The 72089-nt window shown below is 35.4% G+C and overlaps 4 protein-coding genes, 1 long non-coding RNA gene and 1 pseudogene across 5 annotated transcripts in view; 2 read left to right on the top strand and 4 right to left on the bottom strand.

Annotated features, from left to right (window-relative positions):
- Positions 1–1559, bottom strand: part of LOC111422349 (uncharacterized) — a 6205-nt gene extending 4646 nt beyond the window's left edge. The window contains exon 1 of the mRNA XM_071198968.1: positions 1307–1559. Coding sequence (XP_071055069.1) covers positions 1307–1559 — 253 coding nt within the window. The remainder of the gene's footprint in view (positions 1–1306) is intronic.
- A 1292-nt stretch (positions 1560–2851) lies between these two features.
- On the top strand, positions 2852–3706 carry LOC139431319 (uncharacterized). The gene has a single exon (XM_071198967.1). It carries the CDS (start codon positions 2852–2854, stop codon positions 3704–3706), a length of 855 nt encoding a protein of 284 aa, XP_071055068.1.
- Positions 3707–5857: 2151 nt separating this feature from the next.
- Positions 5858–9111, top strand: LOC139431318 (uncharacterized). Its single transcript, XM_071198966.1, has 2 exons — positions 5858–5993; positions 8425–9111. Exon 2 carries the CDS (start codon positions 8662–8664, stop codon positions 9109–9111), a length of 450 nt encoding a protein of 149 aa, XP_071055067.1. The 5' UTR covers positions 5858–5993; positions 8425–8661.
- An 18163-nt stretch (positions 9112–27274) lies between these two features.
- Positions 27275–28360, bottom strand: LOC139431137 (uncharacterized). The gene is made up of 3 exons (XR_011641440.1): positions 28239–28360; positions 27659–28157; positions 27275–27574 (listed from the first exon to the last, which is right to left on the bottom strand). It is a non-coding gene; the product is annotated as an uncharacterized lncRNA (long non-coding RNA).
- Positions 28361–43732: 15372 nt separating this feature from the next.
- On the bottom strand, positions 43733–47526 carry LOC139431317 (uncharacterized; annotated as a pseudogene).
- A 7380-nt stretch (positions 47527–54906) lies between these two features.
- LOC139431316 (uncharacterized) lies at positions 54907–55341 on the bottom strand. The gene has a single exon (XM_071198964.1). It carries the CDS (start codon positions 55339–55341, stop codon positions 54907–54909), a length of 435 nt encoding a protein of 144 aa, XP_071055065.1.
- Between the last annotated feature and the right edge of the window lie 16748 nt (positions 55342–72089).

The following is a 72089-nucleotide window of genomic DNA, read 5'->3' as shown; positions in this document are numbered from 1 at the left end:
AAAAATATTCCAGAAAATGTGGAAGTAAAAGAAATCAAAATTATTCCAAGGGGAATAGATTCTCAAGGGACAATTTAAAAACTGATAAAGAATAAAGTAGATATTCCCAAAGAAGGATTGACAACGCGCAACGTCAAAAAGGTTTTCTTTAAACAAGAAAAATATATTGATATTAATAATTGTTTTATTATTTTCAGGTTTAAACGAAATAGTTGTTGGGTTTAATTGCTGAGATGACGATGAAAAACTCAGATTTGTAGAACGAAAAACGTGAAGAAAGGCGTGAGGAAAAATGGCGATTGACAAGAGACGGCGTTAAATTTGCCCAAAAACCGGTAATCAAAATGCCGAATCCGGCTCGAAGGACCATAAATGTACGCGCAGCAATAAGCTGGGTAATTAACGAGGAGGTGCTGATTTCAAATGTTAATAAATATGAAAATAAAAGATAAAATTGTCTTACGTATATATATCTATATTGTCACTCACTACCTTTTCTTTACATTTTAAATTCGACTCGTGCGCGCGAACGATTTATCGATTATGATAAAGGTGAGGATAACGTTAGAGGGCGCACGCCCCCGAGTGGATCATGCGCGTTCGAGGTTCGACAATGCGTTCTTGCATGAACACCTAGTTTGTTTTTCTTGGGGCATAACTAAATGATCTATTCGGTCGAACCGTATATCTATTTCGTGGGAGCTACTGGTATGTCCTTTTTGATATGACGATGTTTTTTTATTCTGAACCAACAGCATTACAGCAATTCTCCTTCTAAAAGTAAGTTGATCTAATTCTCCTCCATTCTTGCGATGCAAATGCCATGCGTTTTGAATTGCCATGTCAATACAGTGAGATATCAAAGGAAAATACCATTTTTTTCCTCTGATCGAAATTCGATATAAGCTGATATTTTGGTCAGAGCGGTCGACACCTCCCATATTTGTATTGTACATCTGTATAAGATGCGGCTGCTGTACCTGAATATTCTTCTTTTCTTTTTGCGAATAACGTGTGACCGAGTGAATTGGGGCAACTCCAGAAAAATTGGAACAAACAGACACAACACTATTATCGTGCCACTTTACTGCAATTATATTCTGTTCTACAATTTTTGCATAATCATAACTTCCTCTGCGCTGCTTCTTTATGAGTTTTGAATCTATAAGAGAAATGGCTTTTAGCCTGTTTTCTCTAACCGTACCAGTAGCATAAAAATTCCAGTCAGTTAGTTTTTCGATCAACGGAATTGACGTAAAAAAGTTATCAAAAAAGAGATGAAATTTTTTATCTGGCCATTCCTTACGTAAAGCTTGCACATATTCTAAGACTACTCCAGCACCAACTCCCAATTCAGAAAAGTTTTCACTTATATTTGTAGAGGCTCCTTGATAAGGTTCGAACCAATTCAAGTAACCTAACCTGGTACTTCCTATCCATAACTTATGTCCATAGCGCATGGGTTTTCCTCGAATATACTGCTTACAGCTATGACGTCCATAATACGGAACCATAGCTTTATCAACTGAGTGCATTTCTTCAAGCGAGGAATTCTCCATGAATTTTTTATTCAACAGTGTGAAAAGCGGCCTTAGTTTAGCGAATTTGTCACCCTGGTCCAACTGCTGATTATCACAGACGTGAAGATTAGAAAACAAATACTAAAACCGGTCCCTTGTAATTGCTTCTGTAATCATGACGTTATGGCAATCTTTTTCACGTTCCCAGAACATCCTCCGCCTCGGTACTTCCATATATCCACTAAGTATCAAAACGCCTATAAAAGCGTTTACTTCCTGCTTTTCTATATTAGCTATTCTATTTTTTTGTTGTGCGTAGTTATTACTCTGATTCAAAATCAATTCTATTACTTCTTCGTCAAAAAATTTTGAGAAAAGCTCTAAGGGGTTTTCTGTGATCGCCGAATTCGTAGGACTATCAAAGTCGGTGGGCGGTAATTTCAAATCTTCTTTTATCCAACTGTAGTGCATCTGTCTCTTTTTAGTTTTTACTTTTTGTTTGTTTCTTGCAGCCGTGTTTTGTGATTGTAACTCTGATAGAGGTATATTGTCATCATTTTATTGATACCTTCAAAGAGAATGTTGAAGGGTTCCGATCGCTTAAGTTTCCCGTTCAACATTGGGATTTTCTCTTATTCAATCTTCTTCTTCTGAAGATCAACACCGCAACAAAGACGAAATTTGAATCCGAACACGCGTCAGTTGAAATTCCAACGTACACTCAATTAATTGATTTCCTGGAAAAGCAGGCAAAAGCTTTGAATTCAGTTTCACTCACGTCAAATGAAAAAACTCACCTGAATCAATCAAAATCGTCTCAAAATATTCGTAACAAGCCATCCATCAATCTGAAGGTTGAAGAGGCCACAAAAATTAAATGTGTGTTGTGTTCCCAATCACATCCATTATATCGATGTTCAACATTTCACGCAAAATCTGCAGCCGATAGATTATCATTTGCCAGAGACAACAACTTATGTCGCAATTGCCTTAATAACTCGCATCAAACAAATAGCTGTTCATCTACTCATCGTTGTAGAGTTTGCCATCAAAAACACCACAGCTCTTTACACTTCGATAATTTTAAATCGTCATTGGTTCACGTTGGAACTACAGCCTGTGATGTCAGTCAAACCTCCGACCCTACAAATCAACAGATTATTTTACCGATCGCCTTTTTGCAAATCAAAGATCGATTTGGTACATTACATCTCGTTCGAGCCTTAATAGACTCAGGAAGTATGTCCAACTTCATTACAGCAAAACTTGCTAAAAAACTTCGTTTGCCTCGGACTCGAAATACTTCATTGGAAATCAGAGGCCTTAATTCTATGACTTCTGTATGCAACAAAGGAAAAGTTAAATGTTATGTTCAACCATGCCACACGTCACAACCGTCTTTTGATTTTGATGCCATAATTACACCCAACATATGCTCTGATCAACCCACTTATCAAGACATTCAAATGGCTTATGAACATCTAAAAAACTTAAATTTTCAAAAGGAATTTAAATCGAATCTTAAAGAAGTTGATTTACTTCTGGGTGCGGAATTAGTACCTCAAATCCTTACTAGTGGTCGTATACGAGGAGGTCCCAACGATCCAGTCGCAGTTGAATCCGTTTTCGGTTGGTTGCTTATGGGACGTTCTTCATTATCTTCATCGACACCAACATCAACTTGTTTGTCAACGATAGCTTCTTCATGTTCACTTGATCATACGATACAAAAGTTTTGGGAAATTGAGTCAATTCCCGTGAAATCTGTATTCACCCTGGAAGAAGAAGCCTGTGAAAAACATTTCCGAGATAATTATACACGTACGACTGGTGGTAGATTCATCGTTTCCTTACCCTTCAAGTCCAATAAACCTACACTGGGAGATTCCTATCAAACTGCTCTCAAAAGATTTAAATCCTTAGAAAACCGTTTGCTTAAAAATCCTTCTTTACATGACGATTACATATCCTTTATGTCTGATTATCTTTCCTCCGGTCACATGTCTTTAAATACCGTCAACTCACCTCTTCCCTCAGCCACATACTACATTCCTCATCATTGTGTAATGCGCGCAGAAAGCGCATCCACCAAACTTCGTGTCGTCTTCGACGCCTCGGCGATATCTTCGAATGGGAAATCGTTAAACGATAACTTACTGATCGAGGCACAGAACCAACCTTTGTAACTGCCAGAGGTCAATCAATTATCGATATCACTCTAGCCTCCATGGTTATCTCAAGTTCAGTCCACAATTGGAGAGTTTCCGACAATGTGTCAATGTCTGACCACAGGTGGATTACTTTTGAGCTTGGCAACACCAAGTTCATAAACAAACTGGCCCGTAACCCAAGAAGGACGGATGTGGCGAAATTCAGATCCACGCTTTCGAGTTTACTAGAAAAACTGGGTCGTAAACAACCAGCGTACTGCTGCATAATGGAGAAATACTCCAATTCTTTAAGCGACGAAGATACAGCAAGGAGGCAGTATCTGGGCGCGCTACCATCTGGTGGTGCCCCGAACTTGCCACACTTAAACGTGAGGTGCGGACAGCCTTTAACAGAACAAAGGATTCTAGGATCGATTCTGACTGACTACAAGAGTTATGTTGGGAGTATGCACAAGGGGTCCAATGGAGCCTAAGTGTCCTTTGAATTAATTTAACAACAGTTTGTATCTTAAGTTGATAAAGTAAAAACAGTTAAGTATATACCGGGTACATGGTATTTACCCAAATTCCAATATATCCCGTATTTACCCATTAGGTACGTACCGGGTACAAACGTTGGGTATATACGCAAATTTTAATATACCGAGTACTTGCCTATTACTGATGGTTCCTAAAATCAAGGGACCAGAGAATTACGAAATCACGTCGGCAAATGGGAAACGAAAATCTATTGTTCATAGTAGTAGATTGAAACCGTTAAGAACGAACAAAGAAGCGACTCTTAAGGAGCGTAAATGCTCAGATTCGAATGCACACAATGAAGTAGTAAACGAGGACCAGTATTTTGAACCTCATATGCCGATAATCAGCTTACTTACGTCGAATTTGACTTTTAGACAGCAGGGTTTGCTAGATGAGACCCGCCCAGGATTAATACGCGCTTCAGACGATTAATACTGGATGTAAGCGGTAATGCTAGTATAGCCGAAAATCTTGAGCAGGAGAATGATAGTACCATTAACGAGTTACCGGAATTAACAACCGAATTTTACAAAAATCCTTTAGCAATAGAAAGGGAACAGAAGAACGATAGTATTATTAATAGGGCATCAGAATCGGTAGATGAATCTCTTGAAAAGCCGTTGGCCGTACGACGGGAGAGGAGAGCTATAAAGCTCCCAACTAGGTTTAGGTAAAGTAAGAAGTATATAGGTATAAAAAAAAGAAAAAGACAAAATATATAAATTTTTGTTGTTGTTTGTTAAACGCGGGAAAATCGGATATTTGTTTTTGTTTGTTTCAGCGCTATTAATTATCTTATTGTGGATTGAAGCCTATTCAAGGATAGGATTAACAATTATAGCATACGATTGTAGCGCTCCTAGTGTTAATGTTAGTCGAATATCGTTAAGAAACGTTGGTGATTGTTCGCAAATAGAGTCCAACTACGAAGAAACCATGTTAGAAGTATAAGTAGTCCAAAGAGCCCAAATTCACCGACAGATAGTATATAGTTGTAAGGTAGAAATAACTAGAAAAATAGCACATTGTGGTATGCACAGTCACAGTTCAGAAGTTCAAGGAGGTAGTCTAACCCACATACATTCATTAGGCGCCGAGGAATGTCTAAAGCTGGGTCCACATCAATAAAAATTTGCGTGTGTGTTAAATTTACTGTGCGGCGAAAATTTTTACCGGCGTAAAAGTACCACACACAGCCAATAAATATTTGTGCTGTGTGTGTTGTATGCCCTGCTCCGTCTGTGTGTGCAGTATGATTTTGTTAGGTTATGTTTTAGTAAGTTATTCCAACAAGTGGCAAAAATAAATTTGTTTATATTTATCGGTGGTTAAACCTTATCTAAACAAAATCAATATAATGGATTTCGATAGAGAAAATGTTTTAGTTTTAATAAAAGAGTATAGTAAAAGGAAGGTGTTGTGGGACCCGAAGCATCCTTTCTACTTCAATAAAAAAAAGAAGTTCGATGCCTGGCAAGAAATTGCAAGCATATTAGAATTATGTGTAGATGACATTAAAAAGAAAATTAACAGCTTACTAGGCTCCTTAAGGCGTGAAAGAGCTAAAGGAAAAAAGACAATTGGAACAGGCAAAGGTACGTATTTTGGTAATTATCAGCATTTAGTATTATAAAAATGTTGCATCAGTATAAAAGCTTTGTTTTATTATTTTAAAGGAACTGAAGAAGTGTACAAATCCGATTGGTTTGCTTTGCCAGCTTTTTCTTTTCTATTCGACAAAGACGAACCTAGAAGTACCTTGAGTTCAGAAGAAAAGTTGGTAAGTAAACAATTTCAAATCTTTAATTTTTTGTTTAAGTTATGTTTATAACATGTTTATAATAATAATTGAATTACAAATGAATTAATACTCCAAATATAGAAAATGGAGTTCAGAATACCATAGATAGATATTAATAATCCAGTTGCCATTCAACCACCCCTTCGATAGTGAAATAAGTACAAAATCCTTCACGGACTTCATTTGCTTGAAATGTTGACCTTCGTGGAATATTTCGTAGATTCCTAAGGTTTTCAATGGTTTCTGAAGATCTCCAAGTTCCTTCAACTAAACGCCCTTCCACTTCTGTATCAAAAGTTCCAGGAGGAGTGTATATCTTCTTTGAACTCTTGCTCCTCATTAAATAATTATGAAGATACACAATGGTCATTACTATTAAATCACATTTTTTGGGTTCTAGCAAAAATGGCTTTCTCAAAACTCGAAACACAGCTGAAATTATGCCAAATACATTTTCCACAACTCTTCTAGCTCTGCTCAACCTATAATTAAAAATTCGTTCTTTTGGTCCTTTTCTATGGTCTCCTGCAAATGGTTTCATTACGTTCTTTGTCAAAGTAAATGCTTCATCACCTACAATAACATAGGGAATATCCTATGTTGGTAATCCTAACGTATTACTCTCAAGTTTTTTATAAAGTTCTGTGTTTCTGAATACTCCCCCGTCAGAAATTCTACCTTGACATCCAATATTAACATAAAGAAAGTTATAATTCGCATCGACCAGAGCAAAAAGTACTATGCTAAAGAAGCCTTTGTAATTATAGTATTCACTTGCACTGTTAAATGGTGCTTGGAGAATAACATGCTTCCCATCAATTGCGCCAATGCAATGAGGAAAGTTCCATATTTGCTCATAATCTCGAGCCACTTCCAGCCATTCTTCTGGGGTTGAAGGCATCTAAAAAAATCAATCTGCAGTGATAGAATCGTACTTAAAATATAATATACATTTTTAAAATCTTTTTTACAGTATTGTTAGATAATGTATGTGGATTGATAGTATTTTCTAACATATCCAAGTACACTTCGCCGTTTAAATTTCCATCGATAAACACTGGACCTATCACTTTGTCTCCCAAAATGCCGGCCCATACATTAACTTTTTCAGGATATTGTGTATGCCCTTCTACAGTCAGATGAGGGTTTTCATTACTCCAATATCTGCAGTTATGTTTATTTACAAATCCATTTAAAGAAAAAGTGCATTCATCACTAAAGCATATATTTTTCACAAAAACGTTGTTATTATTAATAATAGTGGTCACTTCTTCACAAAACTGTATTCTCCTGTCAAAATCGTCTTCAGTTAGCTCTTGATGTATTTTCAATTTATAAGGATGGAATTTGTGAAGTTTTACAACTTTATGAACAGAACCCAAGGATATACCAGTTGCACGAGATACCTGACGCAATGAAGTATTGGGGTTGATACCGAAATGACCCAACACTTCGAGTTGAGCGGTTTCGTTCAAAACTCTCGACTCATTATGTTTTATGTTGGCAACGGACCCAGTCTGAGTGAATTTCTTCATGGGATTCAGGACGTATGTATGAGATACGTTCTTATCTGGATGCCTTTCATTAAAAACTGCGGCAGTTCGTCGAGCACATTCATTTTGGGATCCATACATTAATACAATTTCAATCCTTTCCTGCAAACTGTAAACCATTACTGCTGTTTTATTTAAATAACTTTGTTAAGTGGATAACACAAAGTTGTTTAAGTAATAACCAAATAAACTTATGTTTAGAATTGCACTTTTATTTTATTCTTTTCTCGCACTGTGAGCCTGCCTATAACTCGTTTATAGAAAGAGAAAAATTTCGTCTCTTTTTTTCCTTTTTTTGGCCATTCGAGTCAAGAGTAATTTTCATACAGGTTTAATGTAAAATACTTTCAATAAAATTTAGTTTAATTCATAATTATACGTGTTTAGTTTTCTTAAATATTTCCGATTGCTCCGAAATAATAAAGGTTTAATGGTCGTTGTAAAAACGAACATGGTAATTTAATTTTATAAATTAATAATAAAAGATTACTTATTCTTGCTTTTAAGAAGGTGATTAAAGTTTTTAATATTAATTAAAGCGGGAAATACAAAACAAAGATTTTCGCAAAAATTTCGAAAACGAATCGATCAATTTAAAAAAAAATAAATACTAACATGTAGTACCTTAAAAGACCTTTAAAATGAGGTATCACTTGATACCCCTTTCCATTTAAGATTTTTAAGGGGTTGGTTTCTGGCGGCGGGGGGTTGAAGTGAGTGAGTCAATTTTTACATAAAAAGTTGTCCCCCTTGGTTTTATTCTTTACCTATTTCAGCGATTTTCTTTTTAAACTTCCGAATTTACAGAAATTGAGGTGGAAAGTTTTGAAATGAACACCTGTATATATTTTTTATAGGAAAATGTAAACGCCGAAGCTCAACCTTGTTCTACTTTAAATATAAACGCTAATGCCCAGCCTAATCCCAGTTTAAATGTAAACGCTGATGTTCAACCTGACAATAATTTAAATGGTTCTGGCACCAACAATGATACTGATACAAGCTTCGCTATACCACAAGCACCTATATCAGCACAACCAGCAAGTAAAATAAGAAAGCGAGCAAAGAAAAATGACGAGGATCCGCGTATAGAAATGGCTTATAAGTTTTTACAAGCACCGATGGAAAAAGAAGATTGCACACAACTATATGCTAAATATGTCGCGGAAAAATTGAATCAGTTCGATCCATACACAAAGTCAGTCTTGACTCATAAAATTAATACTTTAATTTTTGATGCAGAATTGTCAAGACTTGGTGCGGCACCAAATGGTTCCCAATGTTTCATGTCCCCTTCCCAACATTCAGTTTCACCATTACATTCTGTTCGTGATATTTCATTACAAAGTAGCTCACCACCTTTATCAGTATCACCATCTCCCCAACCCCAATACCTGGTTGTTACCAGCAAACTTCCCACATCCTCAGAACAAACAGTCATTACAAAAGATACAGTCACTACAGAAAATCCAGTGACTGTGGAAAATACAGTGGCTACAGAAAATGAGGTAACATTTGAATTATCTCAATTTTTAAATCTTTAATAATAATTTTTCTAATTGAAAATAAAAATATGTTTAAATAAAAGTTCTTTTTGATGGCATGTGTTTGTTTCATTTACTTACCTTTATGCAATCTTGTAGAACATCAAGTAAAGCTTTACATACTTGCGGAACTATAATGGATATAGCTTGCTTAGATATTTTGAATAGGTACTGAAGACTTGTGTACGAATTTCCAGTAGCTAAGAAACGAAGTGTCAAAGCTAGTCTGTCCTTCACACTTATACTTTCTCTGAAGTTAGTATCCTGCTTCTGGATTTTTGGTCCAATCAAATTTATAAATAATTCGAAGACTTGTACAGACATTCTTAAAAAGTTCTTAAAGTGACCAGTGCTTTCATTTAACGATAATATGTTCAATAAATGTACGTCTTCACCTTCATTTTTTCTGCTTTGGTACAAATGTTTCATCCAATACAGCCTTTTCTTGCGACTTTCTTCCTTTTTTTTAATTAAATTGTGCATTATTATGAATGCAGCGCACTTTTTCTTGAACATATTGCTATGCTGAGACATACTCTTACTAGACAATTACGCCAGATAGGTACCTCTTTGAAACTAAGTTTATTTCACTTCAACAACACGTCCACATACAAATCCTGTGTGCCGCAAATTCGTTTGATGTTCGGGAGAAAACCGACTTTCGATGGTTCGTATGTGTGCTGTGCGGCGAAAACTTTTGTGTGCCAGTTTGTGCGTCAAACCGTCCACATTGCCACGCACACACACCACATACAACGTATACAGTCCACACAACGTATACAGTCCACACAACGTAAATTTTTATTGATGTGGACCCAGCTGAAAAGCTCATAAGTATGGTACGATCAATATTATGGGAGCCCATATGTTTCATGGGAAGTTAAATTTTATCGGCGATTGTGTGGGTGGAGTTTAAACAGAGAATGAAGTAACTTGGGAAGATGTTGTCGTACAAGGGACTGTCAAAATCCATTTGCAAGACTATCTAGCCACTATCAGTTTGGAAGATGATACAATTCGGCTCCGTGGTGGAGTATCTTGTTCGTTTTTGAGCGGGTACTGTATCGACGCTGTGCATGGAGAAGTAACTTGGGAACCAATAATAAAGACGGATTACAGAACAAGATTAAGTAAACCATGGGATGTGGCATTGTCATCCTAACTAGTTTATGGAATAATTTAACATCTATAACATCAACCTCATTGGGAAGGCCAAACCAAATCTGTTACCTTTCCTGACCCATACCAGAAGTGTTGCTGAGGTGAATCATAGGTTATCAACTTCGTAAATCCATCGGACAAAGTATAAGGTTAAATAAAAAAAAAAGACAAACCATCTTTAACCCAGATATGCCTAGCGTCCTACATGTAGGACACCAGCAACAAGTTGTAACACGATTTAGGTATTAGTAATTTTTCCTCACCACTCGCGTATATACCTTCAGTAACAACTACACCGTTGTATGAGATCAAATGTTGATTTTATAAAAAAAAGTATTTTATTTACCGATGAATCGACATTTCCTTTGCATGGTCGGCATAATCCCAGCGTTGCTCGATATTGGAGTCGTGACAATGAACACAAAGTTTATGCGGCTCGTACACAATATCCCCAAAAATTAAATGTTTGGGCTGGCTTAGTAGGTGACCATATTATCGGTCCTTTTTTCATAGAAGGAAATTTAAATGGTCATAAGTATTTAAACATTTTGCAAAATGACGTAATCCCATCGCTTTAACAATTAGACAATGTTCAATTTGGAAGTATCTGGTTCCAACAAGATGGTTGCCCGGCTCACAACAGCTGGCAAGTTAAAGAGTATCTTAACGCACAATTTCCAAATCGTGTAATATCTATTTGCGGAACGTTAACTTGGCCGCCTAGATCACCAGATTTAGCCCCCAATGATTTTTTTCTATGGGGATATTTAAAATCGAAAATTTATGGTTTTGACGACGAAATTTAAGCTATGGTTTTGATGAAGAAAGGACAACCAATCTGGATGACTTACAAACAAAAATTCGCAATTGTATACAGGATATTATATTAGCGCGGGTGAAAACTCGCAGTAAAGTTAAATAATTTATTATTGCTATTTACTTTTTTTTTTCTTTTTTTTAGAACAATATGTTATTCAAATTAGGTTTCCTTTGAGTTAAATAATTTAATTTGCTATGTCTTATTTCCTTTGCACTATATTATGCAGCTGGTTTCGTTTTCACTCGGGAGCTAGCACCATAGTAATTTTTTTTTTGTGCTTTCATTACTTTGTTTGGTTGTTTTATTTAATTTTGTTTTTCTCTCTTTTTGAATATTATTTATATATATATATTCTAAATTTTAGCTATTTAGAACAGTTCATTTCGTTTTTCTTACGTTTGTATTTAATATTTGTAACTTCAACACTACGATTTCCTTCTGCCATTTAAATGTCAGGTCACTGCTATCATCTTTTGATGCTCTAAAAACCATTATTCAAAACGCTCATTATGATATAATATGTCTTACAGAAACGTGGTTAACAGATTCTGTACACTGTAGTGACTTGGATATTGATGGTTATTATTTCCTTCGTAAGGATAGGGGTGGTAGAGGTGGCGGTGTGGCGGTATATATAAGGCGAAACATTAAATATAGAGTGCTTGATACTACTGATGTTATCGAACAGCTATGGTTGTCATTTCGCTTGGGTGGTACCGCTTTTGCTGTAGGCGTTGCTTATCGGCCACCTAAGTTTTTCTATAGATCATTCTTAAATGAGTTGGAGAATACGTTTGCAAATGTGGTGCCGACAGTGGACACTGTTGTGTTTACTGGTGATTTGAATATTAATTTATTAATACCGGGCAACGTGTCAACCATGGCTTTAACAGATGTTTGTGATTCTTTTGGTTTGGTACAGCTTATAAATGACCCCACAAGGGTGACGGGCCAGACTTCTACATTAATTGACGTTTTTTATATTTCGAAACCCCATACAGTCAACGTAAGTGGTGTGTATACCACCCATGGTATCTCAGATCACAATATAATTTATTGTAACCTTAAGGGCGCAACACATATCAAATCAAGCTTTCAAAATATAGCCAGGTCATTCGGAAACTTTCATTACGACAGTTTTCTAAATGATCTTCGGCAAGTTCCTTTTTCTTATATCTTTGATATAGAAGAGTCTAACGTCAAAGCCGAATTCTTAATGGAACAGATAACTAATATCTTAGATCTCCATGCACCCGTCAAAGTAAGTACACATACTGGTCCCCCGTCACCTTGGATAACACAGAATATAAAATTTATGCAAAGCTTAAGAGATAAAGCCTTTACAAATTATCGGTCAAATAAAACATCTGCTAAATGGGATTATTACAAGTCGTTGCGTAATTTGGTTAATAAATCAATAATTCTAGAACGTAAGGCATACTTTGAATTTCAATTGAGAATTACAAATAACAGCTGGAATTCATTGAGAAATGCCGGAATGTTTAAAAGAAATATTATTTCAATACCTAAACACCTTGGTTCCCCAAACGCTATTAACAACTTTTTTGTCAATGCAATACCCAGAAGCCATAGTCCTGATCATGAATTACTAAACTTTTATAACTGCAATAAACTAAATGATTTAACCTTCGGTTTTCATACTGTTGATGAGTTCGAAATTGAAAAGGCTATCAGCACTATCAAAAGTAAAGCTTCCGGATATGACTACCTCAATATTAAATGTATTGATTTGTGTTGTTCACATATTACACCTTACCTTTGTAATCTCATTAATACTTGTATTGTTAGTGGTGTATTCCCTACCATCTGGAAAAAAGCGTTGATAAAGCCCTTGCCTAAATCGAACGCACCAACTGCTTTAAGTGATCTGAGGCCAATAAGTGTGCTGCCGGTGTTGTCAAAGGTTATGGAACGAATTTTATTTGAACAAATAAATAGTGATGTGGAAGATAATAATATTCTACCCGTAAATCAGTCCGGTTTTAGAAGGGGATTTAGTTGTACTACAGCACAAACATTATCGATGATATCCTGCGGGAAAGTGATAGGGGTAGGATGACGGTACTCTGTTTGCTGGATTATTCCAAGGCATTTGACACAGTTGATCATGAAACACTCTCAGCAATACTAGGTTATATTGGTTTTGAATATAATGCAAAAAAGTTGTTAAATGATTTTCTAACAGGTAGAGAACAGGCAGTATCGGTAGGGGTTGATTGCTCTGATTTTCTGGAAGTGAGATCGGGGGTGCCGCAGGGATCGACTCTTTCGCCTATTTTGTATGCATTATACACATCAAATTTTATCAAATCCATTTCACATTGTAAGGCGCACTTTTACGCAGACGACACCCAGCTGTACTATTCCTTCCCTCCGTCTGAGGTGGTTAAAGCGGGTATAGATATAAATAGTGATTTGCAAGCTTTATGTGATATTTCCGACCGCCATGGGCTTCATATAAATCAGAGTAAGTCTCTTGCCATTGTTTTCGGTCCAAAGAGCCTCAGACAGCAAGTTGCAGACACCCTCCATCTATTTGTGAACAATGAACCGTTACAATTCCATAAAACAGTACGAAATTTGGGTGTCTTAATAGACGAGAATTTGACTTTTAATGATCACATCAACAAATGCATACAAAGGGCGTATGGGAGTTTGAAGGTTATCTACTCGAACAGACATTATTTGAACCATAAAACAAGGAAATATCTCTGTGAAAGTCTGGTCCTCTCACTTTTTAACTATGCAGATGTTCTGTACTCTCCTTTTTTGTCCTATGTCTTAAAAGAAAAAATTCAAAAAACACAAAATTCCTGTATACGTTTACTGTTTGGTCTTCACCGAAGTGACCATGTAAGTGACAGGTTGCCGGAATTAAAATGGTTAAACATGCAGGGAAGGAGGGTGCTGCACTCTGTATGCCTCTACCACCGGGTCCTCCATCTTTATAAGCCACCTTACCTCTATAACAAAATAAGTTTTCGCGGGGATGTACACACTGTAAATATTAGATTTAAAGGGAGATTATCTCCACCTATTTTTCATAAAGCTTTTTTCAAAAAGTCATTTTCCTATCAGATCGCTAAGACGCAAAAATCAAAAATTGACATATTTTGGACTTACGAGGTATTGCTTTGAGACCATCGATAAAGTGAATCAGTAGTCTCACTTCGTGTCGGCGCGTTTGAAATCGTGTCCGTAGATTTGTTACTGCGCAACCGCTGCGCGCCGATATGACGTCAGTTTGTCTGAGCGGTTTGTTTATATTTTGAGAGGATGTTAGGACAGCGTACTGACAGAAATTCGAGCATATTTGAGGTTATATCGCGACCCAGCAAAATGTGACCTGTAAAAATTTTAAAAAGTTTTATTTTTTTTGCTTTTATTTTATTATTGTAGACAAGAAGAGTAACAATGAATGTGAATAAAATATTTTTAATCCTATTTCTTTCAAATTTCTAGAAGTAGAAACATTAAAATAAATTGAAATAAATTTTATTTAAGATTGAGCAAGACAAAAAGAAGTAAATAGGAAAGCATGGTATTATTAAAAAACGTCATGTTATCTAATATAAATTTATTACAATAAGAAAAAACAGTTTATGTTTTTACAACATTTATTATAAAATTTTAACGTAAAGAATATTCTAATTCTAACAAATAAATTTAATAAATAACCCGTTGGGAACTCTTTGCAGGGAGCTTTAAAAGGTGCGTCAAATCATCTTCAATGCCCAATTGCGAAAAATGTTCAAGAAATAAATATTCTAATTTAAAAATAAATTCTATGAACGAATTTGCCGGCATTTTCAAAGCATCAAACATACTTTACACATTCTTTATACCGATAGGCTTTGAAATGCGTAAATACATTTTCATCGCTTAGTATATGTGCATTTTTGTTCGCATATAGTTTGCCTTCTGGGCATGAGTGCTTCCCCAAGCATTTTTTAATAAAATACTCTGCAATGTAAGAGAATGCATTTTTCTCCGGCAGTTCTAATTATATATACTCGGCTGCTGATACACCACAAACTGAGTTGAAGATATTGTCATTTTTTTCATATATGTTGAAGGCTTGATCTTGTTCGCATGTTAGTTTAAAACTCACAAGTACCTCATCTAGATCAATTGTGCAATTTGATCCTTCAATGTGTTGAAAATAATGGAGTGCTAACAATTTTTTAAATCCATAATAAAATTGGATTGGTGTAGGATTTCGTGCATTTCCACTTTGCTGGCGAACGGTACCAAAGAAATTTTCCAAACTGTCTTGGTTTAGTCTTCTAGTGAACACATTTTTTTTTGATTTGCCACCCCTTCAAAAATTGAATTTTGTTTGTTAAATTACTATTGTTGTGGGTCACTTGTAATTTGCTAAAGAGACTTTTCATATCCTCTAGAGAGTTTATTTATTCTTCGCTTCCTATAAATGGCCTGTTAAATTGCTTTGATGCAAATCTTGACGAATTCATAATGACCAACAATTTATCAATTTTATCAATGAAGTCAGCAGTTACCTGGGTTTCGGCTGGTAGCACTCCAAAGGAAATGTATGTGCATAAACCACACAACGCTTGCACTAAAAATTTGAGCAGCTAAATATACTCGCATTTTTTCGAAATTACTGGGATTTAAATGGGCTCTTGTTAACTTAGGCGCTAACCGTATGGACTGTTTAGAAATAGAAATAAAAGTCACAACAAACTGGTATGTTGATGATAAAGATCGCGCACTCATAAGGTAGCAAACGTAGCATGAATGCGCGCAGTGTGTGCGCTGTAGCAAATCCGCGGACACCATATAAAGCAAGTGAGACTACTGATTCACTTTATACTGTGACTTTTAACTGTATGACCAGCGGGAAGGGAAAGCGCACTCGCTACGCGAACTGTACGGCGGCGTTTGGTAAACAGTAGTCTGCGCGGGCGTCGTGCGATACAGCGGATTTCACTAACACCCGAGCACCGCCGCAAACGTCGCGAGTGGGTCGACGGTAGACATTGGTGGGTTGCCGAGTTGAGAGACATTTTGTTTTCCGACGAATCAAGACTCAAATTGAGCACCGGTGACGCGCGAATCTTGGTTCGTCGGAGACGTGGTGAACGTCTACTTGAGCAGTGTGTGCAAGAACGCCCTATCCACCGCTAAAAGAGCATTATGGTATGGGGTGCGATTACACATGGTGCACGTACAGTCTGCTGCGTGTACAGCAGATGATGACGGGTCAACGATACGTAGATGAGGTGGTACGGCCCGTTGCGCTTCGCTACGTTCGGCGGCGCCCACGTCTGCTATACATGCACTACAACGCCCAACCGTACATCGAGCGTGTTGTACAGACATTTGTGGAAGAGCAACGTATACAAATGCTTCCATGGCCAGCTCGTTCTCCAGTTCTGAATCCGATCGAACATGTTTGGGACATGATTATTCGGAGACTTCAACGTTATCCGGCTTCCCCGGCTAACGTTGAGGAGCTATGGAGGCGAGTTGAACCGGCATGATGGGCCATCCCTGCCGCTACAATACAGCGCCTTATCGACTCCATGCCTCGTCGTGTAGCGATGGTACGCGCCGCTCATTGGGGATACTCTCGCTATTGATGTATCTCCTTCCAGCAGAGTTGCGCCGCTCTGCATGTGAGCGTGAGTTACACTACTTTAGTACTACTTCCATACCAAATTTCATTGCGCTAGACGCACGCATTCAGATTATACAGAGTGTGCTCGTGAATTATTTGCAACAGTGTATGTAGGTTCATTTGTTGATTTAACTTATGTCTATGTGGATGTTTGCACTTTGTGATGAGTCTGTATCTGAATCACTTTCAGAAGCCGAACTTTGAATTTCTAGATCAACACTATCATCTTCATCATCAGAAAGTTGCGCAGAATCAAGAAAATATGAAGTACTTGGTTTTGGTTGTTGTTCCGACTTACTGCATTCGAATTTGATTTTCCAATTGTGAGCTATGTACGTAATCTTTCCAGCTTTTTCGGTGAACGAAAAAGTTTTAAATAATCTTTCAGTTTCCGACGATTAAACTGGTGCAGTTAAAATTCTTATAGCAACTTTAGATAACGACGTTGTACCACACAGTTACACAGAAACTGGAGATATAGAATGGATACAACTCCAGAGGAAGCTTTTTAGCCATAATTTGTGCTTTGAGCTGTAATTTGCTAAATCTGTCATAACACTATCAAGGGAATCGACGTTCATATCTGCGGTTACTTTATATATGAACTCGATCATTTGAACGTCAATTTGTTGTTCTTGAGTAAGGTTTGAACTTTGATTTCATGAATCTAGTAATGCAGCTGCTAAATGGAGTGGCTTCAAATCACGCTCTTTCCTCTCTTCAAATGATTTCAAAATATTGGCAACATCGTTTTCATTCAAGTTCATGTCACTACCGGAAAGATTTTCTTACATTTACTTCAACACTTGACATATGTTCACAAACTTTGTAAATAATACAGTCTAGTGTTTGAAATTTATCTAAAGATTATACCTACATTATAATTAATGAAAAACAAAAATAGTAACCTCTTACTTGCAAATTTATTGTTATTTTACTTCGATACTAGTTTCGAGGTGTTACCTCATCTTCAGTCGAAACTACAAATTTAAAAAAAAAAAAAAATTTAAAAAAATAGAAAAACGAAAATGTTAACAAATATAACTTACAGTCAAAATTTTTAGAGATGTACACAAGCGACATATAATATACATAATAATACATTATAATTGTTTTATACAAATTTATTTTTTACAAATTTTTATAAGAGACAGAAACCGTAAAGAAGCACATGTAGAGTCGTAGTCATCATACACTAGATGAGATTTATAACACAAGTACTTCAAAAATTTTTTCTGAACCCGCTCCAATCTGTTGATATGTATGTGGTAATGAGGATTCCACACAACGCTAAAGTAGTTTAGAATACTGTAAACATAAGCAAAATACAGTGTTGTCACCAAGTACGAATTGAGCGCCGTTCGATCTGCTTGGCCATTGGTCGTCAACCCTACCTACGGATCGGACGGTCGCCAACCAACCACAACGCCCGGTTGATAGGGTTTTACCCAAGGGTGCCTATTTAAGGCGGCCGGGTTTCCATCAGCGGTCAATTCCAACCGAACTCCGAAGCGACAACAACAGCGACAACGATAACAGCGACAACAGCAGCGACAACGATAACAGCGACAACAAGCCAGCCCTTCAACCGCCAATTGGAAGACGACCCCTTTCGTCTTAAAAAAACCTTTGAGAGTTTTTTTTGTGTACATATTTTGTAAATAAATTATTTCGATTTATTCAACAACTGTTGTTTCTTCTTCGGCGCAATCCATCCCCCGTAACAATTGGCGCCCAACGTATGGCCCGATAATGCCAAAAGGACCAACAACGAGAAGCCGTTCATTGTCGACACGGCCATATCCGACGAAGGAAGTTTTGGCAAGCTCTTCAGAAGAAGAGGGGCCCACCCAACCGATTAAAGAAGAGAAGAAAGGAAAAGAATCCCAAACGCAGAAGATGGGGAAGACCGCCGAAGAACCGAAACAAGACAGTGCGACCGTTCAGACACAGGTTTGCGCCTTGTCAAAGTTATTGGCCGAACATGTCTGCATCCCAAAAGCCGAGCCCCCGTGCTTCACCGGCGATTCCTTGGAGGATCCTGCAGAATTCATCAAGGTAATAAAGACATATTTCACTGACACCGGCATTCCATCAGCAGAACAAACAAAGAAAGCGACCAGTTTTCTTCGAGAAGATGCCGCTGTATGGTGGAGTGCATTCGATGATTTGGAGATGTCCTTCGCGGAATTTCACCAAGCGCTGTTGGAAAGGTTCAACAGTCCGCAAATATTGGCACAAGTCAACGGCCAATATTTCAGCCGCCAACAGCAGACTGATGAATCGGTGCAGGCGTTTTTGAAACGCAAACACCTGCAAGCCCGGCGTCTGCACCGAAAACCGGACGACGACATTGGAATGATGGTTGCCCTGCTGCTACCTCAGCTACAGCTGCACCTGTCCCCCACGCCGGCCAACATACACGAGTTGCGACACCAAGCAATTCGCACAGAGGCGCTTCTGAAGAAGTCGGGCCTCCTCAAACAACCCACAACACCATCTCCAAAGGGTAAGAAGACTCCTGAAGGGGACAACGAGGACCCCAAGAAGAAGGTGCCCCGATGCTGGTACTGCCCCGGGTACCATTGGAACCGTGACTGTCCCCTACAACGCAGCACCGGTTCGGGAAACGAAACGGCCGGCGGCCGTTCGCCCAGGACAACCCGGACGGCCGCAGTAATCTCCACATTGGAGGAACCTGGTTGCTCCAGCCGCTCGACCGTAATAATCGAGGTAGCAGGAAGGCGCAGCCTAGCTCTCCTGGATTCCGGCTCGACAAGCAACTTCGTCAGCTCAAGAGCCGTCGCGTCTTATAAACCGCTGGGAGACACCTACGCCACCCAAGCGGACCCGAATGCCCAGTTGCCCATCCTCGGGAAGGCCGAAATCCAGTTCACCATCGGTGGACTCCAGTGCACCCAGCAGTTTTTGGTGGTTCCCCGACTCAGCACCCCGTTTGTTTTTGGGGATCCCTGGTTCCGCGACCAAAGGGTGATCCTCGATTTCCAACGAGGCTGTTTTCACTTCGGGAAAGAGAAGAGGACCACGATGTACTTCCGACGGGGCAGCCCCACTGCGTCACTGCCCGCCCTGGACGTCAGTACTATCCGTCACCAATTTCCGGACAAACACAAAGAGGCCTTTCTAACGACGCTTCGTGCCTTCCCCGACGTGTTTACCGACTCCCATAAGAGTACCACAGGGGCAACTCAGCACAAACTGGAGCTCACCGAAGCAGCAAGGCCGTTTCGACTACCGCCATACCGCTGCTCCTATACCAGAAAGGAATTTATCGCCCGTGAAGTAGAGAAGATGTTGGCGGAAGGTGTCATTGAAGCCAGTCGTTCCCCGTATTCATCTCCGATCGTACTGGTGGAGAAGAAAGATGGGGCCAAGAGGTTTTGCGTCGACTACCGTCGATTAAACCAGCAAACGGTGGACGAGTCCTCAGCGTTGCCAATCATCCACGAGACGCTGCGGGACCTCAGCCAGGCTACCGTTTCTTCGAGCCTCGACCTGCGGTCCGGATATTGGCAAATCCCAATGGAGAAGGGGTCTCGACCCTTAACCGCCTTCACAACTCCCGACGGTGCCACCTACCAGTTTCGCGTCATGCCTTTCGGATTGAAGAATGCCCCGGCGACGTTCCAGAAGTTGATGACGCAAGAAGTGCTCCCTGGATACCTCCGGAAATTCGCCCTGGTATACCTGGATGATGTCATCGTCTACAGCAACTCCTGGGAAGAACACCTTAGACACTTACACCTGGTGTTTGAACGACTCCGGTTACACAACCTTCGGTTATCACCGGAAAAATGCCACTTGGGGGCAACAACCATCGACTACCTGGGTCACCGGATTACACCAGGAGGAGTGGAGCCCTTACCGAACCACGTCAACTCCCTCTGCGACGCATCGAGACCGTCCAACAAGAAACAGCTGCGATCCTTCTTGGGACTGTGTAACTGGCTACGCGGGTTTATTCCACGCTGCGCCGAAGTGTTAACCCCGCTGACAGATCTCTTGCGGGGCCAGAAACAGTTTAAGTGGACAGCTGAAGCCGAGAACGCCTTTCTCGAGATTAAACAGCTACTGAGCCGCCCACTGCAACTTAGACGCCCGGACTTCACTCAACCTTTCGTGCTACAGACCGATGCCAGCGGGAAGGGAATTGCCGCGGTCCTCTACCAAGAACCGGGAAGGAAGATCATCGCATTTGCCAGCGCCAAGTTGTCTCCCACTGAGTAGCGCTACCATGCTAACGAACAGGAATGCTTGGCAGTCGTCTGGGCGATGCGATTTTTCCGACCGTACCTGGAGGACAGAAGATTCACCCTGCGCACCGACAGTAGAGCATTGTTATGGCTTGACACCATGAAGGACCGGAACGCCAAGTTAACCCGGTGGGCGCTCCTTCTTCAGGAATATAAATTTGACGTACAACACGTCCCGGGGGAACAGAACGAACTCCCGGACTTTCTCTCGCGCCAACCCGGGCATGAGCCAACGACCCCTGCGGGTCACACAGCTGACGTCGACCGGATGTTTCTTCCACCATCCGCCGAACAAGAACCAAAAAACGTCCGACCCCACATCGCATGTGTCGAATTCCCTGGGCTAGCAGACGACTTAAAAGACAGTGAACGACGAAATCCCCACAGCCAAAACCTGATTCGTACCCTGGACGGAATCAACGAGGCGGGTCCCGCAAACCCGGCGGAAGCTAGAGTCGCCGCCCAGTATTTAGTGCATGATGGGCTTTTGTGGAGACGACATCCCGATGGTAACCGATTGATCGTGCCACAGGACATGCACGACCAGGTGTTGCACGCCTACCATGACGCGTCCACCGCAGGCCATCCCGGAGCTGAGGAAACCACGAGGGTCATTCTGAGGAAATACTGGTGGCTCGGCGTAGAGGAAGACGTGGCCAGACACGTCCGGGATTGCTGGGCCTGCTCATCGCTCAAGCGGGGACCCCTACAGGAACGGGCTCCATTACGACCACGAGCGCCCACACAACCATGGGAAGTTTTGGCAGTAGACCTCATGGGCCCATACGTGAAAACACGAGATAACAACAGGTTTGTGTTCGTTGTCACCGACCTGTTCAGTCGATGGGTGGAGGCGTTTCCGGCCGCTACCAGCAGCGCTCCGAAAATCATAAATATCCTGGAGAGTGAGGTGTTTCCCCGGTATGGTTATCCAAGGGCCATTTTATCCGACAACGGGCCTCAGTTTACCAGCGCCAACTGGGACTCCGCGCTGAGACGTTGGGGGTGCCACCACTGGACGACGCCGATATACCACCCTCAGGCCAATCCTGCGGAGAGGAGGATTCAAGAAATAAAGAAATGCATACGGATCCAACTCCAGGGCATAAATCCAACGACCTGGGATCGACACATCAATCGGGCTCTATTCAACGTTCGGTCACGGCGCAACGCGGCGACAAGAGAAACCCCCGCCGCCCTGCTGTTGGGATACGAGTTACCGCGACCTGGGGAATGGTTTCTTGAGGGCCCCCAAGATGGTCAACAGCCAGCGGCAGGACGGGCCGAGAGAAGAAGACGAGCGCACAGGAACGAGCACCGATACCGCCAGCGATACGCTGGGGCTGTACCACCACCCAGGCGGTTCCTGCCAAGGCAGCTCGTAATGGAGCGGGCTCATGTAGCGACGCCGTTTGGTCCTCGTTGGATAGGACCCCACATGGTTATAGAGGAGGCCGGACCTACAACGTACTGGATCCGCAGACACCAGACTGCAGAGCCCAGCAAAGTCCACATCAACGACCTACGTCTGGCTCCTCCACCACATCGACACCTACCTGCGCAGCCCGAACCAGCGCCTTGAGGGAGGGGGTGTCACCAAGTACGAATTGAGCGCCGTTCGATCTGCTTGGCCATTGGTCGTCAACCCTACCTACGGATCGGGCGGTCGCCAACCAACCACAACGCCCGGTTGATAGGGTTTTACCCAAGGGCGCCTATTTAAGGCGGCCGGGTTTCCATCAGCGGTCAATTCCAACCGAACTCCGAAGCGACAACAACAGCGACAACGATAACAGCGACAACAAGCCAGCACTTCAACCGCCAATTCGAAGACGACCCCTTTCGTCTTAAAAAAACCTTTGAGAGTTTTTTTTGTGTACATATTTTGTAAATAAATTATTTCGTTTTATTCAACAACTGTTGTTTCTTCTTCGGCGCAATCCATCCCCCGTAACAGTGTTTTAATTGCATTTATGTTAGAAAAGTGCTCAATAGACCTAATAACAAACCGCAACATGCGCCAAGCTTTATTAACTACTGAACGTGCTCTCTGAACAACAATTTCTCATCAAACATGACTCCCAAGTCTCTAATATAGGATACTCGTTGTATACCATCCCGATCAAAGTTGTAATCGAAATGAATGACATTTGATCTTCTACTAAAAGTAATAACATTGCATTTTGATCGGTTAAGCGTCATGAAATTAGCTTCGCAATACCGTTGTCTAAATATTGTTTAAATAAACCTCATTACACTCTTAATATTGGTGCTGAATATTTTACTTATGTTCTTTCTATAAACCCTTTCGGCAATTTGACAAATTGTAGTAACATCTTTTGAGGGATAAATCAGTTTTCCTTTATTTTTTAAATTAATTAATGAATAATTTTTACAGAAAGTACACATATCTAACAATAATTTTTTTTTAACAACAAATGCGCTGATATATTCTATAACTTTTCCTATGTAGTAATTAAATTCTCACATTGTATTTACATAATTGTGATCGAACACATCAGCGGATATGTTTTCACAACTTTCTTGTGATGGACATATATATCGGTTTCGTTTTGATGATACGTGTAAAATATCTAATCCGTTTGCCAAGCAATTTGAATTATCAAAATTTTTTATTTCGCTTCTAATTAATAAGCATCTGAAGGCAGTTTCAAATTGCTTGGCATTAGGATTATTATTGAAGCCTCCACGATTTCTGATCGCGCTGAAATAGGTTTCGATAAAATCTTGGCTCAATTTAAATGTTAGAATATAATCTATAATATCTTTTACATCATAAATAAATAACTAAAATATATTAGTAAGCCTAAAAATCCATATAAGTTTAATCCCGCGGGGATCTTTAACAGCTAATATATATTTAATTAAGATATTTGCTTGTTCTCTAGAATTTTCAATTGTCTCATTTGATAATGGACGATTAAATTCACTGCTTTTTAAAAATTTATTTCGACAATTTAACATATCAAAAATATTATTAGACATCAGGCAAATATGAGCAGTGCTTTCACACTTACACACAAATGTGACGGGATTATACCTTGTCCGTACTTTGCTGTAATGCGCTTTTGATTGGTTTGATTGGTTTTTTTGAATTGAGTTTTAATTCCGATAACAATTTTTTCTCATACAGTGCCTCTTTAGCCGCTTCGGTAAGGCTCATGTATTCGACTTCTGTGCTTGATAAAGCAACGGCCCTTTGTTTTTTAGTTTCCCACGAAACTGCTGCGTTTGCCATTTTAAACAGATAACCAGTATACGAGCGCCGAACATCTATAAATGATCCCCAATCCGGATCTGTATAACATTCCATTTCTTTTCCTGAAGTTCTATATGTCAGTTCCAAATTTATCGTTCCTTTTAAATACTTTAACACCACTTTTTCTTCTATAAATGTTCTGTATTAAACGGTTAGAGACATTTCGGGATGAACTCCCATCTTCAGTCAACAACTTTGTTACTCTTAATCACAATCATATTTCAAATCCTGCTATGATGTTTTTAAAAAAACTTTTTCAAATTACTATACATACATGTATGTGCGTCTCTTTTTTTAAACCTTTTATGTAACAACACTTCTACTTGAATTTATCGTAACACTCTTTTTGCGGCAATCCAATGACTTTCGTTGTAGTTTGTGTTAAATTGACAAATGTCTTAAGCGACATTTCGTCCATGCAAATGACGCAATCTTTTGCGTCGTCAGTCATCGATTGTAATTTTACAGAAATGGCTCCGAAAATAAAGTCGTTGATACCTGATCCAATGTCCCATTTACTTGTCATTCTACACAATGTGGATTTTGATGGTAAATGCAATGTTGTAGATAAAAAACGGTAAACCTTCGGTTCAAGGAAGAAGATTGTAAGGGCAAGTTGTTTAAACTCCTCGCTGTACCGAAACCATTGTTTAGTGCAGTTTGCCACTTTCAACTGGAGTTTAAATAAATTTGCTGTCGATTCGTTAAAATGTTCTTCAAAAAATTTGACAAATGTTTCGTCAGATACTTGAACTTGCTAGTTGGCGTTTAAATGACTTTACTTGGTTTTGCAGACGTACTTTTTCTGGGTAATTTTATTGACAAAGTCAAAGGCGTCTGTACTGAAATGGATCCTAAATTAAAACTTTTAATTAATTTAATTCTAACAATAAACAAAATCTTATTATTTATTATAAAAAAAATAAATGAATCTTATCAAATCAAGTAGTTTTTTTATTGTTCTTGATTAAAATATATCACGACTAAAGATGAATTCCACCTGGTTACCACGTCTTGTTTTAATTTCAGTTCAGGTAAACCCATTTGTTTTCGAATTTGTTTTAATTTGGCGAGAGCAGTTGAACTCTGTTTAAAAAATTGTACTATTGCTTTGATTTTATTTAAAAGGACTACTATTTTTTTTAATCCAGTTTATACTAAAAGGTTAACAGAATGTGCAAAACAGCCCCTTGAGTTCCAACCTCCTATTCTAACAGCTGCAAGAATATTAGCTGCGTTGTCACTAACAATACAAGAAATTTTCATTACTAATTGAGGTCCAACTGTCAGTAGTGACGCTAATAAAGTCAACACTGTCAAGATTTATTTGAATTTTTCCCCTAATTTTTTCATAATTTTGCAACACTAGGCCTTCACTTAATGTTTTTCTTGAAGGTATTTTATAATTTGGTAATGCTATATGCATTAGTTTTATAAATTCTGGGTCTTCCACTATAGAAAAAGGCTAGTATCGTTTTACTATCATTCGTAACAATTGATTGTCTAATTCCTTTTTTTTTAGATACTGGTTTTGTTGTTTTTAAAAATTGTGCTATACCCGTTTGCAATGGAAATAGTTTTGGTTTTTTCGGCTGATAACCACTGTTACTTGTGCACGGTTCTACAATTTTTATTTTTATTAATACCTTTGTATCTCCCTTCTTAATATTTTGTTAACAAAATACCGAAAACTTATCCTCTTCTTCTATTATTTCCCTATCTTGAGAAGGTGTTTCAGCATGTACAGCGGATGTAGAAGGTTCTGCTGATCTATTTATTGAGATTGTCATGTGCACCCTCTTCATATGTCATTACTGGACAAAAGAAAGAAAATAGGGCGTATAGCCTGTACTACTGTGATATGAAGCGCAATAAGCGAGGACAACAAAGAGCAATCACTCATCCCAATCCATTGAGGTCTTATATATAATCTAGAGTGCGTATGCTGTTGTGCCCAACAAGGTACATGAATATATTCATGTACTATCGGCCAAACCTTATTTACTACATGGCGTAAGGGACAGAAAACAAATCCCCCGCACGGTCGCTTTGCCGAGTACGGCCGAAGAATCGAAGACTGGAGGGGCGTACTCATTTTCCCTCGAACCTTTGCTCTAGCCTTGTCGTCTCTTCAACCCTGAAGTGCCGGGCGCTCGATGCCAGCTTAAAGTCGAGCGCGCCTTGGATTCGAACAAAAATACACAATTTCGTTTTTACAATTCAAATAACTGTACCAATGTTATGACGTAGTCGATTTTAAAAATTCATAAAATAGTCAAATATATTCATTAAAATAAAATAATTGAATTTTAATAAGTGAAAAAAATTGTTTCTTAATTTTAAATACGTTTCTGTACTGTATATCTTCGTAAAGTTAAAGAATTTAGTTAAAATTCGATGTAAAAATCGTCTCTTAATTTCCATTAGTAATATTTTTTTTCTAATCTCATTTAAAATGGCATTTTAACCGTTTAATATTATAGAAAGTCTCAATAATTTCAAGCCATTTACGACCATTAATGCGTTTACGCACCGTTTCTTCACATTTTTTTGCGTATTTTTGACATAACGCTTTTGCGATTTTTTTTTTCTTGAGTTGATATATTTTTTTTGTAATAAGTCTTAAAATTTTACAATAATTTCTCACCTTCATCGTAAATGGGTAAACAATAAACTTTTTATTTTTTGTACACTTTCGTAATGTTAAAAAATTTATTACCTTATTCACATAAGGTAATATAAAATTTCTGTTGAAACTACCTGTAAACTGAATTTTATAGATTGTTATTTATGAGCATGATAATATTCCATATTATAATGAAAAACCATTTGATTTTGAGTATATAATTCATTTATTTACAAAGAAAATTTTATTAATAATAAAACATTTTATTATATATATATATTTTTTTTTTTTTGCGCAGAGGAGGGGAAATTGCCTTACGCACCCCGGCCTACTGATGGCGCCTATAGTTCGTGAGTCGGAAAAATCGTATTTCGGCCGGGAGTGTGGGACTACAATTAATTAGCACCTGCTACCCACTAAAAACCCCCCCTCTCTTCTCCCGGACCACCCGGATTTCTATGGAAGTCGTTATATCCAGGATTCAATTGCAAGAAAAAAAATATTGATGGTTAATATTAATTTTATTAAGGTTGTCTCAACTTACCGGCTTTGGAAGGGACTCTTCATCCCGCGGGATGAAGAGTTTTATCTTTTTCGTCTTAAGGACCACAGCCAGGTATGCGCTTATTGTTTCTCACTTGGTTTTGTCGGTCAGCATTGAAAAAATTAAAAAGATTTCATCAAATATTAAGAACACTTTAATAATAAAAATTATACCTACTTAATAATGAATAAAATTTGTTATGTCAAAATTTAATAATGGGTGTATAACCCGTTATTATTTTGACATTCTTCTAATCGGGATGTCATTGAGCCGACCAATCGCTGACATAAATCCCCGCCACGAAGACTATCCCATTTCCGCATAACGTATTCTTCTAAAATAGCTCGGTCCCGAAATCGTTCGTCAAATTCCCACCCGCGTACCATATAACCCCACACCTCTTCAATGGGATTTAAATCGGGCGAGCGTGGAGGCCATTTTAATCGTTCTACGTTATTATTGTCTTGAAACCACTCCTCGACTAACCGAGCGGTATGGATGGGGCTGTTGTCTTGTACAAATGTTAGAACCTCCACCTCATCCTCAGGATATACTGCCCTCACACTTGGAATAAAAATTTCTTCCAAAACCCCAACATAATGCCGAGCAGTAAATGTTGGGGGCGAAACTTTAACCAACGCTCCAGGCCCGGCATCGCTGATCCAACCCCATACACCTGATAAACAGTTATTGTGGTAATTGTAGTAATTCGTCAGATATCATCATCATAGAGTAGTTACAAGGTTCTAGAGCTTACCAAGTGAGACTCGTTCACTGGTTGCCATCGTAACGACATTTTCGGCGTCATATCTCGTCCCACTACGACGCCAAACTCGCTGTTTCGAATTTTGGGATGACAAAAACGTCTTTTCATCCGAAAATATGATACCTCGCCAATCCCGGTTTATATTTTCTTCACAAAATCTCAATCTGTGCTGGGCATTCTGGGGTGACAGCTGAATTTTTTCTGCCGGTATTCTAGCCCGCAAACCTATAAAATTATTAAAATTGTTTAGTCATTCTGCTATTTTCTATGTATTACTTTAAAATACCATTCTCGTTTAAACGGTTTCGAATGGTTTGAAGGGAGCAGTCGACTATTAATTCCTGCCGGATAGCTCTTGATGGGCAAGTTGGGTGCATACGAGCATTATTGACAATTCGCTCATCTTCATCGGCAGTTGTTTTTCTTGGCACTACTCGTGTGCTCTTTAAACCCCTCTCTCCATTCAAAGCGCCTCGCCTTATCCATTTGTTTACTGTCCATCTCTACCAACAAAGCGAAAAATAGGACCACAAAGAATTTCATGTTTTCAAAAATAATTCAAGTAACCCTTTTGATTAATTTATTCCATTATTCTTGGCAAATCAAAATGATTATTATAGAGCTCCTTAAAATACACCCAAGTTTCATTTAAAATCGGGCAAATTTTACTGCAAATTCACACAGATATTATTTGCCTTCTAAAAACAAAATTGATGGGCAGATCAAAAGCACAAAATTATTTTATTAAAAGTTAAACTATTGTGTATTTACATTGTCAAAATAATTGTAATTGGTAGATGATAAAATCGGAATTAAGCTTACTATATAATCATAATATTCAAAATTATTCAATCTTACCGACAAATTCACTTGGTTGCAAATTTGATGAATGGGTATTCCGGCCTCGGCCAGAGCACATATTCGCAGTCTTTGCGCAAAACTACTTTCCGGTTGACCTAACACCTTCATCGTGAATACTTAACACTAAATTATCACTACCTTAATACTCTAATTTAACACTATCAAAAGCAAAAAAAACAAGAAACCGCTACGAAAAATAACAATAAATTAATACTATCTTAATATAAAAATAACGCAGTCGTAAGACTATCAAAATCAAATATAAAGAAGAAAACGCTCAGCAAAAAATAGCAAAACACTATCAACAACCGCTCACGATGGCCAAAAGCAAAGTGATGTCCAAACGAAACTTAAAAGAATAAATACCATCAAAAAATTAAAATTCTAGGTAATTGCGTTATCTCATTTTTTTATGACCATCGCAAACCCTTTTTAAAATCTTACCGCGCGACATTTAAAGAGACGGGGATGTTTCCCAGAATTGGATGGTAACAGCTGACAAACTCTAAACGAAAATGAAAATAAATATTTTGTTGTATTTTATTATGAATGATTTAATTAAGGAATTCCGTAAAATTTTGACAGATAATAATTTTCAATCAAAAGGAAACGTTACAATAATAATTACAATAAACTATTTTTAATATATTTTTAATACTTTTTTTTTAAATATTTATTATAATAATAAATAACATAAACAATAATAAATATATATATAATAAAATGTTTTATTATTAATAAAATTTTCTTTGTAAATAAATGAATTATATACTCAAAATCAAATGGTTTTTCATTATAATATGGAATATTATCATGCTGATAAATAACAATCTATAAAATTCAGTTTACAGGTAGTTTCAACAGAAATTTTATATTACCTTATGTGAATAAGGTAATAAATTTTTTAACATTACTAAAGTGTATAAAAAATAAAAAGTTTATTGTTTACCCATTTACGATGAAGGTGAGAAATTATTGTAAAATTTTAAGACTTATTACAAAAAAAATATATCAACTCAAGAAAAAAAAATTCGCAAAAGCCTTATGTCAAAAATACGCAAAAAAATGTGAAGAAAAGGTGCGTAAACGCATTAATGGTCGTAAATGGCTTGAAATTATTGAGACTTTATATAATATTAAATGGTTAAAATGCCATTTTAAATGAGATTAGAAAAAAAATATTACTAATGGAAATTAAGAGACGATTTTTACATCGAATTTTAACAAAATTCTTTAACTGTACGAAGATATACAGTACAGAAACGTATTTAAAATTAAGAAACAATTTTTTTCACTTATTAAAGTTCAATTATTTTATTTTAATGAATATATTTGACTATTTTATGAATTTTTAAAATCGACTACGTCATAACATTGGTACAGTTATTTGAATTGTAAAAACGAAATTGTGTATTTTTGTTCGAATCCAAGGCGCGCTCGACTTTAAGCTGGCATCGGGCGCCCGGCACTTCAGGGTTGAAGAGACGACAAGGCTAGAGCAAAGGTTCGAGAGAAAATGAGTACGCCCCTCCAGTCTTCGATTCTTCGGCCGTACTCGGCAAAGCGACCGTGCGGGGGATTTGTTTTCTGTCCCTTACGCCATGTAGTAAATAAGGTTTGGCCGATAGTACCTCGGTTAGATGTACCAACTTAGCGGGAAATTCAAAATTCTTATATATACTTATGCAAGAATTTACATTATTATAAACTGGAAAGACAGAAAATAATAACCAAAACACATTAATTTTTTATTGATAAATAATTATTAATTATATAATATTTTAAAAGAACTTAATAATTTTTAACAATAACCCTTACAATTAACATAAACTAAGAAGAAAATATTTAAAACAATTGATCACGTTAACCTTTTGCTTATAAACAATTGTTAGTTTATTTTAAAAAAACTGAACAAAAAGAATTCGAAAACCTTCAACAAAAATAAAATTTTAATAAAAATAACAATATGTTTATGAGAATTAAGATTATGATGTGAGGTTATAATTGTAGGTACAATAGAGCCTTGAAACTATAGCTAAGTTCAGGTCGGTACATCTAACATGTCTGACTTTCTGATTACCCCCACCACCACCACATACGCACTCTAGATTGTATATAAGATCTCAATGTCCCTATCCCTTTTTATCCCTCAATTTTTTCAATTTTTAACAAACAACATGTAGGTTGTTAAAAATCCTTCATTCAACTTGACATAAAATTACTGTCTTGATCCGTTAATAATTGGTTAGGTGTCCCATGACGACATACATTCAGCCTTCTGATCTGACAAAGGAATGGCTTCGCTGTACTTCGTAAAATGATAGTGGAAAGTCAAAATATATCGATTTCCGTTATCTGTGGTGACTAAAGGTCCAACGATATCCATCGACGTACGTTCGAACGGACGATTTATTGCTTGACGGAAACTGTAGAAGACCGGGGAATGTGGGAAGTATATTCGGATATTGTTAATTTTTCGGAGCTAAAAAAAATATAACTTTGTTACACACCCCTCGTTGTTCGGTTAAAAAAAAATTTTAATTCGGTTTTTTTTAAACTCTTCGGATTTCTTTTCCGCATTTTCAATTTTGAAACTTATTTTTCGGATTTTGGTACTCTTACAGGAGGTACCTTACAGGAGGTATAATAGGTACAGCGGCATTCTCGGAACATTACTCCAGTTTTCCCACACTGGGAACAAAATAATAGGGCCAGATTGGTACACACATCGCGACGGTGTCCATTTTTCCCATAGCGCCAGCAAATGTTCGCGTTAATGCTCACGTAATCTGGGATTGGGGTGGGTGCCGGTCTTCGGTTGTGACTTTTCCCCAGCACGCCCAGGATTTCCCACAACGGTGGTAGGGGCGGTGGCTGTACTTTCTTTTCTATGTCGGTTTGGGTGGCAACGTCGGTGAAGGTAACCGGTGCGCTGTACACGGTGTTTATATCCTCAAAATCGGCGCAAGCGATGGGATATTCCTGAATTTTTTCGGTAGCGACAGGTTCTGCTTCGCTAGCGGTAGGGTTTCGTATGGGCATCATACGAAACCTCGAAAACATCGATTTAAATGAATAAGTTTTATTTCTTTTAATAATTGTTCTGGGGAAATTAATGAGGAATGTAGGATATTAACCTTAGCCAAATCAATTATCTCTCCTAAATTACGGTTAATTCGATTCAGAATCAAAAGATTTTCCTCTATCAATTGAAATTGTTGTTAAGATTGAACTCTTTCTTGTATATCATTAAGATTATTCTGAATATTGATAATATTTTCATTAATTTTACTAGTTGTTTTATTTAAATATTTATTGAATCATAATGTTCAGCATCTGTACTATCGAGATTACCTGTTACGAATATTATTATATTACCAAAAGCATTGATCAATCCTTGTTTACATCTTGTATTTCTTACATTTAGAATCGATAACTTAGTATGAAATTCTTCTTCTAATTCATTTAATTCTGATGTTTTATCTGTCATTTCTCGGTACTAAGAATGTTTTGCTGTTGTTTGAAATCCAATAATGGCGACAAATCCAGTTGCGTAATGATTTCAAAATAATTTCTTGTATTATATGTTACGCCTAGATGGATTGGTAGGATACCTGCTCCATTCCGGATTTCTATCAGTTCTGGCCTCGCGCAGGAGATGAGACTGAAGAGCATGAAGGTCCTGGAACATCAGATGTTTTTAACTCAGATATGTGAGCTGTTCTTTGTTTAAGTTTTGTATTAGGACCAGGATTTACAAAAGACATTTCAGCTCCACTGTCAATAAGAAATTTTGCGTTGTCCAATTCGGGAAAAACTATGTGTGTAGTTTGTCGAAGTTTAAATTATTTAATTCTGTGATGGGGAGGGATCTTCCGAGGTAGCTATTAGAAAATTTTCATCTTTCTCATTAAAATCTTCACAATCAAAGTTTTCGAAATTTTCATTTACTTCCGGAGCAGAAGTAGATGCTTCTAAATGTTGATGTAGTATTACCTTTTGAAAATATTCTCCTGTTTGTTCATCAAAACAAATATGTTTATCATCGAAATTCTGTACGTTATTCATCTCTTGTCGAGGACGCTTAAAATTATTATTTTTTACATCGTAGATTTATCGATTTCCATAGGGGTCGGTTTTGGCGATTGATTGTTAATGTTTTGAGAAAAACCTTGATGATTATTAGGTGAGTTAAATCTCTGCGGATATTGTGGATTATTAAATTTTGCAAATATGTTACGATTCTGTTGTTGATTCCAAGACGGAACGAATGTTGGTCGTGGTTGATAATTGTTTTGAGGAGTAAATTTTGATTGATAAGTCGGTTGACGAAATTTAAAATTATTCGTACATTGCTGATTTGTTTTAGGTATGAAATAATTTTTTAAATTTTGCGTGGGCGTTATTATGTTCATCTTAGAAGAATTATTTTTATTAAGTTGATTCGGTTTTCTACAGAGGTATAACCAATTTTGACGTTCAAGTACTTTAGCTTGGGCGGTCTCTAAATTTTCTGGACGTTCAATTTGCATATATTCACCGAAGTCTGGATATCTCATAAGACATCGGAGATATGTTTGTAAGGCAGTACGTTTATAAATGTTAGTTTTTATAGCTCGTTCCTTAGCATTGTTATTTAATTTTAAAATTGTTAACAGTAAATTTAAAGAATCTTTAATTCTGTTACCAAGGCTATAGGGATTTTCATTATTTTCGGATTTTATATTCATCAAATCGTCTAGAAGACAATCTTCTGATAGTTGATCGGTATAATTAAGCTGAAGATATGTTTTAATTTCATGCCAACTAGTGAAATCACGACACACAATTAAGCTTAAGGCTACGTGCGCATTCGGCGGCCTGGCCGCGGCGGCCAGTATTCTTCCAAGCGATTGTTTGGCGGCCAGAAATAATCAGTAGAATTCACAGGTTGCTAATATGAACGTCGAGGAGATAGCTGTAATTGTGTATTTAGTTATGCGGAAGAAGAAAAAGAGAAATGCACGAAAAAAATATTGGGTGCATCCATTATTACGTGAAAGACAATCAAAAGGACTGTTTTATACTTACTACTTTGACATCAAAAATTATGAAGCCAAATTCTTCAATTATATGAGAATGTCAAGGAGCACGTTTCATCACCTACTGGATGGAATAAAAACAAAAATAAGTGGAAGTAATAGCCGCTTTCGTCAGTGTATATCACCAGAAGAAAAATTAGTTATTACTGTGAGGTAAGTTATTTTTACTAAAATATAATATAATATATAAATAATATAAAATATAATAAAAACTAAGGATATAATTCAAGCACTTCCGATGCTTGTGAAGCATTAGAATATTCGGATTCTGGTGATTGCACCTGCTGTGAACTCAAACGGTGTTGACCGTTTGTAGAGTTATCAAATGTTCCAGCACTTGGAATAGTAGAATAACCTGGATGATAGCCTTGAAAACTGTTGGTATATGCATTCGAATAATAATTGTTTTGGTTGAAACGTTCAGATTGTAAACGGCTAGGTTGAAACTTGTCTATGGTTTCCATTAACTCAATTCTTGCTCGCATCTTTGCAGCAGGGGGGATATTTTTAAAGCCACCTAACAATGATAAAAGAAACATTCGATCAGAGTTCGATTCATTTAGTGTATCTCTCTTTTCTCTAGTATTTATACTGTCTTTTAATACTGTAATTAGAGCCTGTACTCCGTCGTCATCACAATTAGAAGCTCTCTTTCTCTTTGATCTGAGTGATTGACTATTCTCTGGGTTTGGAGAAATTACTGAATTGTCATCATTATTTGTCTCAGTCTCAGGCAGATCTGGTATACTGGATTGTGTATTGTTGCTCCCCAATATTGGTGTCATAAACTGAAGTTGGGTAAAATAGATATAAGGTGACTTACGCTGTGCACCAGAACCACTTCTGACACCTTTTATCCGACGTAGCTCTCTTTGAAAAGAGTCCCTAATGTTTTTCCATTTTTTTTGAAGCGCTACAGTAAAGAAATTTTATTTAATTTATTAAATAAGCAAATGAAAAATATGTTCATTGAAGTAATTTTTTACAGATATTTGGCGACAGGATGTTCTTTTGCACATATAAGTCATGATTTCCGAATTGGATTAACAACTACAGGAGAAATAGTATCGGATGTCTGTCAAGCAATATGGGAAAATATAAAACCAATCGCGATTCCGCCTTTGACAAGGGATAAGTGGAATGAAGTAGCGGAAGGTTTTAAAAAAAACGCACAATTCCCAAATTGCATCGGTGCTGTGGATGGCAAGCACATTAAAGTTAAATCACCAGAGCATTCGGGTTCACTTTATTTCAACTACAAGCACTTTTTTTCAATTGTATTACTTGCAATATGCGATGCAGATTATAAGTTTATTTATATAGATGTTGGTGCATATGGTAAATGCAGTGATTCTTCTATTTTCAAAGATTCTGTTTTTTATGATAGACTTATGAGCAATAACTTATGACATATGACATATGATATATATGATATATACATACATATGATATATACTTATGACATACCGAGTAATAAGCCAATCAAAGAAAACGGTCAAGCAATGCCATTCGTCTTGGTGGTTGATGAGGCTTTTTCTCTGTCAGAACATATGATGCGGCCATATGCAGGAAGAATCTTGCCTGATACCAAAAGAACATTTAATTACCGACTCTCACGTGCTCGCCGCTACATCGAATGTAGTTTTGGAATATTAGCAAGTAAATGGCGCATTCTACATCAACCCCTAGCCGTTAAAAAGGAATTTGCAGTTTCGATTGTCAAAGCTATATGTGTTTTACATAATTTTGTGCGAGAACGAGATGGGTATAGATTTGAGGACACATTGTTTATTCCTCAAAATTTGTTAGAAATATCTCCATGTCATCCTTCTAGAGCAAATAGAACATCATCTCAATACAGGGACATGTTTGCAGATTACTTTTGTACTGATGGTCGCTTATCATGGCAATAATAAACGATTACTTACCCAGTTCTGCCTTTTCTTTTTCTTCCAAGCCTTCGCCGCCAAACATATTTGTCAGTTCTATCCATAGTTGTCGCTTCACATCTTTATTCGAATAATCACTTGACGACATATCCCATATGCCCCTTCTAGCTTCAATTTCAACTATAAATCTTTCGGTATCGAAATGATCCTGGCGAGACATCGTAGCGAAAATATATAAAATATTTGAAGATGGAGTACCGGCCGCTGCGGCTAATGCGCTCGCACTGCGCGTATGGTAAGGAAAATGAATGCGCCTGTGTGTCGCGCCTGTTTTCAACGGTCGTGGCGGCCACTATTGGCCGCCGGTCGCCATATGCGTGCGGTTTTTCACATTATAAAGGATAACTTCGATTTCAAAGGTCGCCGCATGCGCACGTAGCCTAAGGCTTCTCCTTCGAAGCGATTTTTAACAATATTTATTAAAAATGGATTTATAGAATTATGAGGGTTTACTCTATCATAATAAGTATTTAAGAATCTTTCACATAATTCGATAAACATTGGAAGTACAATAGGGTCAGCTTTACATTTTGGAATTATATTTACTTCAGTTATGGAGGCTCTGGTATAAGGATGAGCGGGCTGATTTGGATTTTGATTTGCCATTTTTAGTTTTAAATTTTCAAATTGCTCAATTAAAGAATCAATTTTGTCTAAGTGCCAATAATTAATAAATCGGAGTTTACAAAGTTTGTATGGTTTAATATAATTTTTGCCAAAGGTTTAACGTTAATCTTAAAATTACTCACTGTATGAGGTTCATTTGTTCTTCTGTTTTTCGTGTTTTTCTTGTTGTCCTGGAAATGTGATCCGTGGACTCGGGAATCGGCTGGAAGTCGGCTGCTTCCGCTTGGGTCTTCGGGTATGCTGCAGAACGACAGGCACCCTTTGCGGTTGAGACGTGGCAATTTTAGCTCTTGTCCCTTAAATTGAATTTTGGTTTCACTGTCTTGTCGCACTTTTGTTTTGGTTGGTGTTGTTGTGACCGAGTAGGATGGTGTCAGGTGTTAAGAATTAAAATTCACCAATGTCCAAAAATTTCACTTTCGAAACACCGTCTGTTGACACTTAAATAACCTACTGACTGCGCTAGTTATACTTGCCAGCGAATGGTAGGCATTTTAAAAAAAGGAAAAGTAACCTTTCTTTTGTATAACGAATTTATTTTATTAAAAGTAACGACCGTACAGTTAGAAGACAAAAATACAATTAATATTAAATTTAATAATTAGTCCTATTTATACTTTTTTATTTATCATTCATTAATTCTCGGTGTACAATTTCATACCGAATCTTACGGTTCTTCATCTTCTCATATTAGCTTCTTAAATAATATCGGGATTCAGCTGCATAACTCGCGTCAAGACTCCGTAGAGTTGAGCTCAACCTAAAACCTCTTATTAAGGAAAATAAAATATAATGCAAAAAAATAAAAAAAACTCGCCAACAGGAACTTACAAAATAATAAAAAAAATTAAACTTTTTCTTTTCTTTTTTTCTAACTGAATTAATTGAAAAACAAAGAAAATACTTGAAGATTTTTCACGAAATTAACCCAGATATGCCTAAACACTTAATATTAAATATAATTTACTGTTGAAATGATATTTTATCTAAGAAAACAGTATTTAAACATGATATCTGATCATTATAATTTTTTATATACTACATGGGTCTAAAAGACACTGTCCTGTATATACTATACCGATTGGTAACTTTAATTTTAGGAGATACACCCAACACGGACGTACGTATAAGTATACTTGTGTGTGTGCATATGCGCGCGGAGTATGTTTGTGGGAGAGGAATCGCAAGAGTAGTGGATCGGAGAGCAGTCAGTCGTTTGACATCGTTCAATGATAAGAAATATTATAAAAATAATAACTAATATAATAAATGAAATTCAAATAAGACAAAGCAAATTCTTAATTCTAAAAATAAAAACAATTCGTAAGTAACTGAAATAAACTTTGTAAAACAACAAATAAAACAAAAAACTATAAAAATAAAATATTTTTTATATTAGGTGTTCAAATAAACCACCATTCTGTGCTAAACAATAGCCCAATCTATCGTAAAAAGTTGGCCTTACATTCGCTAGTATATCGGGACTAATAATAATAATAATAATAATAATAAACTGCTTTATTGTTCTCCTAGCATACCAAAAAAAAAATCATTGTAATAAATCATTGAAGAAAAAACAAAAAATAAACAGTAAATAAAATTAAATAATTGCCAATAAAAAAAAAATCATACATGAGAACAATCTTATGGCATGGTTCAACTCATGTTGTTCTTCCACCATACCATAGAGAATTTAAACATTAATAGAATGCGCATTAACTGTAACATACAACAAAAAAAAACATTATGCAGATGTAAAGCCATTTTTACAAACGTGAAGGTCACTGCCATCCATGCAAATAATTTAGCACGTGTCTTTTAAAAGTTATTGATGATGCACACACTGTCCACTCAAGAGGAAGTTCATTCATTGTCTTAGCGATCTGATAGGAAAATGACTTTTTGAAAAAAGCTTTATGAAAAATAGGTGGAGATAATCTCCCTTTAAATCTAATATTTACAGTGTGTACATCCCCGCGAAAACTTATTTTGTTATAGAGGTAAGGTGGCTTATAAAGATGGAGGACCCGGTGGTAGAGGCATACAGAGTGCAGCACCCTCCTTCCCTGCATGTTTAACCATTTTAATTCCGGCAACCTGTCACTTACATGGTCACTTCGGTGAAGACCAAACAGTAAACGTATACAGGAATTTTGTGTTTTTTGAATTTTTTCTTTTAAGACATAGGACAAAAAAGGAGAGTACAGAACATCTGCATAGTTAAAAAGTGAGAGGACCAGACTTTCACAGAGATATTTCCTTGTTTTATGGTTCAAATAATGTCTGTTCGAGTAGATAACCTTCAAACTCCCATACGCCCTTTGTATGCATTTGTTGATGTGATCATTAAAAGTCAAATTCTCGTCTATTAAGACACCCAAATTTCGTACTGTTTTATGGAATTGTAACGGTTCATTGTTCACAAATAGATGGAGGGTGTCTGCAACTTGCTGTCTGAGGCTCTTTGGACCGAAAACAATGGCAAGAGACTTACTCTGATTTATATGAAGCCCATGGCGGTCGGAAATATCACATAAAGCTTGCAAATCACTATTTATATCTATACCCGCTTTAACCACCTCAGACGGAGGGAAGGAATAGTACAGCTGGGTGTCGTCTGCGTAAAAGTGCGCCTTACAATGTGAAATGGATTTGATAAAATTTGATGTGTATAATGCATACAAAATAGGCGAAAGAGTCGATCCCTGCGGCACCCCCGATCTCACTTCCAGAAAATCAGAGCAATCAACCCCTACCGATACTGCCTGTTCTCTACCTGTTAGAAAATCATTTAACAACTTTTTTGCATTATATTCAAAACCAATATAACCTAGTATTGCTGAGAGTGTTTCATGATCAACTGTGTCAAATGCCTTGGAATAATCCAGCAAACAGAGTACCGTCATCCTACCCCTATCACTTTCCCGCAGGATATCATCGATAATGTGAATTAGTGCTGTAGTACAACTAAATCCCCTTCTAAAACCGGACTGATTTACGGGTAGAATATTATTATCTTCCACATCACTATTTATTTGTTCAAATAAAATTCGTTCCATAACCTTTGACAACACCGGCAGCACACTTATTGGCCTCAGATCACTTAAAGCAGTTGGTGCGTTCGATTTAGGCAAGGGCTTTATCAACGCTTTTTTCCAGATGGTAGGGAATACACCACTAACAATACAAGTATTAATGAGATTACAAAGGTAAGGTGTAATATGTGAACAACACAAATCAATACATTTAATATTGAGGTAGTCATATCCGGAAGCTTTACTTTTGATAGTGCTGATAGCCTTTTCAATTTCGAACTCATCAACAGTATGAAAACCGAAGGTTAAATCATTTAGTTTATTGCAGTTATAAAAGTTTAGTAATTCATGATCAGGACTATGGCTTCTGGGTATTGCATTGACAAAAAAGTTGTTAATAGCGTTTGGGGAACCAAGGTGTTTAGGTATTGAAATAATATTTCTTTTAAACATTCCGGCATTTCTCAATGAATTCCAGCTGTTATTTGTAATTCTCAATTGAAATTCAAAGTATGCCTTACGTTCTAGAATTATTGATTTATTAACCAAATTACGCAACGACTTGTAATAATCCCATTTAGCAGATGTTTTATTTGACCGATAATTTGTAAAGGCTTTATCTCTTAAGCTTTGCATAAATTTTATATTCTGTGTTATCCAAGGTGACGGGGGACCAGTATGTGTACTTACTTTGACGGGTGCATGGAGATCTAAGATATTAGTTATCTGTTCCATTAAGAATTCGGCTTTGACGTTAGACTCTTCTATATCAAAGATATAAGAAAAAGGAACTTGCCGAAGATCATTTAGAAAACTGTCGTAATGAAAGTTTCCGAATGACCTGGCTATATTTTGAAAGCTTGATTTGATATGTGTTGCGCCCTTAAGGTTACAATAAATTATATTGTGATCTGAGATACCATGGGTGGTATACACACCACTTACGTTGACTGTATGGGGTTTCGAAATATAAAAAACGTCAATTAATGTAGAAGTCTGGCCCGTCACCCTTGTGGGGTCATTTATAAGCTGTACCAAACCAAAAGAATCACAAACATCTGTTAAAGCCATGGTTGACACGTTGCCCGGTATTAATAAATTAATATTCAAATCACCAGTAAACACAACAGTGTCCACTGTCGGCACCACATTTGCAAACGTATTCTCCAACTCATTTAAGAATGATCTATAGAAAAACTTAGGTGGCCGATAAGCAACGCCTACAGCAAAAGCGGTACCACCCAAGCGAAATGACAACCATAGCTGTTCGATAACATCAGTAGTATCAAGCACTCTATATTTAATGTTTCGCCTTATATATACCGCCACACCGCCACCTCTACCACCCCTATCCTTACGAAGGAAATAATAACCATCAATATCCAAGTCACTACAGTGTACAGAATCTGTTAACCACGTTTCTGTAAGACATATTATATCATAATGAGCGTTTTGAATAATGGTTTTTAGAGCATCAAAAGATGATAGCAGTGACCTGACATTTAAATGGCAGAAGGAAATCGTAGTGTTGAAGTTACAAATATTAAATACAAACGTAAGAAAAACGAAATGAACTGTTCTAAATAGCTAAAATTTAGAATATATATATATAAATAATATTCAAAAAGAGAGAAAAACAAAATTAAATAAAACAACCAAACAAAGTAATGAAAGCACAAAAAAAAAATTACTATGGTGCTAGCTCCCGAGTGAAAACGAAACCAGCTGCATAATATAGTGCAAAGGAAATAAGACATAGCAAATTAAATTATTTAACTCAAAGGAAACCTAATTTGAATAACATATTGTTCTAAAAAAAAGAAAAAAAAAAGTAAATAGCAATAATAAATTATTTAACTTTACTGCGAGTTTTCACCCGCGCTAATATAATATCCTGTATACAATTGCGAATTTTTGTTTGTAAGTCATCCAGATTGGTTGTCCTTTCTTCATCAAAACCATAGCTTAAATTTCGTCGTCAAAACCATAAATTTTCGATTTTAAATATCCCCATAGAAAAAAATCATTGGGGGCTAAATCTGGTGATCTAGGCGGCCAAGTTAACGTTCCGCAAATAGATATTACACGATTTGGAAATTGTGCGTTAAGATACTCTTTAACTTGCCAGCTGTTGTGAGCCGGGCAACCATCTTGTTGGAACCAGATACTTCCAAATTGAACATTGTCTAATTGTTAAAGCGATGGGATTACGTCATTTTGCAAAATGTTTAAATACTTATGACCATTTAAATTTCCTTCTATGAAAAAAGGACCGATAATATGGTCACCTACTAAGCCAGCCCAAACATTTAATTTTTGGGGATATTGTGTACGAGCCGCATAAACTTTGTGTTCATTGTCACGACTCCAATATCGAGCAACGCTGGGATTATGCCGACCATGCAAAGGAAATGTCGATTCATCGGTAAATAAAATACTTTTTTTTATAAAATCAACATTTGATCTCATACAACGGTGTAGTTGTTACTGAAGGTATATACGCGAGTGGTGAGGAAAAATTACTAATACCTAAATCGTGTTACAACTTGTTGCTGGTGTCCTACATGTAGGACGCTAGGCATATCTGGGTTAAAGATGGTTTGTCTTTTTTTTTTATTTAACCTTATACTTTGTCCGATGGATTTACGAAGTTGATAACCTATGATTCACCTCAGCAACACTTCTGGTATGGGTCAGGAAAGGTAACAGATTTGGTTTGGCCTTCCCAATGAGGTTGATGTTATAGATGTTAAATTATTCCATAAACTAGTTAGGATGACAATGCCACATCCCATGGTTTACTTAATCTTGTTCTGTAATCCGTCTTTATTATTGGTTCCCAAGTTACTTCTCCATGCACAGCGTCGATACAGTACCCGCTCAAAAACGAACAAGATACTCCACCACGGAGCCGAATTGTATCATCTTCCAAACTGATAGTGGCTAGATAGTCTTGCAAATGGATTTTGACAGTCCCTTGTACGACAACATCTTCCCAAGTTACTTCATTCTCTGTTTAAACTCCACCCACACAATCGCCGATAAAATTTAACTTCCCATGAAACATATGGGCTCCCATAATATTGATCGTACCATACTTATGAGCTTTTCAGCTGGGTCCACATCAATAAAAATTTACGTTGTGTGGACTGTATACGTTGTGTGGACTGTATACGTTGTATGTGGTGTGTGTGCGTGGCAATGTGGACGGTTTGACGCACAAACTGGCACACAAAAGTTTTCGCCGCACAGCACACATACGAACCATCGAAAGTCGGTTTTCTCCCGAACATCAAACGAATTTGCGGCACACAGGATTTGTATGTGGACGTGTTGTTGAAGTGAAATAAACTTAGTTTCAAAGAGGTACCTATCTGGCGTAATTGTCTAGTAAGAGTATGTCTCAGCATAGCAATATGTTCAAGAAAAAGTGCGCTGCATTCATAATAATGCACAATTTAATTAAAAAAAAGGAAGAAAGTCGCAAGAAAAGGCTGTATTGGATGAAACATTTGTACCAAAGCAGAAAAAATGAAGGTGAAGACGTACATTTATTGAACATATTATCGTTAAATGAAAGCACTGGTCACTTTAAGAACTTTTTAAGAATGTCTGTACAAGTCTTCGAATTATTTATAAATTTGATTGGACCAAAAATCCAGAAGCAGGATACTAACTTCAGAGAAAGTATAAGTGTGAAGGACAGACTAGCTTTGACACTTCGTTTCTTAGCTACTGGAAATTCGTACACAAGTCTTCAGTACCTATTCAAAATATCTAAGCAAGCTATATCCATTATAGTTCCGCAAGTATGTAAAGCTTTACTTGATGTTCTACAAGATTGCATAAAGGTAAGTAAATGAAACAAACACATGCCATCAAAAAGAACTTTTATTTAAACATATTTTTATTTTCAATTAGAAAAATTATTATTAAAGATTTAAAAATTGAGATAATTCAAATGTTACCTCATTTTCTGTAGCCACTGTATTTTCCACAGTCACTGGATTTTCTGTAGTGACTGTATCTTTTGTAATGACTGTTTGTTCTGAGGATGTGGGAAGTTTGCTGGTAACAACCAGGTATTGGGGTTGGGGAGATGGTGATACTGATAAAGGTGGTGAGCTACTTTGTAATGAAATATCACGAACAGAATGTAATGGTGAAACTGAATGTTGGGAAGGGGACATGAAACATTGGGAACCATTTGGTGCCGCACCAAGTCTTGACAATTCTGCATCAAAAATTAAAGTATTAATTTTATGAGTCAAGACTGACTTTGTGTATGGATCGAACTGATTCAATTTTTCCGCGACATATTTAGCATATAGTTGTGTGCAATCTTCTTTTTCCATCGGTGCTTGTAAAAACTTATAAGCCATTTCTATACGCGGATCCTCGTCATTTTTCTTTGCTCGCTTTCTTATTTTACTTGCTGGTTGTGCTGATATAGGTGCTTGTGGTATAGCGAAGCTTGTATCAGTATCATTGTTGGTGCCAGAACCATTTAAATTATTGTCAGGTTGAACATCAGCGTTTACATTTAAACTGGGATTAGGCTGGGCATTAGCGTTTATATTTAAAGTAGAACAAGGTTGAGCTTCGGCGTTTACATTTTCCTATAAAAAATATATACAGGTGTTCATTTCAAAACTTTCCACCTCAATTTCTGTAAATTCGGAAGTTTAAAAAGAAAATCGCTGAAATAGGTAAAGAATAAAACCAAGGGGGACAACTTTTTATGTAAAAATTGACTCACTCACTTCAACCCCCCGCCGCCAGAAACCAACCCCTTAAAAATCTTAAATGGAAAGGGGTATCAAGTGATACCTCATTTTAAAGGTCTTTTAAGGTACTACATGTTAGTATTTATTTTTTTTTAAATTGATCGATTCGTTTTCGAAATTTTTGCGAAAATCTTTGTTTTGTATTTCCCGCTTTAATTAATATTAAAAACTTTAATCACCTTCTTAAAAGCAAGAATAAGTAATCTTTTATTATTAATTTATAAAATTAAATTACCATGTTCGTTTTTACAACGACCATTAAACCTTTATTATTTCGGAGCAATCGGAAATATTTAAGAAAACTAAACACGTATAATTATGAATTAAACTAAATTTTATTGAAAGTATTTTACATTAAACCTGTATGAAAATTACTCTTGACTCGAATGGCCAAAAAAAGGAAAAAAAGAGACGAAATTTTTCTCTTTCTATAAACGAGTTATAGGCAGGCTCACAGTGCGAGAAAAGAATAAAATAAAAGTGCAATTCTAAACATAAGTTTATTTGGTTATTACTTAAACAACTTTGTGTTATCCACTTAACAAAGTTATTTAAATAAAACAGCAGTAATGGTTTACAGTTTGCAGGAAAGGATTGAAATTGTATTAATGTATGGATCCCAAAATGAATGTGCTCGACGAACTGCCGCAGTTTTTAATGAAAGGCATCCAGATAAGAACGTATCTCATACATACGTCCTGAATCCCATGAAGAAATTCACTCAGACTGGGTCCGTTGCCAACATAAAACATAATGAGTCGAGAGTTTTGAACGAAACCGCTCAACTCGAAGTGTTGGGTCATTTCGGTATCAACCCCAATACTTCATTGCGTCAGGTATCTCGTGCAACTGGTATATCCTTGGGTTCTGTTCATAAAGTTGTAAAACTTCACAAATTCCATCCTTATAAATTGAAAATACATCAAGAGCTAACTGAAGACGATTTTGACAGGAGAATACAGTTTTGTGAAGAAGTGACCACTATTATTAATAATAACAACGTTTTTGTGAAAAATATATGCTTTAGTGATGAATGCACTTTTTCTTTAAATGGATTTGTAAATAAACATAACTGCAGATATTGGAGTAATGAAAACCCTCATCTGACTGTAGAAGGGCATACACAATATCCTGAAAAAGTTAATGTATGGGCCGGCATTTTGGGAGACAAAGTGATAGGTCCAGTGTTTATCGATGGAAATTTAAACGGCGAAGTGTACTTGGATATGTTAGAAAATACTATCAATCCACATACATTATCTAACAATACTGTAAAAAAGATTTTAAAAATGTATATTATATTTTAAGTACGATTCTATCACTGCAGATTGATTTTTTTAGATGCCTTCAACCCCAGAAGAATGGCTGGAAGTGGCTCGAGATTATGAGCAAATATGGAACTTTCCTCATTGCATTGGCGCAATTGATGGGAAGCATGTTATTCTCCAAGCACCATTTAACAGTGCAAGTGAATACTATAATTACAAAGGCTTCTTTAGCATAGTACTTTTTGCTCTGGTCGATGCGAATTATAACTTTCTTTATGTTAATATTGGATGTCAAGGTAGAATTTCTGACGGGGGAGTATTCAGAAACACAGAACTTTATAAAAAACTTGAGAGTAATACGTTAGGATTACCAACATAGGATATTCCCTATGTTATTGTAGGTGATGAAGCATTTACTTTGACAAAGAACGTAATGAAACCATTTGCAGGAGACCATAGAAAAGGACCAAAAGAACGAATTTTTAATTATAGGTTGAGCAGAGCTAGAAGAGTTGTGGAAAATGTATTTGGCATAATTTCAGCTGTGTTTCGAGTTTTGAGAAAGCCATTTTTGCTAGAACCCAAAAAATGTGATTTAATAGTAATGACCATTGTGTATCTTCATAATTATTTAATGAGGAGCAAGAGTTCAAAGAAGATATACACTCCTCCTGGAACTTTTGATACAGAAGTGGAAGGGCGTTTAGTTGAAGGAACTTGGAGATCTTCAGAAACCATTGAAAACCTTAGGAATCTACGAAATATTCCACGAAGGTCAACATTTCAAGCAAATGAAGTCCGTGAAGGATTTTGTACTTATTTCACTATCGAAGGGGTGGTTGAATGGCAACTGGATTATTAATATCTATCTATGGTATTCTGAACTCCATTTTCTATATTTGGAGTATTAATTCATTTGTAATTCAATTATTATTATAAACATGTTATAAACATAACTTAAACAAAAAATTAAAGATTTGAAATTGTTTACTTACCAACTTTTCTTCTGAACTCAAGGTACTTCTAGGTTCGTCTTTGTCGAATAGAAAAGAAAAAGCTGGCAAAGCAAACCAATCGGATTTGTACACTTCTTCAGTTCCTTTAAAATAATAAAACAAAGCTTTTATACTGATGCAACATTTTTATAATACTAAATGCTGATAATTACCAAAATACGTACCTTTGCCTGTTCCAATTGTCTTTTTTCCTTTAGCTCTTTCACGCCTTAAGGAGCCTAGTAAGCTGTTAATTTTCTTTTTAATGTCATCTACACATAATTCTAATATGCTTGCAATTTCTTGCCAGGCATCGAACTTCTTTTTTTTATTGAAGTAGAAAGGATGCTTCGGGTCCCACAACACCTTCCTTTTACTATACTCTTTTATTAAAACTAAAACATTTTCTCTATCGAAATCCATTATATTGATTTTGTTTAGATAAGGTTTAACCACCGATAAATATAAACAAATTTATTTTTGCCACTTGTTGGAATAACTTACTAAAACATAACCTAACAAAATCATACTGCACACACAGACGGAGCAGGGCATACAACACACACAGCACAAATATTTATTGGCTGTGTGTGGTACTTTTACGCCGGTAAAAATTTTCGCCGCACAGTAAATTTAACACACACGCAAATTTTTATTGATGTGGACCCAGCTTTAGACATTCCTCGGCGCCTAATGAATGTATGTGGGTTAGACTACCTCCTTGAACTTCTGAACTGTGACTGTGCATACCACAATGTGCTATTTTTCTAGTTATTTCTACCTTACAACTATATACTATCTGTCGGTGAATTTGGGCTCTTTGGACTACTTATACTTCTAACATGGTTTCTTCGTAGTTGGACTCTATTTGCGAACAATCACCAACGTTTCTTAACGATATTCGACTAACATTAACACTAGGAGCGCTACAATCGTATGCTATAATTGTTAATCCTATCCTTGAATAGGCTTCAATCCACAATAAGATAATTAATAGCGCTGAAACAAACAAAAACAAATATCCGATTTTCCCGCGTTTAACAAACAACAACAAAAATTTATATATTTTGTCTTTTTCTTTTTTTTATACCTATATACTTCTTACTTTACCTAAACCTAGTTGGGAGCTTTATAGCTCTCCTCTCCCGTCGTACGGCCAACGGCTTTTCAAGAGATTCATCTACCGATTCTGATGCCCTATTAATAATACTATCGTTCTTCTGTTCCCTTTCTATTGCTAAAGGATTTTTGTAAAATTCGGTTGTTAATTCCGGTAACTCGTTAATGGTACTATCATTCTCCTGCTCAAGATTTTCGGCTATACTAGCATTACCGCTTACATCCAGTATTAATCGTCTGAGTCGCATATTAATCCCGGGGCAGGGGGTCGGCTGATTAGCTGATTATCGGCATATGGGGTTCAAAATATTCGTTTACCACTTCATTGTGTGCATTCGAATCTGAGCATTTACGCTCCTTAAGAGTCGCTTCTTTGTTCGTTCTAAACGGTTTCAATCTACTACTATGCATAATAAATTTTTGCCGACGTGATTTCGTAATTCTCTGGTCCCTTGATTTTAGTAACCATGTATGGCCCTATCCAGGGTTGGCTCAACTTTTTATTTAGCCCCGGTTTAATAGCTATGTCTTTTAAGAACACTAACTCTCCCAGATTAAATTCTCTATGAGTTTTCTAATAACACCGCAAGAGTTTCTTTTTAAAAATTAACTTTATTTATTATAACGATCTTAACAAGTCGGAGGTTAAACTAATTCTAATTCCTAACAATGGAAAAGAATTTACTAAAAGAAATTAAACTTAATTCTAAGTAAAACATCTGCTTCAGGAATGAACGATGCAATGTCCTTATCATCTCTTTTCCAGAAACAGCGTATCTTCTTTATAAGTTCTCACGGGAACATGTAGATATAACCCCTCCCCCATTAGATTCAACTCAGAGGGACGGAAGTTGAATATTATTGGAATCGATAACCTGGGATTTCGATTTTTGATGTTTTCTTATTTTTCTATAAATTAAACACACAATGAACAATATTACGATTACATAGATAATGATTGTCCATGCGTTTGGTAATCTTGTAATCCCATATTCTATCAATGGATTATTGGCGATGATCCTTGATTTCAGTTCATGAAGTTCATCTAAACCAATATCTTTTATATGTAGAGTCAAGTTAAGATAAGGTAACGTCGGATCTAGTGTTTCTTCTAATTCAGGAAATAATATTGATTTCGTTCCATTAGTTGTTTGGACGTTATTTATTATGGTTCTATTGTTGAATGAAATCTTACATCCCATAGGTATTTCGGACAGGTAAGTTACGTGCATTCTTATGGTTTCATCTTGATAATTACACTCCAATTTTAGGAATTGTGGTATAGGAATTACCCAAATCCATTGGTTGGTGTTGTCTAATTGCTTCACAATTAATTCGGCAATTTTTATTTCTGTTTCTTTGCAATTGTTTGCACGTTTCCCATTTAATAGTTGTAGTTCACAAGGGCTTTCTTCAGTGAATTGTTCAAGATTTAATTTTTTACAAATATAAAGTTGTGGAAACATCCGTTTACATGGTTGATTTTTAAATCCAAAATACATTTCATTCTTTATCAAATATTTATCTTTTGAAATCACTGTCTTTAGACGATTCTTACTTAGTATTGGGATGGAATACAGGTGAAAATATTCAAATTGGTATGGATAGGTTATAGGAATGTGTATTAAATACGTTACTCTATTGTTAGAAATGTAACATTCAACTTCAATTAATTTTTCGAAAAACAAAGTGTTTTCAAGTGTTAACTGCATAGGTAATTGATTAACGTTAACTTGTTTGGTCAGTTGCTTTAATGATCTAAATAAATCAATTACTGTGATTATGCTGGGGTGCATCATTTTTAATTTAGCAAACGTAATTGCATTTTCAACATCCTGCAAAACTGATTGTATCACTTCGTACAAATTTATCATTTGGATCAAAGTATCTTTTGTAAACGTAATGTTTCGATCGTATTCAGAATGATTAATTATTAACGAAAGTTGATCGATCTTTGAATCTAATACTTTCTCGTTATGATTAATTTCCATAATTGTTTTATTGAATTTATTAATAATATCGAAACAAATCGAATTTTGGGTGACAATACTAGTACTTAATTTATCTTGATTTTTCTGTAATTGAGTAATTAAATTATCGTAACGTTCTCCGTCTGATGCATCCAAATTGCCTGAGACAGCTTTAAATATTGAACCTAGACCATTGATCAATCCACGTCTTGTACGTTGTGGATGGGGTATAATTTCCTTTAATTTGTTTTCGGTACGTATACAGATTAATCTTAACACTTTCAAATAATTCGACATTTCGAATGAATGTTCATAATTTTTGTGAAGTAGTCCGATAATTGTTTTTGATTTTTGGTAAAGTTTATTCGTTTCGATAATTATTGGATTCAAGTCTTGGTAATGTATGAGCGTGTGAGAAAATTCTTCTACTTTAGCATTTCCTAAGTGAAGGGGTATTATTCCGGAATTCTTTTCTAAATTTCGAATTACGATTTTGTCCGGTAGTCCGAGGACGAGGGGTAACCTATAATTTTAAGAAATATTTGTACTAAAGTCATACGTTTCTTTCAAAGGTCGTTTAAGATTATCCATATGTATTTTACCTTGCGTATTGGTAGAGATTATTTTTTTATCAAGATCAGATGTTAAGATATTTGTACTTTTCTCAAATTTATTCGCTAATTTTTTCCTTTCATGCTTTTTAATAAACACTTTTTGTTGTGGCTTGAATAATGTAGGTTTGTCACGGTTTTTATTAATGTTGTCAATAATTGTTTGTTTTTTATTGATCAAATTTTCATTAATTCTGGAGTACATTAACTTTGCTTTTTCTTTATGTTGATGCATATAATCATTCAAAAGATGTGTATTTACATTAATATCGAAAGGGTCGCCATTATTTATATGGGCATTAATTACAGCTACTGGTTTAAATTTAGTAGCAGAATGTAATGATTGATTGTAAGCTAGTATTGCATAAATCATTCTGGATTGTATAGTTGTGGTTGCAAAACCTTCAGAATTTAATAAACGAATGTGTTCAGCAAGAGTTGAATGAAGTCTCTCTATAACACCATTAGATTGAGGATGATGAGGTGTGATAAAATGTAGTTTTATTTTATGAAGTGCCAAAAGTTCGGTAAAAAGGTTATTTTTAAATTCGGTACCATTATCAACTATGATTTGGTTGGGTATGCCATGATGTGAAAAGTAAATTAATAATCTGTCTACGATTTCTATAGCAGCTAAAGAATTTAAAGGATATGCTTGAGCATATTTTGAAAAACTATCAATAATCGTTAGAAATTTAGATTTTTCTAAAGTATACGTGTCCATATGTATGATTTCAAAAGGTCTTATGGCAGTAGGGGTGATATTTAATTCCATTTTTATTGGGTTCCTTTGATATTTGGCTTGTTGACAGATTTCACATTCATTAATGTAAGTCTGTATAGAATTTTTTAAATTTGGCCAATAATATTTTGATTTTATTCTCTGTTCAGTTTCATCGATTCCTCGATGATTGGATTTACCTTCGTGATAATTTTGAATTAATTCACGTATATCATTACGGTCGGTAACATCTATCAATTTTTGGAGACAACGTTTAAATTTAAAGGAGGGCCATTTAAAATTTCGTCTAAAGATTTCACAAAAAGGTTCGTACATATCTTTGCCGTCAAAATACAAATGATACTGAATGTTGGGTATTATAAATTATTTAACAAAATTTATTATTTCAGTCTCTAAGTTTGATTTTGAGAATTGTACATAAATTCGTTGCTTATTTTCAAACAATTTTTCATGTTTGGGTTTCGCTGGACTGTGTAAAACAGAAGATATTATTAATTGATTATACCCGTGATTAATAGGGGTATCGGAAATAGGTATGTCAACTATTGGATTTTGATCGTCAATTGAGTGAAGTGTATCATCTAAATCTGGAATATTATCTAAGTCAATGATATCTAAAGGTTCGTCGTCTGGGTGAACTTGAATAGAGTCATTATCATCGACAGGTACGGAAGTAATATTGGTATTAGAGTCATTCATGTATGCTAAGATATCGAATGTTTCTTTAGTGTTTAATTCAATTCGCGAAAGTGCGTCGGCGTTGGTATTTAATTTACCTTTTTTGTAAATAATGTTATAGTCAAATTCCTCGAGTTTAATACGCCATCGAAGTAATTTGGAATGAGGGTCTTTTAATGAAAATAACCATTGGAGTGGTTTATGGTCTGTTATGATGTTAAATTTTCTTCCAAAAAGGTAGGGTCTGAAATATTTTGTTGCCCAGACAATCGAAAGTAATTCTTTCTCGATTGTCGAATAATTTTGTTCAGAGTCATTTAATGTTCTCGATGCGTAAGCGTATAGGTAGATCGCTACCAATTGGTCCTTGCGATAAAATAGCACCAAGAGCTACATTACTGGCATCGGTTGTTAAATTAAATTGTTTTGAAAAATCGGGATATTGAAGTAAAGGTTCATTTATTAACAGATTTTTACAAGTCTCAAAACAATTAACGAATTCTTGATTGTGTTCAATCTTTGCTCCTTTTTTTAAGCATTTTGTAAGGGGTCTCGTTATTCTCGCGAAATCTCTGATAAATTTGCGGTAATAACCTAATAATCCAAGGAATCCTTTAATTTGTTTGGTGGTTTTAGGAATCGGGTACTTTTTTACTGCTGAAATTTTGTCTGGATTAGGTTTTACACCTTCCGGAGTAACTATGTGACCTAAATACGCGACTTCTTTTCTAAGAAATTCTGATTTGTCTAATTGAATTTTAAAATTTGATTGTCTTAATCTGTTAAATACTGTTTTAGTCTATCAAGGTGTTCTTGTAGGGATGTGGAGAAAATAATTATATCGTCTAAGTAAACAAGACATTTTTCGTTTTGAATACCACGCAAAATGTTATCCATTACGCGTTGGAAAGTGGCGGGTGCGTTTTTTAAGCCGAATGGCATCCTTAAAAATTCATAATGTCCATTTTCACAATTAAACGCGGTTTTTGATATGTCGGATTCATTCATTTCGATTTGGTGGAATCCACTAGCCAAATCTAAGGTGGTAAAATATTGACATTTGCCTAGTTTATCTAACAAATCTGTGATATTAGGCAATGGGTACTTATCGTTTATTGTTTTTTCGTTTAACTTGCGGTAATCTATGACTACACGCCATTTTTGCTTTCCAGTGGAATCAATTTTTTTGGGGACTACCCAAATTGGAGAAGACCAAGGGGAATTACTGGGTATGATAATTTTTTGATCGAGCATTTTATTAATTTGATTTTCTACTTCTGGTTTATGTATGAAAGGGTATCTATATGATTTCGTATAAATTGGGATTTCGTCTGTCGTTTTGATAGCATGTTTAATTTGATTAGTAAACGTCAAACGGTCGTTTTCATTATAAAATATATCTGAATATTCTCTACAAAGTTCTAAAATTTGTTGTCTTTCTTCATCGTTTAGGTGATCAGTCCGAATTTTAGATAAGTCAAAGTGTTGGTCTGTATTGTCGTGACGATAACTTACGACATGATTAAATTGAATTGTTTCTAAATCTTTCTCACAGAATTTTTCTACTTTTAGAGGTTTAGTTAAATCTAACGAAACTGAATGATCATTTTTATTAAGTATGGAAGTTATTGCTAATCCCTGGTTTGCGATAGTTAAAGTTTCAGGAATTTCACAATCTTGAATTTTGGTGTACGGAATTATTATTTCTCCGTCAGAAATAGATGTTCTAATTTTAACAATTTGTTCTGATCTCTCAGAAATAATTATGTTATTGTTATTAAGTATTTCTGATTGATAATACTTTAATTGAATTTGTGCATAAGGTGTTAAAATTATGCCTTTATTATAATCAAGGGTAGCTTTTAATAATCGAATGTTATCTAAGCCAATGCATCCGTCAAATACGTCATGAAACTTAAATAAATAAAATTTAAGTAAATTTTGTTCCGGTAATTTAAATAATTTTGAGGCGGGCATGTAAGTGCTATATTTATGTGTAGATTTCTGCAGAGCTGTTTTAACAATAAAAGGATCGTTTTGAATTAATTTCGGATAAAGTTTAAATGCAATGTCCGGATTTATGAAAGATCTTGAGGCTCCGGTGTCTACCAAAAAATTAAGATTATGTTCGGGTAAGGTGATATAAGATAGGGTGTCAGAACTAGACATGGAATTTATTAAAATTTCCTCTAATTCTACGTTTGATTGGTTGATTGAGGCAGATTGTAAAAATTTTCGTCATTATAGTTATAATATTCTTGTGTATCAGATTCGTAAATATTGTCATTATCGGTATCTCCCGATTCAACTGATTGAAATTTAGGTTGAAAGTCATTGTCAAATTCGATGTTTTCAGGTATTTCAGGTGAAATATTTTCATCGTTAGGTTGACCAGTTTCAACAGAAAACATTCTCATTCGTTTTAATGGGTTATTTCGTAAAGTATTTGATTGATGAGTGCTAGTGCTCATTGGAGTCGGTGTAGGAAAATTTTTGTTTTGGTTTGGTCGAAAAGCGTTTTGGGGTCTACCAAAGGTTTGAGCATTTGTCGGAAATCTTTGTGGTTGATGATTAAAATTGGGTCTTATATTGATCGGTTGTGAGGGAAAATTTGATTGTCCTGGTTGAAAGTTTTGTCGATTGTAATGTGGTGGTTGATGTGAATTCATTCCCCAGAATTGGTGTGTAAATTGAGGTGGATAATGATTGTTATATTTAAAATGTTGTGAATCTGGTTTAGGAAATTGCGGTTTCTGTACCAGTTTCGGTTGAGAATCAGGTAATCTCATTGGTCTCATGGTCTGATTTTGAAAATAAAGTGTATTATTTTCTTGAATCACAAATTGAAGAGCTTCGTTTAGGTTGGTAGGACGCATGCAACGTATAGTGGTTCCCAAGGGTTCTTTTAATCCAGATAAAAATGTTTTAAGTGTTAATTAATTGTAAAGATTTCGTTTTAAAGCTTTCGCGGGTTCCGTGTGTTCATGCATGTCTACATACGAGCAAATTAAATTTAAAATGTATAAACAACGGTCATAAAATTGATGGGGTTGTTCATTATTATTTTGTCGTAACATAACTAGGTCTCTATTTAAACAAGCTTCGTCTCTTTGGTCTGCAAAATTACGTTGAAGAGTGATTTTTAAAGACTCCCAGGTGGAGACGTTTTGAATATTTACTACTAATCTAGCATTTCCGGTTAATTTACCAATTAAAGAATTTAGTAAATAAATATTTTGAAAATCGTTAGGTTTACTTACGTCATAAAATGCGGTAATTAAACTTTGACAAGTTTGTATGTAGCGATTCAATTCATTCGGGTTTCCATCAAATTGAGGAACGCAATTTAAATATTCTGGTTTAAAAGCCATTTCTAAATTTAAATTTGGAGTGTTTGTAACGTTTGTGAATACGGAATTTGTTAAGGAATTTATAGTAAGAAATTCTTCTGAAGACAGTGTGAGTCTTTGTAAATTATTGAGCAAATCGTCAACTGACATAAATGAAATGTACTTACAAAACTAAAGTGATTCTCATAACGGTGTTTCTATAGGAAATTGCCTTGTGCCTTGATTGGTTTGGGGGTCCTTCCTGCGGATGTGGACGATGATGTTCCAAATCCCGTGAAATCCGTGAGTCCAGATGTTGAACGATTCAATGTCCGGTCACCGATATCACTGTTCGAATTACCGATTAATCGAAGATACGAAAATTGTTGTACGATACACCAATCTCGATAATCCTGCTGACTGCGCCAGTTTTCTAATAACACCGCAAGAGTTTCTTTTTAAAAATTAACTTTATTTATTATAACGATCTTAACAAGTCGGAGGTTAAACTAATTCTAATTCCTAACAATGGAAAAGAATTTACTAAAAGAAATTAAACTTAATTCTAAGTAAAACATCTGCTTCAGGAATGAACGATGGAATGTCCTTATCATCTCTTTTCTAGAAACAGTGTATCTTCTTTATAAGTTCTCACGGGAACATGTAGATATAACTTATGCTACTTTTTTTGTTATAATACCGAGCTTGTCTTAGAGCGGCAAGATGCAACCTTTCGCAAACTATTTCATATACATGGTTCATCCGCGCTACCAATTCCGTCACATAGATCTCGTTATAATCGTATTTACATTTGGATGGTCGAAGGAAAACATCCATAAGAAATTCCATTTCCCTGCCGTACAACAAGAAGTGAGGGGTATAATCCGTACTGCTATGCACTGTTGATCTATACGCTAAAAGGACGTAGGGCAACCATTCATCCCAAATTCTTTGGTCCTTTTTGACATAATGAGGTAGTATATCCTTAATTACCCGATGACTTCTTTCGATAAGCCCTTTGCACTCGGGATGGTAGGGCGTGGTTTGTATTTTAATAACGTTCAATAGCTTACACGTTTCTTTCATGAGTGACGACACGAAATTTATTTCTTGATCTGTGAGTAACTGAAGAGGTGTACCGTGACGACTTACTATCAGCGTCACAAAAGCTCGAGCCACGGTATCAGCTTTCTGATCAGGTAAGGCTATTGCGTCCAAATACTTGGTGAGATAATCCTGAAATGTAAGGATGTACTTGTTTCTTTTATAACTTGTTAACGGACTAACTATGTCCATTGAACTTCTCTCAAATGGTTTCCGAACAGTTTCAAATTTTTGCAAAGGTGCCCTAGATATATGGGAAGAAGTTTTGCGTCTACTCACAATTCAAACAGTAATTTTTAATATCACGTGTCATAGACGGATTTATGAGTTGATTTATAATAGTATTCATCTTTAGTGATCAACTGATATATCTTTTTATTCTCCGCAAACTGCGAGACTACGTCACCGACTCCTTTTCTGATTTTAATTTTTCGACTTAACCAAATCGGTGTCTAAATTCTTTCGCGATACCAGCTCCCACTGCAAAGTCAGCTGACACGCAGTGAGCTAACACCCACCCTTGGGGCGCATTAAACAAATCTCCTTCTACTTCATTAATCAATAAGGTGTCCTTCTCATTCTTCCGCATTAAGGAAACTATACTATTTCGGCTAAGTGCATCTACGTTTCCATGCCTTCTGCCAGGTCTGTATAATCTCTAAGTCGTACTCCATCAGTGTTAAAGCCCATCGGGCTAATCGTGAACTAGGGTCTTAAAATTAATAAAAATAGGAACTAATAAGAAAACTACACTCATTTAGAATTTGTTTATTGATTCTTAAAAAGGATTAATTTATGGTACTTTGAGCGAACATACTCATTTTTTGACGAGTTTTAGTTACTCTCATGAAAAAGTCGAATGACAATATTTTTCAACAATGATTTTAATCAATTGTGATATATGATTGTCTAAATAAACCTGGCTTTGTACATGCGTTATCCAATCTTCATTATTAAATACTAAACTATAACACATCCGGACAACATCGTTTATCATTACACTCTTAATATTGGTGCTGAATATTTTACTTATGTTCTTTCTATAAACCCTTTCGGCAATTTGACAAATTGTAATAACATCTTTTGAGGGTTAAATTAGTTTTCCTTCATTTTTTAAATTAATTAATAAACAATTTTTTTCACTGGATACTAACTAATTTTTACAGAAAATGCACATATCTAATGACAAAATTTTTTTAACAACAAATGCCCTGATGTATTCTATAACATTTTCTACATAGTAATTAAATTTCCACATCGTATGTATATAATCGTGATCGAACACATCAGCGGATATGTTTTTACAACTTTCTTGTGATGGACATATATATCGGTTTCGTTTTGATGATACGTGTAAAATATCTAATCCGTCTGCCAAGCAATTTAAATTATCAAAAATTTTTATTTCTCTTCTAATTAATAAGCATCTGAAGGCACAAATTGCTTGGCATTCGGATTATTATTGAAATCACCACGATTTCTAATCGTGCTTAAATAGGTTTCGATAAAATCTTGGCTCAATTTAAATACTAGAATCTATAATATCTTTTACATCTTGAAAATAATTAAATGTATTAGTAAGGTAAAAATCAGTAAGCCTAAAAATCCATATGTTTAATCCCGTGGGTATCTTTAAGAGGTAAAATATATTTAATTAAGATATTTGCTTGTTCTCTAGAATTTTCAATTGTCTCATTTGATAATGGACGATTAAATTCACTGCTTTTTGAAAATTTATTTCAACAATTTAACATATCAAAACTATTACTTACTTATTTAGATTACTTCGCTTTGACTTTCTATTTATGACACCTACTCCTAGAACCAATGCCTGTCACAACTCTCCTTTATTGAGAATGGCAAGATCAGCTATTCGTGTTAACATAGATCTGTTTTAGCATTCTTTCTATGCATTTAAAAAACTGCTCATTTGACATTTGATATATTTATATCACCTAGTCTTACTTTTAGTTTTTTCCTTTTGATTCACTTTTGTACCATTAATATTAATTCCCTATTATTATTGTGAACTGTAATTTTATTTGTATACAATTCTTTGTTTGTGGTACAGTGTTATTGGGTTCGACCTGTTTCTGTACCCACATGAGATAAATAAATAAAATAAATAAATAAAAAATTATTACACATCAGGCAAAAATGAGCAGTGCCTTCACACTCATCAAATGTGACGGGATTATACTTTGTCCGTTTTAAAAAATAATAATGCGTTGTACTTAGCTGTAATGCACTTTTGCTCAGTGTTTGAATGGCTGATTTCACATTCATACGATTGTCGTATGTGTTTCGTTCTAATTTTGGTGGCTAAGTTTAAGCCTTCTTTTAATTAAATTTTATTTAAGTCTATAATTAGGCCTTTATCACTCAGTGTGTTCCTCCCAAGCTTTATCATGTGACAAGCTAAGGGTGCAACAAGGGTGCTGGATCCAGGGTTTAAAATTATTGGAAGAAAAATTAAAATTGGCCCCCATATTGTTACACATAGATAAATTAACTGATGCCCCGTCGAAAGTAATTGATCTAACATGCGCAGCAGTCTCATGCAATAATTCTAGGCATATTTTTAATAAATTGGATCTTTCTGAGCCGGCAAAGCCTTTAATTAGTACTTTAGTACTTACACCCAGCAGATGTGAAAAATCAATGTTATATCTTTTTCTGCTAAAAGATATTTTGGAGCATTTATCGTAATTAAGAAAAAGTTTGTTCTTAGAACAACAAGTTAAAACCATAAAGATCGCTTTGCAATTTAATACAGTCAGCAACTGTACATATAGAGGAAAAATTTTTGCAATCATCCGCATATAATAAGAAACTCGAATGCATAAAACAGGATCCAATGTCGTTAATGTAAATTAAAAATAATAACGGGCCGAGATGGCTCCCCTGGGGTACTCCAGACGTAACAGCTCGAGATTTCGAAATACAGTCAAATAAACGAATTGCCTGCCTTCTATTCGAAATATATGATTTTAGCAAAGCAATAATTGCAATAATTTAACATGGCAACGGGAAATTTACTAGTTTGGAAATTAAGATATTATGATCGATCATATCAAATTGTTGCGAACCAAGGGGTTCTTACTTTGGAAGAAGAAGAGGGTTTGCAAGTAAAACCAAAACCTTCCTTGACGAACTTCTTTTTATTAGGTGTTTTTCGGTTGAGAACAACTTACATTCTGTTTTTATGTCTTTTACAATTTTAAAAACAAGCGGACGATCACGTACGAACGACTACACGATATACCAGAGGTGGGGAACCTTTTTGTCATTATAGGCCACATTAAAATTAGGTAACAATAAAGGAAAAATCCCTTCGTCACCCTAAAATCTACACCTTTCCTAACGGATCCATTTTCCACATATTATACCTTCGACAAACCTTATAACACCACAAACATTTAAGACACAACAATGTGACAGAACATGGTATTAATTAGATAATTTTTTAAACAATGACGATAATATTGATTAAATTGTTATATTCTATTATTAATTAATTTAAATTTAAAATGTATAAAAGCAGCTAACTTCATTACAAATACATAACCTCAAAAACAAAAGTAAAGAAACGCATGGCGCATATGGTTGCATGGTAGGCTTATTGGATATTTCTGAATAACTGGGTAACAAGGAAGAGAAGAGTTAAAATATCAAGAGTAAGAGGATAACAGCTTAATTAACTAACAAATAAGTCTTTTGAAAATATATTTACTGAGTTTCATTTTATTTTGTTCATAATGTAACGATAGTAACAGAAATTTGGGAATGTTGTTCACAAATCATTTTGTTGAGTTTTAGTAAATGATTTTTATTTATATTACATTAGGTTGCTCCTGAAGATGATTAAATGTATTGATCGAAACCGGTAGAGCTAAAATTAAAAGAATCCATCTAAAATATATTTATACATTTACAACAATAAAGGAGACCAGATGAGTTAATATACCTATAAAAGCGAATTTTGTGATAATATTCGTTTCGTATAGTTTTATCAATTTATTATACTATATAGAAATAATACAAAAAAACATTATGTAATTAATTTATTTAACATTATAAAGAAATACAATAGTAAAAGTAAGAAACAAATGCAAATATCCCACTATATTTGCATTTGTTTCTTGCTTGAAAGTACTTGAATATTTGGATTAAGCTTCGTAACGCGCAGCCTTAATTGGTCCTCTAAATGAGTATTTGTAATTTACGTTCTTAAATTTGTTTTAATTTTTGTCGTGATAGAAATGTTGACTCGGAACAGTAAGTGCTTCCAAAACAGGAAAGTATACGTCGTGCATGCTCTCGTAGGCATGGATATTCAACAGCATTTTTCCAGGTTTCTAAGGGGTCCTTTTTAGCGTCAAAAAGAGATTTGAGAATATTATCTATTGCCAATTCGAATAACTCCATTTGTAATTCGGTAGGAGCATCGGATATATCCACTAAATGTGGTTCAAATACCAATTTCAAAGCAGGAGTGTGGTCATCAAAATCTGCAAATCTTTCAGTATATTCTTCTAATAAAGAATTCAAGACTTCTTTATATTCATCAAATATTTTATTTTCACATTTCTGCTCATTGTAAATTTTTACTAGCTCCGGAAAGTGTTCTGCAGATATATCTGAGTGAGCGAGCAATGTTTTAAAAAATATTAATTTTTTTCGAAACGCCTGGATCTTTTGCCACATTTCATATACCTGTTTCGTTTTACCTTGTAGAGAAATATTTAAATTGTTTAGTTTTGTCATAATATCAGACAAAAATGCAATGTTTCTGCAAAATACTTCATCTGATAGATCACATAGTTTTCCTTTTTCTTGATAAAAATTTAAAACTTGTCGTAAAATTAAAACCTTTACCAAAACTTGTCCTGTTGATAGCCAGCGAACCTTGCAGTAGTACGGCAAATCAACACTGTACGTATCCTCATCTATAGTTAGCATCTGTCGAAATTCGATATTTGAAATTCGCATTGCATTAAAGAATATAGTTGACAATCCCAATAGCTCTATCCAGAGTGTCTTGCAAAACGGTGGATTTTGCGCACAAATTTTGCTGATGCAAAATACAGTGAAACGATATTAATTTTTCCAAGTTTAAGTTCTTCTTTTTTAATAATGCAACAAATCCTTCTTTTTTACCTCTCATAGAAGGTGCGTCATCGGTGCAGACACTTACTAAGTTATTGATATTTAATTGTAAGCGATGACATATTTCTCTGAAATTTTCGAAAATGTCAACTCCACGAGTTCTTCCAGTTAGTGTACCTAGCGCAAGAAGTTCTTCATAACACTGAAAATCTTTAGTTACAGCACGAATAAAATATAAAAGTTGCGCCGAGTCAGTTCTATCAGTGCTTTCATCCAAAGCAATTGAAAAATAAACATCTTCATTTTGTATAATTATACGAAGTTGCTCTGTTACATTTTGAGGTAAATCGTGCTGCCGATCCGTTATAGTTCTTCTTGAAAGAGGCAATTGTTTATATTTAGTAACATTTTCTGGATCTAACATACCTACTGCTTCAACAATACATTCTTTAATTATTTTTACGTCGGCAAACAGTTTGCCCCTTTTACCAAGTATAAGAGCAATTTTATAAGTAACATCAACTGCAGTGGTACTTTTCTTTACAAAAGCACTAACTGACGCTTGTTGATGATGTTTTTAATTTTTTAATTTTTGAAGTATAGCTCGTCGAGATTCACCTTCTAAGTTAAAATATTTATGCTCTTTATGAGTCAAATAGTGTTTATTTGCATTAGCTTTTTTCAAAGTAGTTAAAACTGTACTGCATAACAAACACACCACTTTATCTTTCACAGAAGTAAAGAAAAAATCTAGCTCCCAGTCCACATTAAACATTCTGTTTTCTTTATTTAATTTTTTTTTTTCTTACAACTTGCCATGATGTAGAAAAAAAACTGTTTGATGTCGAGTGTCGTGGATTCGAAGGACCACCGCGATAAAGGATGTACCTTGTTTCTTTCTTCGTCTTTATTAATTGCACTAAAAACTACTCAAGAATTAACTCAAAATAATCAACGAATTTGTTATAATCGAAAAACGATGTAAACTTACTGACTTTATTATAACCGAAAAATGTAGATTTATTCAAGATGTAAACACAGAGAGTAAAATAAACAGTAAGTTTTAACAATAGTAGATAACAACACTGGTACTGGCATGCGCAGATTGCCAACTCCGTTGTATAATGGGGATTACCCCGTATGTTGCAGAGTTTACGAGACCTGCAAGCAAACCTGCTCTCCAATGCACGAGATGTCGCTACTTGTAATACGTAAAAATAGTGGTACCGTTTCGCACTAGGTGGCGTTCTAATACTTGAATTATGCAATTGGCTATTACCACCAGTACTGAAATTTACCGTTCTTTATTTAATTCTTTATAGTATAACGAAATATTAATTGATCCAAGAAATTTTATGGAGGCCGCACAAGAAAGTCACGGAGGCCGCACGTTCCCCACCTTTGCGAGCGGCATACTATTACCGCTCGTCAGCGTAAAATAGAAAATGAAATTAAATGGATTAAAAAAATAAATTGGTCGGTTTATAACAAAATGCTTTACTGAAGTCTGTGTAAATAGATTCAAATGGGATGAAATTCTCCATATTTCTCTAATATAATAAAATATGATGTAGGTAAAAGTAAAAACTTTTTGAGAAATATTAAAATGTTTTAATTCTATTCAAGCAGACATGTTTCGAAACTAATGTTTCATCTTCAGTACCTAAATTTAAGAAATAAGAAACAAATTATACAAATGTTAACCGGAACGTATTAATACCGGTAAGGAGAAATCGGAATTTGAAAAGGTGAACTTACATAGAATATTATACAATATAATGGAATAAAATTATGTTAGTAGGTGGGGTTCAGGAATAGATCTAAATCTCTTTTAACTTAATTTACAAATAAAATTTAAATTAAATTTAACAAATTAAAAAACTTCAATAATATAGATAAAATCTTGGAAGGTAACATATAATAAAGGAGTGGCGTAAAAAACGTTTTTACATCAGTACACGTACGGAATACAAAAAAAAGAAAATTTTTTTTTTTTTAGAAATAATTATTAATTAGTACATATCAAGATACCATTATTTCTCTGAAAAACAACCTTCTCAAACACGATATAATATGTACACCAGCAGATAAAAACGCAGGCCTAGTTTTAATTAATAAATCAGAATATATTTCAAAAACCTTATCTTTCTTTAATGACAATAACATTACCTTACTCCACAAAGACCCTCTTCCGGTATTCCTTCGTATTTGTCCCATATTGTGGTGCAAGTGGTCGCTAAAAGTAGGCCACGATACAGTGGAACGTTCAACCGGGATGCGAACGTCCGGGACGTCTCCTAGCTGTAGCAGCACAGGGAGATGATCGGAACTAAGTTCGTTGAGCGTGGTAACTCTATGAACTAGTCGGACATCTTTCATTACAACAACGTCCAAAACGTCAGATCGTTGCCCTTCGTTCGACGGGTAATACGTGTGGTCGGCGGGGGCATCGATGACAATGCCCGTCTCGTCGGTAAAACTCCGCAGTATTTTACCGTTCGCGTTTGCGATCCGACTGTTCCACGATGGGTGCTTGGCGTTTAGGTCGCCGGCGATAACCACGCCTTTGTCCGTATCCAAGACACCCGTTAGATCGTCTTCCAACAACCGCCGATTCGGCGGATTGTAGGCGGCGACCAAGCGGACGCACCCCGATAGTGTTCGTACCACAATCGTAGTAGCTGTAAGGAGCGGCTCTTACTTTGTTGTGTGGGCGTGCTAAAGACGTATGCGACAAGCAGAACCTTGTCAGGCCGGCTTGGATTTAGGGAGCAAAGTTAAATGAAATTTAATAAAAGAAATCAAGTCAAATTTAAATACTAAATTTAATGAATTAAAATCAAACGAAAACAACAGCAAAAAAAAAATATAAACTAAAATTCATAAACAGAATGAAAGTTAAAATAAATTGAAACAAACAAAGTTTAGCTACAAAAATAACTCGAAAACTTTATATTGATTAACAACAAAAGAAATTTTAATCTAGTAATTTACCTGACTACTTGAAAATCTGTATAAGCAATTTTAATTAAAAACATTAAAAAATATCTAAGTTCAACAATAATAATTACAAAATGATCAATTTAATAAAAAGAATAATTCAAAAATAATATCGAATATTACGTAGGTTTATACCAAATCAGAAAAAGCTAAAGCAATTAGTTACAATCTTTACAAGTTAATATGTAAAATAAAACATTTACGACTTAGCAAGGGTTAAAGCGATCATATTGAGAGGAGCGACTCGTCAAAAAGTATAACACTTTAATTTTAATCCGATCGAATAGAAGTTAATTAATAATTAAATAACTTACATCAAACTTAAGAATTACCGGAGTCTTACTCGGACTTTACACTACGACTCTTAACCGAAACCGACCAGGGTGCTTCGCCGAAGGAATTAATTTTAAATCAAACCAAACTGAACTTCACTCAACTGCCTCAAAAGGCGCTCCTCCTCAATATTTAAACCTTTACCCCCTGGACGCTCTTTCCTCCAGGAAAGTCCTTATTGGCCAACACATGGCTCAACCAATTAGAAATTGCAACATCAGCAATTAAAAAAAGAGAGGGAAGGAAAACAAAAGGAAAACGTTTTCCCCCTGAACGCTCTTAACTCTAAGAATAATCTTACTGGTCACCGCGTGGTTTAACCAATCAAACAATTACAACTATAACAATTAGACAAAAGAAAAGGAAGGGAAGGATGAGTCGAGCAGCGATCCCCTCTATCCGAGAATGAATAAAAATATCAATAATTAATTACCAAAATCTGAACTGATCTGCGGATCGCTACAAACGCTTAGCTCTAGCCAAAATTGAACTCTCTTCGGTGTCAATTTGCGCGGCCTTATATTCCCTTTTTGGACAAAGGCATCTTGGATATCCAAATTTGATCTTCTCAGTTTGAATCTGGGCTCTCTGATTGGTTGATTCAGTGGCGGGAATTATAAATTACACAGGTTGGCCAAAATAATTGATTTTTTTAAAGAAAATAACTATTAATTTTGAAAATATTCGAAATTATTAATAAACTTTAAATTTGATTAAGATTTTGTAATTTTGTTGCTAATTTTTCGTTTTTTTAGATAAACGCGCTTTCGGGTGTCAATTTCCTTCAAGAAAGTCGTAATTTAATGTTGAAGTTTGGAAATGAAGAATTGGAATTTAGATATAAAAAATGATACTGAAATGGGTGAAATTGCGGCCTATGGGTTAAATCGATACAATCTATCGATCTCTTATGTTTTTAGAATCTAAACTCGTCTGAAAAGTCGCCAAAATCAATATCTGTCAAAACTGTAAATGACAAGGTCAAATTTGAAGGTCATGGACTTCAATGAATTACCTTTTTCTTGCACTTCGCCCTAATTTTTCTTAAATCTAAACGAAAATCATAACAAAACGTAACTACTTAGCCTAATCTATAATACTAAAGATCTTAAATTTAATTAGTCTTTTTTGTTTCTTCGGAAACAGAGATTTTATTACAAAATCCATTCATTTATAACCTGCAGTGTCGTTTCGTGTCGTCTACTTTACAATTTTATTTTCCGTTGCTTTAGGTTTTTGAATCATTTTATATATTGTGACTTCTCTTAATTGTTTGACTATTTAGCTGATAATGATAAATAATTATCGAAAGCGGTACTAAGTATATTTAATTGAAAACTGCGGAAGAGTTCTTTTAATTTTCACCTTATTTTAATTATTGTACTTAATATTACATTCTGTCCTTTTGTTACTTATTATTTGTTCTTTTTTTTTCGTTTGTGTGTCATTTGTAAATCAGTAATATTATATTAAAGTATAATTTAAGAAAACTTCAATTAATAAATAAATAACCAAAACGTGATAAAAATATAAAAAATACAATTAAATTGCAGAACAATAACTCCCTTTTGAATCCTTAAATCCTTTTGACTCCTTTTTTAAATGCAGCAACAAACTATAAACAATTACTAAACGTTGCTCAACAAGTAGTTATTAATTTAATTAGTATTTAGAAGTTGTTCAAAATGTCGCCCATTTTCTCTTCTACAAGCATTAATGCGCTGTATAAAAGGTATTGTGATATCTTTTAATATGTGTCTCTTATTTTCTCTACAGTCGTTAAAAACATTAGTTTTACGAAGCTTCATATCTTCTGATGTAGTAGGTGCCGTTTGGTATACCTGTTCCTTCACATATCCCCATAAAAAGAAATCTAATTTGTTGCGATCTGGAGACTTTGGTGGCCATAATGTAGGAGCTTCTCTTACAATCTATCTGTTGTGATATTGTGTATCTAAATACCGTCTCACATTTTGTGGATAGTGGGCGGGGCACCATCATGTTGGTATATTAAATTTTGGCGAATATTCAACGGCATTTGAACATCATCCAAATATTCTTATATTTGGTTAGTGAGAAAATTTAAGTGTTTCTCTTCATTTACCGAATTTTCCAAAAAATAAGGCCATAGTAAATGCGTATCTGATATTCCCCACACATTGATAGACCATCTGTGTTGATGATGTAGGGCAGCGATTCCCAACCTTTTTGACTTGCGGAGCCCTTTTTAGAATCAATTTTTGTGGCGGAGCTCCTTATACCTACCTTATGTCTTATAATATATATATATTTCTTTTATGTCCTGTAACGGCTGCGGAGCCCCAGAAAAGCGCACTCGGAACACAGGTTGAAAACCGCTGATCTAGGTGTCTAACAATATAAGGATTTTCCATTGCATAATAATGGAAATCGTGATTGTTAACATTTCATAAAAATGGTTGTGTATTTTTATGAAATGTCCATAAAATCCGTAAAAGTGTATAAAATATAAATTAAATAATTTTGTACTTTACGATGTAATATTCCTATTCTTCGGAAGCATGAAATGAATATATAACATCGTAAAACACAAAATTATTTAATTTATATTATATACATAACAATCACAATATTAAGAAGATATATCAATAATTATAATCCGTAAAAAGCACAAAATCGAAATAACATGCATCTTATTGAATTTGTGCAAAGACCCAATTACAAGAACGTAATCTCGTCTGAAAATCATTTTCGCTCATTTCCTGAACAAGTTGCACATGATACGAATGATATTTGTCTTTTTATTATTTTAGACACTGACAATTGGCTTAGTCCCAGGTTATTTTTAATTTTTCTAGTACTAGTGCACGGGTCCTCTATAATGCTTGTCAATACCATTCCGTTTGGTAATTAATATTACCTGTTTCTTCAAATTGCAGTCAAACCCTGTTTATAACAGTTGGTTGAGCATGCCGTCTATCCGGCTATCGTTTAGTATATATTCTGGAGGCTATAAATCAAGCCGCATTAAAATTTGGTATATGGCAGCAAAATTATTTTACATTATAAAATACTAATCAAATAATAAAAGGAAGAACAAAAAAATACTAATAAAAATAGACAGAATATAATATTAAGTACAATAATGGCATATTTTATTACACATTTTTTTTGAATTTCCAAATATCATGTATAAGTGAAAATAGTTTTAGGTAATAGAAAGTCGTGAATCAAACAACTTTTGTGTAAAACATTTTTTTCTTTCTCAAACGGTTTAGTAACTATCGTCCACCGGTATTCTAATAACTACTAATAACATCCTGTATATACCTCGCCACGTACATTTTCAATAAATATTGTGGATCTGTAGCATTTTGTGAAAAAATTTTTGTCGATGTGGATGGATTGCCTGTTGATGTAGATGATAGTGCCATATTTATATATCGGAGACTGAAGTGATGAAACTGGAGAAACGTCTTCTGTGCTACTTTGGGTATACTGGTAATGATCGGAACAAATTTCTTTAGAAGAAGGTTTCGTAATAATATTTGACGTTGTGGATTTAAACGATATAGGAATAGCTGTAGAGGTTAGCTTGCTCCGCATAAAATCCTCTTGTTTCAAATGATCTGCACACAGTACACGTCGTTTTAAGCGCTCGGGGCTCAATTGGGTTACTAGCAATTTCCTGTAAAAGTGTTATTGTGACAACATTAATATATTTTTTATGTTACATGTATAACAAGTAAGCAATAATATTTCTTTGTATAGGGTGCCTTCGATGATAAAATCTTCTAAATTGCAGTCATTTCTTCCAGCAGGTATTGAAAATTAATTATTATTTATAGACTTTTGTTTCAACTTTGAGTACCTCTTGTAGACGTATGAAGCATGGTACAACATTTTAATATTAGAAGAATATTATAAATTATATAATATTTATATTATAAAAAAATGTTACAGTGTAAGGATATATTTTATAAAAGATTTCGTTCAATAATATCAACGAATATTTTATTTTAAGAAAATAATGTTATTGAGTATTAAATTTTTCATACCAGCCCAAAAACCGTATTCAGGAACAAATTTTTATGTAACGCACTTTAGGCTATAACGGACACTCCCTCCCCCGTATTAGTCCGTTATATCGAGGTTTTACTGTATATCTTTTGCTGATAGAGTTGTTTCAAGCCTTACCTGTATTTATTATACAGTTCTCCAGTTTCTCCGGATCATGGACAGGAAATTCAAAAATGCGAAGATTGGGGGTATTTGTTAGACTCTTTCCACACTCAAAGTAAGCACATTTTCTCGGCATGCTGCTTAAAACAGTCATACATTAACTATAAACATATGTTATGAGCTACCAAAAGGAGAAACGAGATTTTATCGAGAAACGTGGATCGGCACTGTGCCTGAGCGTCCCCTTGAAAGTGGACAGCAGTAAATTAGGGTTTGGTATATTTTGAAATCAATTTATAAAACAAGTAATTAACCAATTAATTAATAAAATTTCTCAATTAGTTAATAATTGATTAACAATCAATTCATTAAAAAAAACAACAAGGATAAAATAAAGTAACCCAATAATATAGCAATAATAAATTGAAACAAAATATAATAATTAAGTTAATCGAATTGACATTCAGGTACGTCAATTCTTTCGTCAAGGCTTTCTTTCTTTGCGCTTATTCTACTTAAACCAAACCGCACCCAGCACCCAAAATTTCGGTTTTCGGTCAAACCCGTGACCTAAGTGCGCCTGTACAGGAGCCACAATTTTGCAGTTGAGGTAACCTCATATGAACTGAACTCACTTGAAGCCGAGGTGACTACAACCTGACCACATCAGAAACAAAACAGAAACGTTGTTTTGTCCTACTTTATTTATGGTGTGGTTGAGATTGTAGTCGCCAGTCTCAATGGATTTTGAAGAGTAGTAAGGGTAGTAATACTACTTATTTTGAGGACAAGAAGAAGAAGACGTAGCAAGGTACAATTGCTTTTTATACATCCACTTCTACTTTCACGACGACAGGAAGGAAGTTTTTATAATTTATTTGGTAAACTCCGGCAAGACAAAAAGAAATTTTTTAATTACTTTAGAATGTCAATTAGTTCATTTGATAAATTAATCAGAATTTTGAAATCGAAAATTGAACGCCCTGACACCAATATAAGGACAAGTATTCCAGCTGAAGAGAGGCTTGCTAGTAACTTTGAGGTTAGTAAATAGATAAATTCAATTATATGATCAATAGGTAGGTACGCCCGGAATTCATTTTTTTTACAGATGTAATAAAACAACGTAGGTAGGTACACATTTTGTTGATTTTCTGTTTCTATATATCTACAATTGAAATACATCTTCAAATGATGAATTTGTATGTGCAGAGTCCACCGACAATGTTGAACCCTGCGTAAATAGCGGAGTAGCAATATTGCTAGGAGGAACTGTGTGATAATTATTATTACAGCGCTGAAATTGTCCGGATGTGGTAGATTATCATTGCCACTATTATTTTTTTTTCAATGCACTTAAACAATGTTTCTATAAGTTGATCTTCCAAAGACACGACTGATTTTCTTTTTAGTTTTTGCCTATGACTTTTCGGTGGTTGATCTTCTTCGTCCTCATTATTTTGAGGAGATGTAGTCGTTAAACTGTTTGATGTTTCGGCCCTGGCTTCTGCTAATGGTAGTATAAAAGACAACGGATGAAAAAAAAAACATACTACCTCTTAGTGGATACAGCAGAACCACTCTTTGTCGATTTATTTATTTTCACTTCTCTGTTAAAGCCATCCCTTAACGTTTTCCACTTCCTTTGTAATACCGTGGCTGCAAAAAAAATATAGAAATAGTTAACAACTTGTTTCAGGTATTTGGCAACTGGATGGCAACTACATTTGTGGATATGGAGTGTTCGTACAGATGTGGATCTACAACAATAGCTAGAATAACTCGAGATGTTTGTCAACAAATTTGGATAAATTTAAAAGACTTGTGCTTACCGGAGCCAACGGAAGGGAAATGGCTAAGCATTGCAAAGGGATGTGAAGCACGAGCAAACTTCCCCAACTGCATTGGTGCCATCGACGGAAAGCACATTAGAATTATTAAGCCAACAGATACCGGTTCTTTATACATCAATTATAAAAAATATTTTTCTTTTGTTTTACTAGCTATTTGTGACTCGAATTATATATTTACTTTCATAGATATAGGCTCCTATGGTAGACACTGCGATTCATCTATTTTCGGAGAAAGTGCTTTCTACAGAAATCTACAGGAAAATACACTTAATATTCCGTCTTCCTGACGAATCCAGGACGGAGGCAATTTGTTGCCATATTTATTTGTTGGTGATGAAGCTTTTAGTCTATCTCAAAATTTATTGCGTCCGTACTGAGGAAACAACCTTAGTAATACTAAAAGTATTTTTAACTATCGTCTTTCCCGTGCTAGGAGGTATATTGAGTGCTGGTTTTGAATACTCGCAAATAAATGGAGGATCTTTCATAGACCAATGAATGTATATGTTGATGTCATAGATATTGTAAAAGCATGTTGTATACTTCACAATTTCGTTCGTGAAAGGGATAGTTACCGATTTGACTTTGACGGTGCCGGAATCTTTGCAAGATTTAGAAGAAAATGCTGTCCAAACTCATCAGGGTGGACGATATTTAAATTCTATTCGGAATCAATTTGCTGAATATTTTAAAGGTGATGAGGGAAAACTAGAATGGCAATTACGTAAAATTTAAATATAAATTAAATAAAGTAGTCTACTTAATAGTTAAGCATTTTCTTGTGTTATATGTTTCCTTGAACAAGTTATATTTATATGTAAATATAAAAATATTTAAAATAATATTTAGTAATAAAATATATTCTCTAAATAAAACTTACCGATTTCTCTGCAAAATTGGATGTAAATTTCTCGCATATGGCAATCCATGCATTATTTTTCGCAATTTTGTTGCTATACGATTCATATTTGTATTCCCATATGCAAGCGTGATTTTGGATTTCGCTGATAAAAGTATCGGTGTCAAATGCATCGTCCATTGTTGTTTATGGAAGCGTCCTTTCGATGCGACGTCTTGGTATTTAGATGGTATTAAAATGAAATCGGTTTTGACTTTTCTAAACGCCCGTGTACAGTATTTCTTATGGAGGGCTTCAGTTCGCTGGAACGTGACCGCTCTTTCTCTTCTGACCGTCTTTGTGGATAAAAGGTTTAATGTTGGAATGAAAAG

This window comes from Onthophagus taurus, chromosome 8 (genome assembly GCF_036711975.1).
Source record: "Onthophagus taurus isolate NC chromosome 8, IU_Otau_3.0, whole genome shotgun sequence".
Taxonomy (NCBI): Eukaryota; Metazoa; Arthropoda; class Insecta; order Coleoptera; family Scarabaeidae; genus Onthophagus; species Onthophagus taurus.
The sequence above is the reverse complement of the archived record's forward strand: the minus strand, read 5'-3'. Positions and strand labels throughout refer to the sequence as shown.

Bases quoted from the DNA above. Each gene is read 5' to 3' on its own strand.
- LOC139431319 (XM_071198967.1), top strand. From the start codon at position 2,852: ATGACTTCTGTATGCAACAAAGGAAAAGTTAAATGTTATGTTCAACCA.
- LOC139431318 (XM_071198966.1), top strand. From the start codon at position 8,662: ATGGCTTATAAGTTTTTACAAGCACCGATGGAAAAAGAAGATTGCACA.
- LOC139431316 (XM_071198964.1), bottom strand. From the start codon at position 55,341: ATGGCTTTTAAACCAGAATATTTAAATTGCGTTCCTCAATTTGATGGA.